The sequence below is a fragment of the Equus quagga genome, chromosome 2 (assembly GCF_021613505.1).
Source record: "Equus quagga isolate Etosha38 chromosome 2, UCLA_HA_Equagga_1.0, whole genome shotgun sequence".
NCBI classification, from domain to species: Eukaryota; Metazoa; Chordata; class Mammalia; order Perissodactyla; family Equidae; genus Equus; species Equus quagga.
This window is the reverse complement of record NC_060268.1, coordinates 7,538,325-7,610,413: the sequence shown is the minus strand read 5'-3', so window position 1 is coordinate 7,610,413 and position 72,089 is coordinate 7,538,325. Positions and strand designations below refer to the sequence as shown.

General features: G+C 35.7%; 1 non-coding gene across 1 annotated transcript; it reads right to left on the bottom strand.

The window, feature by feature from the left end:
* Positions 1-47,916: 47,916 nt before the first annotated feature.
* LOC124236587 (U6 spliceosomal RNA) lies at positions 47,917-48,019 on the bottom strand. The gene has a single exon (XR_006887810.1). It is a non-coding gene; the product is annotated as a U6 spliceosomal RNA (small nuclear RNA).
* Positions 48,020-72,089: the final 24,070 nt, after the last annotated feature.

Sequence of the window (72,089 nt, the reverse complement as noted above, 5' to 3'; positions counted from 1 at the left end):
GGCTAGTAAAAAGTAAAGAGAACTCTAAATATGGCAGCAGCTGTCACTAACTCTAGGGCTGAGAGAGAATGCCCGCTAGAGACTCCTGTATCCCCTAGGCTGAAATCCAGATCTTATTGGAGAAGGCCCAGCTGGGGCTCACTGAATGGCAGAGAAGTACCCGTGTTGGTTTTCTACCTGTGATGGAACCTGCCAGAAATCTACCCTCTGGGGTACCAGGGAAAGCTCTTCCCTATTCGGTGCTGCTGGCTGTCATGCACTGCAGGAGCAGGGCACTGGGGAAACCAGGTGCGATTCAGGGCTTCCAGGGACTCTGCCTTAACACTGCCCAGTGGTGGGGGAAGGTGCCCGCGGCTGAGCGCTCACAGCCCTGCGGTGCAGGAGCTGGGAAGTGGAGAACGGGCGTGCACTGAAGGAGCTGGAAGACTCTGTCACCAAACTGTCTGCCAGGGGAGGCTGCTGGCTGCTTAGTGCTGCTGGCCCCTGTGCCGCATAGGAACGGGCATTGCAGAGACGCACGTGCTCGGAGGAGTCTGTTACAGTGAGAGAGCAGAACTGAGCTGGGAAGGAAAACTCGTACCAGCATACATAGAACCACGGCAAGCTAGTCAGCTTGTAAACAGTGCAAAATCTTAGATCTTTTACAGTTCCTAACGTATATATTGTGTGACCTTTTTTACTACATATTGTTAAATGACATTTTTTAGGAAAGGAATTTACTGATTTATCTAATATTTTAAAGATCCAAGATTTGAATGATTAGAAGTCAATGCAAATTCTTCAAATTTTTATACCTATTTCTCAATTAGTTCAGATGCTTAAATATTTAATCTATTTCTAACTGTCTTTATTACATATTTGCCTTGTAAAGAGTATTTTTAAAGCATTAGATGAGCCAGTCTCAGCTGGGGCTAATTCATCTCCCAGGGAACATTTGGCAATGTCTGGAGACGTCTTTGTCTCAACTAGGAGTGAGGTGGTGGCTACTGGCATTTAGTGGATAGAGACCAGGGATGCTGTTTAACATCCTATAGTACACAGGAGAGCCTCATATAATGAAGAATTATTTAGTCTCAAATGTGAATTATGTCAGTGTTGAGAATTCTGATATATATATGTGCTTTTGAATTTGAAATTGAGAGATATTCTTTCAATGATAAGAATTAATCTGCTTAAAAAATTGCAAAAATATAAATCTCTGTCTCTACATCAGTCATATGTTTATATCACAGTAATTCATGAAAATCAAATCATAACATGAACAATAGCAAATAGTCTACAAAAGAACAAAGTTTCAAACTTTTCAAAGTTTTTAGAATGAACCTATACTTAGACATTTTAGAGAGATATAGTCAAATTTTGTTTTTTAATTATTGATAATGATATTTAGGCAATAATGTATATACAAACAAAAAACTTTCATTGTGTATGTGGATGGGGGTAGATAGGTATGAACATTAAAAATATTGTTTCCTGTATTTGATTCCCTAAGCTTATGATGTTACTATAGAAACAGCAGTCCTTTATATCTATTAGGTATTACAGCGATCTGTCAAGGAAATTCTGACATGCTATAATTTGTATACATTGGTTCTCAAAATTGTTAGAGTGCATTTGTATATTATCTGCTTGCTAGAACAACCCTTAAACCTCTATGACTTTACAAGTTGTAGTTATAAATGATAAGTATGACCAATATGTGTATGTGCATATATATATATGTGTGTGTGTGTGTATGCAAATATGCATACCCACTCTCACATAAGCTTCCAACATAAACTGAACTTCTGTGTCATAGTATCAAATGAAATTGGTCAAAACTGATCTAATTGGTATATTATCATCTAGTTCATAAGTACGGACTAAAAGTGTAATCATTCATATCATCCAGTGTTACTAGAACCCATTTACACAGGAATTAGGAATTTTATTTTTCAGGAGAAAACTAATTTTGTTTCAAAGACACTAAAAAGCAATGCAATATAGGCAACACTTTGTCCTACCACCTGGTTGGATAGCAACTGAGTTTGATGGACCAGTGTGATAATGCGAATATTTGTAAATAAACTGAGTACAGTTCCTTGTAAATAGAATCGATACTTATGAGTGCTCAAATCAGGAAAATGAATTAATTACTGTATTCCCAATTCAGGAAAACCATTCACACAATTCATGTGGATAAAAATTTCATCCTGAATCAAAATTTTAACTTTCCTTTTACTCAAAATCTAATAGTTGTCAAATGTATTTTAAATAGAAGTTTTAAACACAGCATCTTATTGGCCACTGAAATGCCACTTTAATTTTAGCATTTTATTTTCAAAATTCTGAGTTTTTATATAGATATAAATTAACTTTCATTTTTATTAGTTGTTATTTTACCATGTAGCCAAAATAATTTTCTACCCTGTGTGAATGTGTGTGTGCCTGCATGTGTGTGTGTGATTGTGTAGGTTCAGCTACAAAAAATATAGTCTGGTAATCAACTGAAAGAAGTAGTGGGAAAAGTTTTGACAGTAATGAATTAAAATAATATTTAAAATTAGAATTTCAATGTACAGAATAGACAAAAATGTTCTACCTAGCTGTTATATTTAAAGAATCAAATTTCTACATCAGAAACATTAATAAGTGAATACTGAGAATTTTAAAATAATAGAATTTTCAAAGTAGTAACAAACATGAGAGATCGTTTAATTATTCAAGCTTGGATTTTAGAACTAATGCCCAGAAAATCTGAGTAACTTGGTAAGCTTTACACGGGTAGTTTGTGAAAGAGACAGAACTAGAATCCAGTTCTTCCAATATCTTTGTGTCTTAATATATTTTAAGACAATCCTGCCCCACACCCCTGCATACATCTCCTCTCGGTGCCCTTGGTGCCCTCCCTTCCATCATTGCGTAATTATCTGAGAGTGTCCGGTGATGGCAATGTTGAATGCCGCCACTCTTTCTCTCCTTACTATGTGAAGTCTGATCATCTTCAGGATACTCTGCAAGGCTAGAGTTACCTTCTTTGGGAAGCTCTTCTCCATCTTCCTTGGATTTCCCAGCACCAGCCTTCTCTAGTGATGGTGGTTACATCTGTTAGTGCTCTCTGCAAGCTGTAGAGCTACATCCAAATTGTACAGCTCAGACTTCTCAGAAGGATGAAAAAATGGAATGGTGTGTTAGATTGTGCCCTGGTGAAATCTGAGTCTTCTACTAGAGAGTAAACATATAAAAATTAATCAATCATCCAAATCTGAAATTCTATTTACCACACGGCCGTCATTAAACGTTCCTAGTAGATCTCACCATATCTTCTCGGGCTCTTGTATTTTTTCATGATCAAAATTATTTCTCATCTATTTTTCAGGTAGTCAGCCACACCCAGCACATAGAAAAATACTCTCATTGCCAGACTCACTGCATTCAATGAATGTTTTGCTTTTCCAGTGTATTGGGCTACTTTCCAAATAAATGTTGCAATTATGCATTTTAATCATTCCCAATTTGTGAGAAGAAAAAGGAGTGCCTTATCTTCATTTAAAGCCCTTTCTTTTGGGGTGCGGCCAATAATAAATCCTAAATTGTTCTTGACAAGCAATCCTGGATACAACTGTCTTTTTCTTTTATTGTTGCACAAGCTATGGAGGATCCTGCCTGTTCTGGAAGAATTCCAGAGATTCTCCATGAGCAATCTCCAGAGAACCTGCCTTGGGCCACGCTGCACACATGTCACAGTGGCTGATGTTGATTTTTGATGGTCCTTTCTCACAGCTGTACTGGCACTCGGGAGGAAATTAATAAATGTCTTTTATGGAATATATATGTATTTTCAAAAAATAGAACCTTGAGTTATGTCATATTTGAATTTGCCATTATTTTTGAAAATACGCATTTCAATTTTCAGTGATGTTTCTACTTACGTATTTTTATCTACATAAATTTAAAACAAAGATTTTCTAGAGTGCCAGAGTTAGCAATTTTGTCAATATTTTCTTTTCTGGAATATCTCAAGTATCTTTTCCTCAGAGACTTCTATAATTCAAAAACATTATATGTAATAGATCTCTTAACCATTTATACAGCCTTCTAAGGTACAATTTATTCTTATTTTTATCATCCAACATCTTCTTTTCTTTCTTTTTAATTCTATCAAAACTCAACACAAAAAAAAATATATATCTAGCAGGTACCATATTTTAGGCCTCCACAGTGTAAAACATTAGTTTAGCCCTTGTATTTTTCACATTTATCCAAGTAACTACAAATAACTATTTTACTGAATTGTATCTGCTGTCGTGGAGCAGGTAAAATGTCATATCTGGCTGGTAATCAAACAAATAAGCGTTTCAATTGCATGATCAAATATGATGAAACCTTTTTATAAAAATGCATTGGTCATAGGATATAAAGGCATATATAGAAATATATTCCTTTGTGATTTTGTTTAAATAGAATCTTCATAATAGTAGATTGTATCATAATTTGGTGCGGAACATGTTATTCCCTACACTGTCAAGTTATTCATGTGGTGAATGCTTCATAATCTGTGAACAATGATTGAGGGTGTGCACAGAAGGAGGTGCTCCCGGGGCTAGCGCACGTGAGCACTGGGGCTCTGTATCACTAGGTGCTGATAGAAACACAGAGTGTGCTCCTCACTATGGCTGGAGCTAGTCCATGACCTCTGAGATGGGAATGTGAGATCTACACCGCACGATTGCTTTGAAAAATGAATTAGGTACTGTGCTTTACACAGCACAGGTGTTCCACAGAAGTTAACTCCTCTGTTTAACAAAATGACTACATACTATTTTAGGGACCAATACTGTCTGCGTACCTATGGATAACGCCACAGTTTTAAGTCTTGCCACTTGAATTTAGCTACTCAGTTTCATAAATGATACGAGTGTGGGAGCCCCACCTCTTCTTTAGCTGGAATATGTTGTAAATATGTTTCAATTCTTCCTGTTCCAATTTTAGTCACCTGTCTTGTCTTTTTTCTCACCTTAGTATTACTTTTTAAATAACAGCTAAAGTTTGGGGAGGTCTTTTGTTTTAAAAATAGTCAAAATGTAAAGAATAAAAACTTGCTCAAATATCCGTCTGTTTGAATATGTACCATGATGTTGACTAAATTGTGTTTTATTTAGGATTATTCTGAAATACGGAGTTGCTAACTTAATTGTGCTGCAAATAGAGTACCAATCACCATTCCACTATGAATATAATCAATTCTGTTTATTTATTGAACTTTTCCACGTGTGATCAGTGTCTGTAAACAAATGTGCATCTTAGATTAAAAACTAACGTGGTCATTGAGTAAATAGGAAAGTGGCAGGACGACGCATGAAGTTGCAAGACAGACCTGCTTGAGAGAACTGACAATATGCATGATTAGAAAGTTTCCGTGCAGTGAATCAATAAAATCACCACTAATGGAAACAAAAAAAACTTTAAAAAGGGCGTCGGAATCAGGTCCACTGTCTGAACGTGAAAGTAATAATAATCAGTGCTGTAAAATCATCTTCCTGCAGGAGTAGCTGTAGTATTTTGACATTTGGGAAATGGCTGTATCTAATCAGAGCACTGTGCATATTCTGACTATCGGGAGAGGAATCTACAGCTGGACTATAATTTGGATGACTAAGTAACAACTGGAGAAGGTGAAGGGTGTGGTCTTCATAGAGATATCACACTATGATCTTTATTTGCTTTTGGTGATCTCTTTCAGGTTGTCTCCAGAACTCTCTGAAGAGGTAGTGCCATGGTCATTAACACGCGTATTTTTCTTCACTGGCTATGTATATCCCCACAGTGGAAGTTTGGAGTGTCAGGCTTGCAAATTCAGTCAGAAAGAACCCATCGGTTCATTCATCCCACTGCTGTGATTACCAAGCCCTCTTCTGTATATTTACTGATTACCCTGGTTTATCAGGTCACCTTTTGTAATTTTGGACACTGAGAAAGTAATCAACTTTGGATCTCTAGACTAAGAAACTGATGACAAACTTGGAGTAAATCTGCCAAGTTTAATACCACAAAAATAATGGTCAGTTATCATTTATCTGGCATCTTGCTTTAAATGAAAAACTAAGCATCCTTCAAGATGAATAAGTTTATGCACATTGATGTTTACAAGCATTAGACAAAGGATTTCAGAGAAACGTGTCAAGAACCATAATTTACATATCATCTTCCCATAACACTTCAACAAAACTGATAAATTGAAATAGTATTCATTTTCTAAAATCCTTTATTCTTTAGATCTTTTCTTTACACGTACACAGTTGAATGAAGGATACTATATTTTTTCACTGAAATACACATTATATCCAACTCATTTGCGCAGTCTCCACTTTTGAGATAACCCATCAGACTGCATTGGAAACAAAATAGGAGTGGATGGAGGTCACTTGCAAGAAGATTTACACAAGAAGATTACACTATGTTTTTCCACTATATCAGAGATTAAGATGCCATTCTGTTTTATGAATTCCCAAGTAAGAAATTATAAGTTGAAAAGTATATGATGATGATGTGTTTCCTTATTATTACCAAACCAAACCTAAGGTGATTTTGTTGTGTTAGTTTAACTAACAGAATTTAGTTTTCAATATGCTTGAGCCCCCCTTCACACTTTTGAACTGTAATTTCAATTGTAATGGAAATGTCAAAATATGTAAGGATTATTTTCTGTTTAAAATCATATTGTATTTTAAAAATAATATTTACTTTAACAAAATGTGACAGAACTACAGAGGCTAGTTTTTAGAAGTATCTGCCCAACTAATGTTCAGGATAGAGAAATGTTTAAGAGCAAGGGTTCTGCTTGACTATGAGTCTGAACTCCACATTTATTGCTGTTTGCACTATGCAAAAAAATATCCTGAGTGTCTGATTTAGTATAATAAATATAATATGTGGTAAATATACTTCAAGGTAGCCATTTTTTATTTGGGGGAAATAGTTCAGTTAGGAAAATTTGCAGCCTTATGGTAATAATTTTAAGATAACTAAAAAAATCAATTATAAGCTTTTACATTGTTTCTCTGATTTTGCATTTGGATATCTAATTATTCCAACAATATTTGTTTAAAAGGTTAGTATTTCTCTTTTGAATTACTGTTTAGTTTCCCATTGCTAAGTAATAAATCATTCAAAACTTAGTAGTTGAAACAGGATTAACAATTGATTATTTCTTGTCATTCCTCTGGGTCAGGAATTCCGGAGCACTTGGCTGGGTAGTTCTGGCTGGGATTTCTCGTGACTTTGCATTGATAGAGTGGCTGGGGACAGAGGATTGTCTCAAAGGTTTCTTCACTCAGTGTTTGGTGTCTGAGCTGGGAAAACTGAACATCTGGGAGCTAGAACAGATCACACTTTTTGGGTATCTCTGTCTATATTTTTTCTCTCCACACGGTCTCTCCCAGATGGCAGCTTCAGGGTAGTCAGACATCCTCCACGTAGACTCAGGGCTCCAAAGGTGTGAATCCTAATGGAGAGACACCTGAGAGGGACCTGTCTGTGAATGTCGAACAGCATCACTTGCACTTCATTCTGTCTGTTAGATGTAAGTCACTATGCTGACCTGTATTTGAGAGGTGGGGAATTAGACTCCAATTTTTGTGAAATGAATGTCAAAAAAATGCTGACAAGTTTTAAATCACCATTGTCTGCCATCTGCCCATAAATTATTTACATTCCGTCCTTGTTCAAAATATACTCTCTCCTCTCAATGGACCACCACAATTGGGTCTTTTCCAGCATCAGGCAGAGGTGCAAGTCCCGAGATCTCATCTTTTAAATCAGGTCCAGGGATAGATGAGGCAGCTTGGGTGTCTTTCCCTGAGTACAATCACCTAAGATCAGTTCTCCTCACGAGGGAGCTGGTCTAAAGAGACAAATACGCTCTCCACCGCATGGCACCAAAGAGACAAGGTTGGGACAGGATAGGTAAGCGCTATAGTCTCTTCTACTTCCAGTGGGTAGGTGAGGGGAAACTGAAGGCAAACAGCAGTCGCACTGGTGGTGGAATGCAACAATTTAAAAGAAGCTTACAGCACAGTGTTCATTTGTTTTCAAAAGTATAAACCAGAAATCAGAAACATATACTTTCAGATAAGAAAGGAAATTGAAGATTACTTGGTCTCCTGTTCCTGTGCTGGACCACCTGCTTCAGAAAAATCTAAGGTACCTAAAAATAAAAGTGCACATTTCTGCATTTCAGCACAGTTCTAATGAAGCATATTTTTACTTTGGAACCTTGTGATTTCCTTTTTTAGCGAGGCCAAATGTTACAAAAATTAATTTTGAAAATTACGCAGAGATACACTGGATTGAGTTAATCTTTATATTTCATAAATGAAAAAACTGAAGTAAAAATTAAAGTTTTAGCAAGTGGAAATTCTACAAAAATCCCTCAAAACATAATATTAAGAAACAAACCAAACCATGTTGGTGGGAGATTCTTTTGTGACTTATGCAATAGGATAATTTAAATCTCATTAATTTTCATCGGTTATTGAGTCTGAGACGAAGAGAATTAAAACTAAGGGAAAACATTAAAGTATACGAGGTGTTTACATAAATGTATGTCAGACAGAAGGAATCACTCAACTTGATTTTGAGCAAATTACTTTAAGCTATCACAAATCGTTGCTAATTTTAAAAATAAAAATAGATTTTAGTGCTAAAATATATAATATTGGAGTAATTTCTGTAGATGATAGCAAGGAAACTATAAATATAAAAACAGAAAGAGTAAAAAGTCAAAAGAAGTTACATTTTAAAGTGAATGTGGAAGACACATAAAACTATACATAAAGAAATACATTATTTTATATAAAATTCTTAGCTCTTAATTGACACCAAAAATATACTGAAAGAAAAATAGCAGTGTATTATAGGAATTTTTAAAATTTTTTCTATCTCTTCAAAGTATGCCATGAGCTAGGCAGTAGAGAAAAGAGAAAAATCAATTTCATTCTTCCAGAAATGTAGTAGATAAGTTTCATGGACACAGTAGTAAATATGGTTCATGGACACAGGAGAAAAATTATGAGAAAATCCCTTTAAAGTGGAATTTAGCTGGAAATATGGGAGTTGTACTTGACTAGTGCCCAAGTAGAGAGCAAACTGGATCTGATTACAAAGAGTTGGTCTCTGTGGATTTCCCAGAGGGTTAATAAAAATATACAAAAGACACAAAAACAAAGCAAACAGACAGCAGGGTACAACAAACGTCATCCCGAAAATTCAGAGAGGAGAAGATTTCTAAAGATGATTTATAGGAGAAACTGTAAGAATATTTGGAGTCTTCAGTATGATTAATATGACTAGTAGGGAGAAAGTACCAACCAGCCACAGGGGAGATGGGCTGGATAAGAAGAATGGCAAGAAAAGAAAAAGTTTAACTTCAATGTTTACAGCTTTATATGGAGAAATAAAAAAACAGAAGTGGGTCTACTGAATATTAAAACGTGGATATATTGGGAGATAACAAAGACCATAAAAGAATGTGAGAAAGAGCTGGCTGATTTGACACAGAGAATATTCAGGTACATGTTCAAAGGTTGTTGGTTCTTTGGAGAAAGTAAAAGCTGAGCCATTAGAACAGGATTTACACCTGAGAACGTGATTGAAATAAGACTCTGAATTGAACAAACATGGTGTAAGTAAATTAGATAAAATAATTAAAACATATTTACATCTACATGCAACTGGGCAACTTTATTGCAACTATGAGGATAAAGAAATACCATATGTGCCTTCAGAAAATTTTTTAAGAAGACATTTTTAAAAGCACCTCAAAATATGCTGTCCTCAAATAAATTCTGAGAAACTTTTAAGACGAGAAAAAATAAAGCTAAAAGAACATAAAATTTTTATTCAAGAGTTTTAAACCTAGTTAATTTGTTGATCTTTTTCTTTTCTTTCTTTCTTTCTTTTTTTTTTTTTTTTGCAGGAAAGGAGTTGCCTGAGCTAACACCTGTTGCCAATCTTCCACTTTTTCTTTTCTCACCAAAGCCCCAGTGCACGGTTGTATGTTCTAGTTGTAAGTTGTTCTAGTTCTTCTGTGTGAGCTGCCACCACAGCATGGCAACTGAGAGTTGGGTGGTGTGGTTCTGTGACCAGGAAATGAACCCAGGCAGCCGAAGCAGTGAGAGCTCTGAACTTTAACCACTAGGCCATCAAGTTTGGCTCTTGTTGATCTTTTAATAGTTATAAACATATTTGCAGTTACACAAGGGTTTAACAGTCAGATCCTTTATAAATTAAAAAGGTAATTCGTGTATCTGTAATGAATTTTTTTTTGAAGATAGATGATGTACTATGACAAAGAAACATTAAAAAAGAGCTCAGGTGTTAATAAGAAAGAGATGATATAAAAGTCCCAACAGTTAAAACATAGAAAGAAAGGCTAAGTAATTATTATACATCTTGTTGAAATAAATTAACTCCCAAAATATAATTCTCAGAGAAACTGTGCATAATGCAGGTATGTACATGTAGGACCTTTTTATTAAGAGAGTGCTGAGAGAGAAAGGTGGAGACTGAGAAGGAAGTGGATCGTGAGGAATCGTAAGAGGATGGGCTTTATTATGGGAGTAATGAGGAACCACTGGAGCGCTTCGAGCAAGGAAGGAGGTGATCAGATTTATATTTTAGAAAGTTAACCCAAGCAGAAATATAAATCAATGATAGCAGAGTAAGAATGAACCTTGAGAGTCCATGTAAGGGTCTACTTCAAGGAGCCAGAAGGATGATGGGCAAGGTCACTGAAGATGAAGACAAGCAACACTGTCTAAGAGAAACTTACAAGATATACTCAAACCACACCGTGCTTGTTTGAATGAGCACTTCAGTACACGGAGGTATCCCAGATGCTTCAGAATCAGCGAAGATCCGTGAAAATTATTCATAAAGTTACCCTGTTGCAATGGATCATCAAATAGTTAATATTACTGCTAAAAGAAAATATACAGAATAATACTGCCTTAATTTTAGTTTTGTGCATAAGACCTCAATCCTTACCAAAGTTCACTCGTATAAACAAAATATGCAGGCATATTTTCTTGGTGCTGAAGTTAGCTGAAGTAATCTTCTTCTAACTCAAGTCCACTGTTTGTTGTTTTTGTAGTTTGTCCCTTGGGCGTTCCGTTAGAGCATGAGAAGACTTAATCTGATAACCTCAGGTACTTGAATGAATTGTTTGAATTCAGAATATTAAAGATAAGGTATGGGATGTGTTAAGCCTTGTGAAAGGCAACTGGAATACCTCGACGTGTAAAAGGATTGCTATTCTTATGTAGTAAAAGTGAAACTCTAGTATCAATAACAAATAATCAGGAAGCATGAATGGGTCTTGCCCTAGATTGTATAAGCAAAAGATAGCCCAGGGATATGCAGTTAATGTAGTTAAAACTTAGAGTGCTCAACTGAGTAATTTTACCAAAATATACCAGAATAAAATTTTTTCAAGATTGAAAAATTATTGTATCAAAAACTTAAATTTTATCTATTGTTGTTCTTGGTCTCATTGCCATCACCTATAAAACTGAAGGTATCTGAGTAGAGCGACATGTTCTGTAGAAAGAATAAACAACACACAATGCCGTCGTTAAAACGATGTTTAAACGGGAGTTTCTTCTGTTTGTCTATACCTTCACCGTGTATCAATCTTTCTTGCAAATATTTAATTCTTCCCTTTGAAAATTTAAATACACAAATTATTTTAAAGTTGTAGTTGTAGATAACAATCGTGCATTTTTGGTTTTCTACTATTAGGAGAAAACTGAGTTAACTGATGTGCCAGTATGGACATAAGAAAGTCTAGCCTTATTCAGAATTGAACAGTGAGATTTTCCTCACAGCACAATTTAACCATTGTATAGTTTAGTTGCAAAATATATTTCAAAAAATTTCAATATCACTAAGAAAAACTATATGAAGGGAAATGCATCAACGTCAGGTGAAATATTGCTGGTTAGTATACTTATCTTTGAAGTGTACAACTTGGATAGGCTAGTCCCATGAGGCCTGTGGCTGTGAGGATAACTGTAGGCCAGGAGAGTGTGCCTGCCTCTTTTGAAGAACAGCATCCATTTCCTTAGCTGACCTCTTAATGCACTGGAGAGAACTCACTCTCAGGCTGATCATTTCTATTCTATGTAAATAGAACAGGCTTTACTTAAGGGTTCCCATGCTAAATAGCTCATTTTATAGTTCACACTATCTTGTCCACTATCAGTTAAATTTCCTACGCAGCTAGCCATTCCGTACCCACTAGTGACTTAAAACACCAAAAAGTGTTCTTTCTCAGAATCCTGTGGTTTAGTTGGGTAGTTCTATCAGTCTGGATGAGCTCAACTGCTCTCTGCAATTGGCTCAACTGGAAGTGATTGTCTGAATGGACTCACTCATGTATTTCGTGGTTGGCCCAGTATCAGCAGGGATGACGGGAAGATCTTGGTCATGTCCACGTTTCTCTCATCATCTTGAAGGCAGGTGAGGCTTGGCTTCTTCACCTCCAAGTAGGTTCCAAAGCAGCAAGCAAAGGACCCCAAGGAAATGTGCTTTACAAGTGTCCTGTTTGCTATTGTTCCATTGGCTAAAACAAGTCACAAAGCTGGCCCAGATCAATTTGGGAGGATACTCTGAAAGGATATGAGTGAGGGAAGAGGAAAAATTTGTATCCATATTTTATAATTTACCACACTCACACACTAAACATGGGGGCCCAAACATGTTCAAACAGACCTGATGTTAAGGCCTTGATGGTGGGATTTAGGGATTGTCTTGCAAAGGTGCATAGAGCCTTTCTCAGTTTGTTCGGGCTGCTAAAACAAAACACCATAGACTGGGTGGCTTATGGACAACAGAAATTTATTTCTGACAGGTCTGGAGGCTTGATTCAATGTCTGGTGATAGCCTTCTTCCTGGTTCAGAGATGGCTGTCTTTTCAGTGTGTTCTCACATGACAGAAGAAGTTAGGGAGCTCCGTGGGGTGCCTTTTATAAGGCACTAATCTCATTCATGAGGGCTCCACCCTCATGACTTAAGCACCTCCCAAATGTCCACCTCCTAATACCATCACCTTGGGTGGTAGAATTGCAGTATGAGTTTTGCAGGGACACAGCACTCAGTCCATAGAAGATCTCCACCAGTCACAACCATCAGGAACATACTTGGGACGTCATGGAGCATCTCAAAGAGACGTCGATTAGGGTTGGGCTCGTGTGGTTGGTGAAAGTGGTTAAGTGGTATTGGTGAAATGTTTAAGGGGGCATGGTTTTGCTTTAGGTTAAGCACTGCCAGAAAACAAGATCAGTTCTCCTATTTCTGTGTAGGAGTGGCAGGATTGAAGCAGGGCTAAAGCTGGATTTGGTAAAGAAGGTAGGCAAAAAAGAGATGTGGTAGTTTTGTGGTTTTCATAGCGCTCTTTTTGGCTATGTTTAGACAGGACTATGGATTTGTCTTGCTTTTGTCTCTCTCCATCATGATTGTGGGATCGTCATGATCAGTATCCTTCTGGGATAGTAGTATTCTGCAAAAGTGTCTTATGTCATCAGGAGAACACAATGTCCCATCTCCTAGTGCTAGGCCAATTGCCAGCTGAGAGTTGTGAGGATTTTCGTTTTTTCCTTCTTTCTCGAGGACAAACAGCAACCAAGATGGGACTTCAGAATATGTGAGTTGTATGTGTGTGTGAACTATAATCTGGTACCACAGGGATAAATGCGAAATATCTTAGCACTTCCTCCTACTGGGTAAATCCACTCAAACAATTCTCTCTCAAGCAATCCACTCCTGACATCAGAAGCAGTTGGAGTGAATACACTATTTTGTCTTTCGCTGTCTTGGGTGATCTCTGCTGTAAATAACATTTAACATGCAATTATAAAATATTAAAATAATGACAGAAAAATCCAATTGACAAAAACATATTTGAGCAACTGTAGCATCTTGGCTTGGACTGCTTTAGCATTTTACCAGAGTAACAAGAAAGATTTTACATTGTAAAATTTTAATTTTATTACCTTAAAAATTTATATTTATTTATTTAATCTACATCTTTATTATAAGACCTCCCTGTTGCAAAAGAGTTTCCGAATAACTCCAGAACTGCATATTTTGGTCTACCCTTTCTTTCTATGGTACTCTTTCCTCTCACATAGACATTTTTGTGAAAATTTCATGGAAAATATTTTTTCACTAGTCTGTGGCGTGAACCAGAAGTGTAGTTATTCTGATCTTATTGTTAATGACGGCTATCTCAAAGTAGTGATTTTACAGAGCTATCTTGAGAGGAGAGTCTCAAGAAGATTAGTAAGATGAAGGGAATGTTTTATAATATAATCAAGCTCAATGTGAACTAACACATATGTAGACCAGTGAAACAATTACCAAAATGAACTAATTCAGTGGAAACAGAAACTTAAACCCAGAGGTGAATACAAAAACAAAGGCAAAAAAACCAAGACAGAGATATCAAGAAGGTAGGACTTCCCAGCACCCTTGCGAACAGTTTTGAATGAATTGTGTTTGAATCCCAAAAGACAGGGTATTGGAGCTCATAATCGGGTCATGCATCTGAGATCCCTTGCGGTTGGTGTGGTAAATAACTCCATCTTTAATGTAATCATTACTCTAGAATTGAGCCAGGACTCTATTTTTGTTATGACTGACAAACTTTAGGTATCTGGTTATGGAGAGTACTAATTAACCCAGCTTGGGCTGTGTTCCTACCTCATGAGATATCCTTGCAGTCTGATGAAGTTGTAGAAAATGTTTTTTAATCAACATTAAAGGCTATGCAGGATACACAATTAGAAATTAAATGTTTCGGCTGAAAAGCCATGCATGCGAGCTGCTTTGTAATCACTGTCCTGTGATTAGGAGCAAGTGGTTTCTTCACAATGTAATGTGTGTGGAAACATGCAGAAAACAAGATAGTAAACCAAGCAAAGAAGAGTTTGAAAAGGAAATTGGAGTCTTTCCAAAAAAGAGAAGAGGGGTCAATGGCACGTATGCTTGGACTGAATGGGTCCTCCAGCTGTCAGAGCGTATAAACCCAAGGGCCTATCCTCAGACTCTACACCAAGTGACTCAGTTCGGAGCATCTGGCAGAGAGTGTTTGCTACCAAACTGAATATGGTCTTAGGGCAATACCAAGAATTGAAAATAAGGTTGAGAACTTCATCCTCAAGGAAACATCACAAGAATAATAGATCCTAATGTAGAAATAAAGGCAGTTACCAGAGTTTTCCTAGTCTCCGATTTAAGAAGGCATCCACAGCCTTAAACCTTAAAATTTCTCTCTCACTGTGTTGTAGTCAATAACAAACGACTCAAATAAATAGATATTTGGTAAAATGGAAGGCATCTGGGCCTAACCTGTAGGAAAAGCTCTGCATGGTGTATTATGACCAGACACTTTGACAAATATAAAAGTGCTACTGTACCACCCCACCCCCTCCCCAAAAAGGAAGGGCCTCAATTGCAGCAGGTAGTAATGTAGACTGAAATTTTCCAGGAGAACAGCATGGGGTACCTGTAAGACCTTACTTCTCCTTTTTAGTAAAGTGAACTGAGAAGTGACTAGCAGCTGCATGTAAAGATGTTCCTCTGCATCCTGTAAACGCTTAGTAAAGACGGTACAGTCTCTCTGATGGACTCACTCGGCCTTGAGGTGACTTAGGAATTGAGAAGCCAGCAGACTTGAAGTTTGGGTCCAGGGCTTTCTCATTCCAGTCAAAACTCATCCTAGATCAGGCTCAAGGGCCAAGCAGGTACTTGCACCTGCTAATTTGCTATAAGTGAGAAACACTTATAAACTGGGAAGCAGTAAGGTACTGGAAAATCTAACCCATGGTATTTTGATACTTAAAAATGAATATTATTTTGCAAGTTGCTTATATAATGAGACTGTGACTCTGATCATAGATTTTTTGTAACATTAAAGGGCATAACCTTTATAAAACGTCATAATGGCTGATATACAGTAAATACCCAATCAATATAAGCAATTTATTTTTATTAATAACAATCATCAATACTTATTTTAAATATTCAAACCTATTTTATATGTACCTTTTTTCTCGTTTAGCCTATATGTCTCTTGTTTCAACTAAGTGTATGAAGCTATTTTGTGAAAGCTTTGAAATCTATAACGGATGTGTCCAAGGCTGGCAGTAAGAGTATGCCATTTCCTGAATTTGCCTACTTTAGACTTTCAGATTCTAGGAAAAACATTTTGTTCACACGAGAAGATCTTGAAGCCATGCCTGCAGTGCTGTACCTCCCAGGCTGCAGCTCATTTGTGGCAGTGACGCCTTCCCTTACCCTGGCACATGAAATTCCATGAGTCAGCTCTCCTAACTGACTTTCCATAGCTCTGTTGTCAATACCCCTGCCCCACTGCCTGAGCAGTCGTGTTAATGTATGTGTCAGTATACTTGGGTACTAAGTGAGCAAAATAACATCTATGTTATCCAAATAAATGGAAGTAATAAGGACCTTGATCCCTTATTACAAAAAAGAAAATGTTTTGATTTGGTTTTTGCCCTTTTTTTAAGGGGAAAGACAAAAGAAGTGTGAACTGAAATGAAAGGGGAGAAAAATAGAGAGGGTATGCTCTGAGTTCAGAATAATTACAGCACAAAATGTCCAGAATTATGAAAAGAAGCAAGAGAGGGTTAGACATGGCAGATGACTACTACCTTGATCAAACATGAATTTTTATGTAACATGCCCAAAGGATTTGAAGATAATTTTGCATGTTATTTTCTGTAACCCACGTGTGGGTGGGTCCACTATTTATCTCTTTGCTCCTTTCAAGAGCATAACGAAGGTTTAATCCTTCTACCTCTCAAGAATATTTCCCTTCAGTATCTGTTACAGATGGGATGAGGCATCTCTGTTGCCACTTGACATCATTGAAGATTCTAGATCATAGTTCACTCAGGGGGATAATGACCCCAGTCTCTGAAGGAAATAAACCCAAAGGATCCTCTAGCTTCTATTTGCATTTAGAAAAATACAAATACCAGATATGCACAAATGCAAATTAGTGATGTGCATATATAAAAATTATCTACTCAGAGTGTAGGTCCTAGAGCAATCCCTGAAGAAAAATCAAGGTCAGGAAGAGCAAAGTTTGAAGTTTTCACAAAATCAAACCTTCTATTGCTCCACATAAGGGAAGATGGTTCAAAACTTAATGCCATCCAGAGATGTGTGTATCCGTGAACATCATTTCTGCTCTTCACCTCATTCTCCTTCCAAATGTTCACACTTGCATGCACACACGTCTCTCTCTCACTTCACCTTGAAGCCTTTCAATTTGAAAACATACCTCGCCTACTCTTTGGCAAATCACCCCCTATTCACAGGAGAAAGCATTGCTTCATGAGTCCTTCCAAAATTCTCTTTCTCTCCTAACATCAGATGTCTTAGTCAGGGGGAAATGGGTGTTTGCATTTGCAAAGATGTAAAGTTCCCAACTGGGTTATGAATGCTAATCACTGAAGGTGAACTAAATTCTATCCCAAAGCTTCCTACCACAGAGCAGCACATCAGCTGGCTTCGCAACGTGGTGCTCTGTCTATTAATTTAGCACCTCTGTCCTAAACATCATTTTCTCTCTGTGGCAACAACCTAATGGCGTATTGAAGAGAGAACAGTCCCTCTAGTAGGCAGGATTTGGCCCTATCCTCTGAGCACCACGGTATCCCATGACTGTGCTGAGGACCATTAACCCTTGTTCTGCTCTGCCTCTGGCCTGTGCCACAGAAAAACTGCAATAATCGCTGTTCTTTTAGTTTCCTGAGGAAAAAGTCGAGGCTCTGGTTCCAGGTTTTCCTTTGAAGGGGAGCCTTCTAGGAGATGCCAAACCTTTCCTCAGCAACAGTCTTACTTTTGGCAGAATGGCAGAAATGGGCAAAGAAAGCTCAGAATCGTTTATAGCCTTTTAAATTTCTCACCCTGATTTCTAAAATCAATGTGTGCAAAGACCCAGTCTGTCTTCTCTTCTCTAATCAACCCTAAAGAAAACCCACTGTTTCCAATTTTATGGTTATACAGAAGTATAATGAAATAAAAATACAATACTAATCATGTTATTTTACCAAATCTAGGAATTCTATGTCTAACAGGCTTTACAGCAATCTAAAATATTTAGCAAAAAGGAAACAAATTTGTACCCTTTTAAAATTATGATTTATTTTCTTTTGACTCAGCCTTGATCAATGCCATTCATTTCTCTCTTATCCTCTATTCATTGTTTTTCCTCATCCTTGTGTGATGTTTCAGGCTAAGCATGTCTGAAATCTGATGGATCTATGTGGCAACATGTTTGAGTTTTCAAAACTAGAACTGTATCATTATAAATGTATATGATTACATATTTTATCATATTCATGAGCATACACAGTCATTCTCCACATAACAACATTTTGGTCAACGACTGACAAAATTAGTACCGTATAGACTAGGTATGTAGTAGGCTGTACCATCTGGTTTGTGTAGGTGCACTCTATGATGTTCACACAATGACAAAATCACCTAATGACGTGCTTTTCAGAATGTATCCTTGTCATTAAGTGATGCGTGACTGTACAGGTAACAATTGTTTTGCACTGCCTTACATAGCATGATGTTCAGATACAATTACTCACAGGAAATAACTGAACACTCATAATCAATAACAATAAAATTCAGAATTTAGATCATGTTTCTCAACGGGAGCAGTGTTTCCCACAGGGAAGCATTTCGGAAATACATGGCGGTGTTGTCAGTTGTCATAAGGATTGTGTAAACACTATAGGCAGGGGCCATTGATGCTACACGCTTAAAAAACGTGATGGTGCAATATGAGGAAGAGTTCTGTGCGCTCCCCAAATTCTGAAAGTCCCATATAGAATTATGAGATCAAACATACGTTTGTAATTCTCTAATTTTAGCATCTGATTGCATTTTACAGAAAAAGATAATATATTTTTGCACTTTTTTAATGTATACTGATTTTTTACTGAGAATACAATATTGAGTAAAAGCAACAAGGTCTGCTTCCTCCAGAGTTTTGATCAAAGTTATCCGTTATTGCAGAAAATAATATGAATGTTGGCAATATACTTTTTGAAGTGTTTGGTGATTGAAAAAACATACCTACATTTGTAGACAACCTTCAAAGATTATACACACACTTAGCCCTTATATCAGAATGACAAGTATAAAGAAAAGTCTAATCTGTTGAATATTTTCTTACTCATAATAAACACAATATTAAATGTATGACTACTTCATTACGTATACTAATCTATTGTAATGACCATTATTGGATAGATTCAAGGGACCTTCCTTTTCTTTTGCTCTCTTTTTTCCCATCACTCTGCCCTCCCCTTGTGGCAAATCTCAGAAAAACTCACTCGTTCCTTCAAAAGGCTGAGACCCATTCTTGGTCACAGTGGGAGTGAAATAGTGGGTACCAATATGACACTTTTGCTCACTTCAGCTGCCTTTTCAGAGCATAACTTGTGTGTCCTGAATTTCCATGCTTAATGTTCTCTCTCCATTACAGATAAGGAGAGGAAACAGCATGCTCTAATAGGCATGTGAAAACCTATTTCCAATATCTATCCTTATTAAATACCTACAAATTTACTGTTTAATCAGAACATAAATATGAAAATTGAAAATATTTATCCTTATAATTTTATGTTACTCATAAATTTTATAAGGCCGTTACAGTACTTGAAAATCTTTATGTAGAATGTCAGAATTCAAAGTAAAAATCTGGCTACTACTTTCAACAATTGATTGTGCTTACTACCAAAATTAACCCCTTTTTACTATCATGATTTTGTGAGTGCTAATGAGGGATAAATTTCCTCTAAGATACTTTATTGTCAGTTTATCCAGTAATTATAAATTATGCCCTGTTAAAATAGAGCATCCATTATGTTTTTAATGCAATGTACACTCAATATGTTTTCTATTTTAATAAGTAACTTCGTGTTTCACTATTAAACTTGTATTTGAAAATGTAGTGAGGTTCTATCTAACTATAGTAATTGGAACTTTGCAAATACCATTTAACATGTTCCAATATTAGATTTTCTAATCTATTTGTATTTTATATTTTTAGTTTTACTATTTTTCTATTGTAGTTTTGGCCTTTTATTGATTACTACATTAATGTTAACCATATTTTTCCAAGAAAAATCATGAATTATCATTTTTAACAGTGTTTCACCTGGTGTTTGTCCTCTGAATATATTTGGATTCTGCTGGTTTTCAGAATGGATTTCAAGGCAGTAAAAAATGTGAGGCCACATTCAGATCAAACTCAATCTGGCTTTTGTTTTTGTAATTGTTAATAACATCTTTTAAAGAATATGCTTTCTTGATAAATAATCAATCCCCCAATAATTGCATTGGATAAGTTAAATTTAATTAAGCTTTTTACTTAAACAAAAAGATTTAATCAATTAAGAAATAAAACTGTTATTTTGGATTTGCAACAATGGAGATTTCTTCAAATGGGTAAGACTTTAGGACTGAGTTTTGTAAAATATGCAATCTGTCATATATAAGGATGTCATCAAACATTTTGAGAACTTTCAATGGCTATGTTGCTTCAAAGTAATTGTTTTAATGGTTAAAATAAAATAAATCATAAGATGAATAATATTTTGTGGCAGGTAAAAATTTTAAGAAATTTACATTCCGATGTCCACATAGTTTCATTGGCCCACAACCACACATTCTTTTACCTATTGGCTATGGCTTGCTTTCATACCAGAAGAGTGGATTTGAGTAAATGCAACAGAGATGCTATGGCCAGCAAAGTCTACCGTATTTACTATCTGGAACTTTATGGAGTAAAGTTCGTGACCCCTGAACTAATCAATGAAGTAACAACATCTCAAGTTTGAAAAAGGAAAACAAGCAGAGGATCTAAACAGACATTTTTCCAAAGGAGAGAGACAAACGGCCAATAGGTAATGTGAAGGGCTCAACATCACTAATCCTCAGGGACATGCAAATCAAAACCACAGTGAGATGTCACCTCACACTTGTTAGGATGTCTAGTATCAAAAAGACAAGGGATAACAAATGCTGGTCAGGATATGGAGAAAAGGGAACCCTTGGGCACTGTTGACGGGAGTGTGAAGTTGTGCAACCACTATGGAGACACTATGGAGAACTCCTCAAGAAATTAATTTCTTCTCTGGAAAAATGTCTATTCAGGTCCTTTGCCCATGTCTTCATTAGGTTTTTTGTTTGTTGCTATTGAGTTTTATGAGTTCCTTATCCGTTTTGGATATTAACCTTCATTGGATATGTGGTTTGAAAATATTTTCTGCCATTCCATAGGTTGCTGTTTACTTTATGATGTTTTCCTTTACTGTGCAGAATCTTTAACTTGATAGTCCTAGTAACAAGTTTGCTTTTGTTGCCTTTTCTTTTGGTGTCAAATATAAAAATTAATTGTTGGCAGGCTCCGTGGCCGAGTGGTTAAGTTCACGTGCTCTGCTTCAGTGGTCCAAGGTTACCAGGTTTGGATCCTGGGTGCAGACCTGTGCACCACTCATCAAGCTATGCTGTGGTGGCATGTCACATAAAGGAATTAGAAGGACTTACAACTAGGATATGCAACTACGTACTGGGGCTTTGGGGAGGAAAAAAAAAAGGAAGATTGGCAACAGATGTTAGCTTGGGGCCAATCTTCCTCAAAAAAAAAATTGTCAAGACCAATGTCAAGCAGCTTATGCACTATGTTTTCTTCTAGGAGTTTTATGGTTTAAGGTCATATGTTCAAGTCTTTAAACCATTTTGAGTTGATTTTTGTGTATGATGTAAGATAGTGATCCAGTTTCATTCCTTTGCACGTGGCTGTCCAGTTATCCCAGTGCAATCTATTGAAGAGACCATCCTTTCCTCATTGTATATTCTTGGCTCCTTTGTTGAAAAGTAATTGACAGTTTATGTGTGGGTTTATTTCTGGGGTCTCTATTCTGTTCCATTGATCTATGTGTCTGCTTTTATGCCAGTGCCATACTGCTTTGCTTATGATAGCTTTGCAATATAGTTAGAAATCAGGAAATGGGAAGCCTCCAGCTTTGCTCTTCTTTCTCAAGATCATGTTAGCTATTTAGGATCTTTTGTGGTTCTATACAAATGTTAGGACTTTTTTTTCTATTTCTGTGAAAAATGCCATTAGATTTTTGATAGAGATTGCATTAATCTGTAGATTACTTTGGACAGTATAGACACTTTAACAATATTAATTCTTCCAATCCATGAGCATGGAATATCATTCCCTTTATCTGTATTTTCTTTCATTTCTTTCATGAATGTTTTATAGTTTTCAGTATACAGATCTTTCACTTCCTTGGTTAAATTTTTTCCTGAGAATTTTATTGTTTTTGAGGTTATTGTAAATGAGGTTGTTTACTTAATTTCTCTTTCTCACAGTTCATTGTTGTTGTATAGAAACACAACTGGTTTTTGGACATTGATTTTGTATCCTGCAACTTCACTGAACTGTTTACTAGTTCTAACAGTTTTTGATGGAATCTTTAGGGTTTTCTATATATAATATTATGCTATCTGCAAATAGAAATAATTTATTTCTTCTTTTCATATTTGTTTGTTTTTCTTGCATAACTTCTCTGGCTAGGAGGTGAGAGGGGCATCTCTGTCTTGTTCACGATCTTAGAGGAAACATTTTCACTGTCAAGTCTGATAGCTGTGGGCTTGTCCTATATGGCCTTTGTTATGTCAAGGTACATTTAATCTATGTTTAACTTTTGAGAGTTTCTTTTTATCATGAAAAGATGTTAAGTTTGTCAACTTCTTTTTCTGCATCTGTTGAGAAGATCATATGGTTTTTATATTTCATTCTATTAGTGTGGTGTATCACAGTTTTTATCTGCTTATGTTGAACCATCCTTGCATCATAGGAATAAATCCCATTCAATTATAGTGTATGATCCTTTAATTATTGTTGAATTTAATTTGCTGATATTTTTTTGGAGATTTTTGCATCCATGTTCATCAGGGATTTTGGCCTGTAATTTTCTTTTCTTTCTGTGTCCTTTTCTGGTCTGGGTATAAGGGTAATGCTTGTCTCATAAGTAAGTTTGGAAGAGTTCCCTCTTCTTCAAAGTTTTAGAAGAGTTTGAGAAGGAGTGACATTAATTCTTCTTTAAATGTTTGGTAGAATTCACCAGTGACGTCATCTGATCCTGGGTCTTATTTGTTTGGAGGCTTTTGATTACAGCTTCAATCTCACTCCTAGTAATCAGTCTGTTCATATTTCTATTTCTTCATGAGTCAGTCTTGGTAAGTGATATGTATGTAGGAACTTATCATTTCTTCCAGGTTTTCTAATTTGTTGGTGTATATTTGTTTATAGTAGTTTCTTATGACCCTTCATATTTCTGTGTTATCTGTTGTAATGTATCTTCTTTCATTTTTGATTTGTGTCTTTGAGTCTTCTCTCTTTTTTTCTTAGTCTTAGATGTAGGCTAATTAGAAGCCAGACACTCAGGCAGCAGCTGGTAAAGTATACCATCTAAGTTCTTCCAGGAAACAACTGGGAGGTTGCTGCTTTTTCCTGCAATCTCTCTATTGAGGCAGGGTTGTGGGGGGATGGGCAGGTAGACAGTGGGGAAGATAGCTGTGGGGAGTGCCCTAGTGCTCTAGCACTGTTAACAACTGCTGCTTTCTTTGTTATAGTGTTACAGTCATGTAGGACTTATGAGTGCCAGCCCCACTGGTTCTCAGAGCTAGCTGATTTGGATGCTGGTTCCGTGCCTCAGTTGGCAGCCTTAAAAGTTGGAGCACTATATGTGTGCCCCTTCACTCCTCAGGGAGGAGCCAGGAGTGGGGAGTTCTCTCCCAATTGTAAAGTGCTGTGTCAGGGCTGGAGTCTATGGCGAAAGCCTGTCTCAGCTTTTCCTACCCATTTCAATGTGGACATTTTCTCAGTCGCCCGATGTGGAGGAGTCACTAAGTAATATCCAGATTTCTCTCAGAGGAAATCGATCCGTGTGCAGCTGTATATGTGGTGTGTCCATGGGAGGAGGGAAATTCAAGAGCCTCCTATGTCACCATATTGATTACATCCTGGGATATCTTCTTGGTTCTCCATTTCTCTCAATACCACAGCAAACTATTGACTAATTCTGAAAATTCAATTTCTGTATATTTCTGCAGTTGAGCATTACCTCTCCATCTCCTCTGTTTATGCATTAATTCTATTCTCATCATGGGTAACTGCTTTACTCTTTACCCCATCAGTTTCATTGTTTACATCCTCATCATTATTGTATTTGACATTAAATTATTTAAGTTCTGCTTAAAATTATTCAGCAATTTTTCAAAACAATAAAAATAGTATATAATTTCATTCATAGTCTGGATTATGCCGAGTATTTCAGTTTTACTGTCAGTAATGTGTTAATATTCAATTCTTCCTCTGGCTACAGTGATAGGATCTTATTAGCGTTAAATTAGATACTCTATCCAAAATGCTGTCCAATGTGTAATTTGTGCCTGGCATTAGTTTAATTGTAGCAATATGAAAATTAATAAAGTATAGGCTGCACACTTAAGATCTCATCCAGGATCTGATCTCAAGTGACCCTTTGCATGTGATTCTGGTGCAGCAAAAATGCCCTTTTTTTGTCATGAAATGCCACTGAACTGTTTTTCTATAGTTATCAATTTCAGTGCATGAAGTAACTTGCATTTCCTAAACCTGCGATATCCCTTTTTCTTTATGGACCTTTGAGCATGCTGGTTTTCTCCCCTATATTATTAAATTTGAAATTACAGAAAGATTAATTTACATTATTTTCTAAACTTATAAAGCTTTTTGTATAGTAATTTGTCCAATTAATTGTTTATTAAGTGTTCATTTGTTTATTTTAAATGTATTCACCTTTATTTAAAGCTAGATTCTATAGGGAAATTTTTGTTGGAGATCTTTAATAAATTTCAACAAAATCAGGACATGAGGATACCATTTGTTACAATGGGTTGGCGTTGTGCTTGACACATTCATTGTGAATGTTCTTGACTAATTGATTAACATTATGAAGAGTGAGTCACTGTCTGGTTGGTTTACAAGAATTAATGAAAGCTCCAAACATTATCAGAATTGGTAGGAAATAACAGAAACTGGGAAAATCATTCCTCAGGTTTTACAACTGTGAAATATCATATGACATAAGTTTGATAGTTAAGATATTTTTTGTCTACAAAAGATAGGTTGAGTTAGCTGGTCATTAAAAACCTTTCATCTCTATTTCTAGGTAAAAAAGATCTTGAAAATTGATCTCTGGGGATGCAGAGGTGAGCTAGCCAGAAAATAAAAGAATGTTGTTATCACTTTTGCTTGTAGGAGAAATGTCACAGAGCAGCTACAACTCTGCTGTATAGCCTAACCTTTCTATGTACTGGCCATTTATTTCTTTAATTTCTTGACAATAGAATTGTGCACTTTTCTTTGTTTAAATTAGAAATATCTTCTAGACATTTATCTTCATTATGACCTCGTGTACAAGGTTCAGGGATTTTGCTACTCAGATACTGTGTAGAAGCTCTTAAAGTCTTTAAAATCTAGTACCCATAGATGCAGTCGAGTTAAATATGATATAATCATTTCCAGTTAAAAATATGTTTCTTTTTTGAAGTTATGCATTGTACACCGTAAAAATATAACGGATTGAGATAATAGTTCCTGGAATGAGTTATTCCATTATATGCAGTGTTAGCCATGTTAGGAGTGCATATATAATAAAAGTAAACATTTAAAAAGCCACTTCTTTGGAAAATCACGCATATTTTTGAACAATAAAATCATTTATTATTTTCCCATTTAGGCAAAATTTAAATGGAATCCACCTTCGGCAAAAATCTTGAGGTCTTTCTTCTTTACATATAATCCCACATCATGCACCCCTTTTCCTAGCATCACTGGTCACTGACCAGTCTCTGCTCTCTGACCCCCCCCCCATTTCCAGTGCATTTACCTGACTCAAGCATTATTGTGCAAGTTGCAGCAAGCAGACGTTATGATCTGCATCATTTTACCTTTAACTTTTAAACAAAAGAACGTTAAGTCTTGCTCAAAGAATTTTGAGCATCAGCTAGGTGCAGGAATTTTTGTGAGGCCAGCTAGTAATAGACTTAAAATTGCACTAGATTTAAAGCAGACTAGATTTTTTCTTTTTTTTCTTTTTTTAAGAGTGATTTGAAAAAAACGTCTGGTAATAACCTTAAGTATCTCCATTTTAAATGTCCTCTGAGTCAAAGCTACATGCCAGTTGGTGGAGACAAAATATTTTGTACCTTTAATCATTAACTTCTTCTAATGTTAAACATTGTTCTTTATACTAATGTTGTTTTGAGAAGTAGTGAAACATATCACTATGCCTGTTATTTCCGCTACTGGGCTATGGAGTTTCCTAGAAAGAGGTGTAATGTTGGTGTACACTTTATTTTCAAATCTAATTATAGCTATATTTCTCCTTCCATTCAGTGAAGTCATAATCCATTTTCTTCTTCAAATCCATGAAGTTCAAAAGTGAAAATTACATTCAATAAGTTACAAGAAAGTTGATATGTTATTTAATTTAGAATAAAGAATTTACAGTTAAAAGGATTTCTGGCAGACTTTTATCGTGTGTTGATAAAGTGGTAAGTACTTGAAAATTAAAATATTAGTAGGCTTTATTTCTATTTTTCTTATCCTTTTGAAAGAAAATCTCTGTATTGTTCATCACTGGAACACATGGGACAGCTGCTACACTATAAAATTGTGGTTTGTTTTCTATTATGACTAAAAATAACAAGTGGGACTATAATCAGAGAAATATGACACAAATCTTATTTTGCCTTTAAAATTTCTAAATACAACAGATGTTGCATCAGCCTATATAACAAATAATTAAACAGTTCCATAAACAAACTCACTATAAATAAAAACCGCAGGTACATTTTTAGCAAAATTATCTTAGATATCTTACTAAGTTAAGGCAAAGCTGTGAAGAACTAAGAAAAAAGTAGATGTTTTGTTGACAATAAAATAATTTTTCCAGGCTAGGAAGTTGAAAGTGGTATAAATTAAGAGGAGCAAAATAGTTTTGATAATTATGAGTGATATAAGTGAATATATGTGATATAAACTATATAATAATAAAACCATGCCTTCTAAATTGCATCACTACATATATAAATCAGTATGTATACAGATAAAAGTGAAAGGCTGTAAATATATAAATGTTCATATTTCAAGTGAATGAATTTCTAAGTACTCTAAAAGAAAAAGTTTCTGAAGAAAAAATGAAATAATATTCTACAACTTTCAATTGAAAGAAATTTTCTCTAAATTTAGGTTTGATAGAAAATGTTCTAAATCTTAGATGAAAAATTAAGTACAGTTATCATGTTTATATTACCTGAGGAGAAATTCCTTTCTCTAAATTACTACTGTATTTGGTTGATATAATTTCTCCCCATACCACTCTTCTCGTTAGTTGGTTTTATTAATCTGTTTGTTTTTCCTGATGTCAGAAAAAATCTAGGTATGAACTTCCTCCTTCTGATTTTTGTGTACCTAGAAAGAATATTTAAGTTGACAAAAGGTACATACTTATATGCGTAGCGATTATGTTTCTTATAGATAGGACTGTGTGTACATATTCACTCATGTGCAAGTATTTATCTACGTGCGCTCAAGCTCCTCCTCCTCAAAACTATTGCCTCTATTTGAGTCCATCCATAGTCCCTTGATTCCAGGCATAGGAGAAGTTGTAGTTCTCTTGTTAGAAGTCAACATTTCTAATTAAAATCTTGTATCCCACCCATTCTACCTTTCTGAAAAGAAAATGTTTTCTTTATTTTCAAATTCTAACATTCCTTAAAGGCATATACCTACTCGATTTAGTGCTGATAAAATAATTTCTACTTAGTGTTGCATAATCCTTAAAAATAGTTTCCCATTTCCTTTCAATATATTCTCGAATGATTTAATGTATATTCTTTCATATTTTATATTCATATAAATTCATTGATTTATTCGCCACCTGAAACTATTTTGTTTCCTTTTGTGCCGGCAGAGGAAAGTAAAAGCATTTTCACAATTTTAAGATGAATTGAACTAGATTAAAAATTACTGTAGCCCCTAAATAATAAGAAACACAAAGTGTGTATATATCATAAACAAAAACTACAAGATAAATGGCATAAGGAACAAGAATTAAAATATTAATGTATTCAAATATGTATGCTTATGACATAAGGTTACTTTGGAAAGATTACTGAGTAACAAATAGAGTCATTTTAAGTAATTGCCGAGACATATGACAACATGAATTTTCCTCTTCCTCTCTTCCCATATGATTTTGATTTAAGGTAAATATTAAATGTATGTCAGTTATGAAGAACTCCAAGAATTTGTTTGCTTCTGAATTCAAATGGTTACTAGTTGCGTTTCTGCAAATTACTTCATTTGAATAGCATACGTGGGGGATAGATAAATCCTATGAATTTTCTGGATATGAATCCAGTTAGGATAATGCTGAGTTAGAAAACCACAGTTACAGATAAACCATGACTCTGCAACTTTTTATGACTGCATATTTCAATACAAAGAAGGTACTCTAACAACAAAGTTGTCCTAACTCCTTCTTTGGTCAGTTTTCTGTGTTCTGGAGCCAAATCTGCGGGATTACTAATTAAATCAGTGGTAGCCAATATGAAAGTGTGCAAGATGAATAAAGTGTTATAAGTTTATCCACGTTTGTTCTTTACCTTAAACTATTACTAATTTTAATCATCATTTTTGTTAAGCACATATACAGTGAAGGCAAGTCCAGAGCCAAGGCCTGACCGATTTGAACAGTACAGAAAAAATGGGCCAATTGTAGGTGTACACATTGTACTACTTAGAAAGAAGAACGTGCCAATGGGGCCAGAACCTCACAAATTGAAAAAGATGATGCTGGAACAAGATGGGCTGATGCCTGCAGCACGAGGTGTGGGAGCTCTATTGCTAAGGAGTTAATTCTAGGCTACACCTAGCAGCCATTTTCTTCAGGTCTAATCTATGGGGACAGGGCCAAAGGCATTCTGGAAAGAAGAAGACTAGCTGAAAGTCAAGTCTTTGCCCATGTATATATATATATATACACCCTAGAAAGTCTCTAGGGTCCCATGGTAGTGTCATTCCTCTGGATTGTCCAGTGTTAGATGCTTGCACATAAGAAAGTATAATATATTCATGTCACTTGTTCTTTTCTTTAAAAATGAGAAGAAAAAACAAAAAAAGCATTCTTCTTTCTTTATAGATTTCTGCTTTTAGTAAAGATGAAGTGCCTCATATAGGACTAAGCATCTGTAGATAATATTTATAAACTTGAGACAAAAATATCACAAATACCATCTGAAGAAAAACCCAAATTGGGAAAAATTGTAAGTGAGTGGACACTTGAAAGAAGAGAAAGATGTGGGTGATCTTCTCATTCTTAAAGCTTTTCACTTGATGGTAGGCCTCAGCTGGTGCTATGCGAAGTGTCTAAACTAGGATTCAGTCTTACTGATGGAGAGATCAGAGGACAGAGTTTTGAGTGGTCTCAGCAAGAGGAGGAATCCAGTGAAGGGGTGGGCAATGGAGCAAGGGAAAGTCTCAATATATACACCATCCAAATCTCTGATCGATCGTTGCAACACGGAGGTAGGTGAGGGGCAAGGTCCAAGAAGCACAGCAAAGATCTCTCCTCATCTCATCTCCGTCTTTCACAGACTTCTCACCTTCTTCCTTTTGGTATTTGCATAACTGTGGACATTCTCTGTATAGCTTTATGCCATGCAACACAGCCTAAATTCCTTTATTCCCAGGAGTGAATGATCACAGGCTGTGGGTAGAATAGACCTTACTAAATATTTAGTGTAGTGATATAGATTAAAATTGAGATTATTATAGGAAAATTACTTAGGTAATTTCTTATTGGCCATTTATCTGTCAAAGTCATGCGTTTAATCTTCGTTTCTTTTTACACCTTTTAGATGCCAAGCTCCACGCTAGTATCTGGCATATGATGCTGAACAACAGCAGCAATAAAGCTGAGCATGTCCAGAAAGTTAAATTCTAATGGAGAAACAGCAAATGACACACAAACAGCTAATTTATCAATAGGATGATTATTTGAAAATTTAGATAAGTGCTACTATAAAACAAATTGTATTTTCTAGCATAGAAAATGTAGTCTATGCTGCAAATTTTTTATGCTAATAAGAGAAATCACCTCAGCTATGATGTTAAATATTAAATATGTAGAAAAAGAAACCAAACATGTAAAAAAAAAATGAAGACAACGGAACCCCAGGTAGACGAATGAGGATATGGAATATTTCCTGTACAAAAGTAGCATGGTAAACTTGAGAAACCAGAAAGCTGGTATGGATGGAATAAAATGAGGGAGTCAGAGTGCTTCCTTAAATCCAGCAAGAAAGAGAGAGTCGGGCTGACCCGGTGGCGCAGTGGTCAAGTTCACACGTTCTGTTTCTCATGGGCCCAGGGATCGCCCGTTCAGATCCCAGGTGTCGACATGGCACCGCTTGGCAAAAGCTATGCTGTGGTAGGCGTCCCACATATAAAGTAGAGCAAGATGGGCACAGATGTTAGCTCAGGGCCAGGCTTCCTCAGCAAAAAAGAGGAGCACTGGCAGTAGTTAGCTCAAGGCTAATCTTCCTCAAAAAAAAAAAAAAAAAAAAGAGAGAGAGAGAGTCCCCTAGCAACTTGGGCAATTATTACAATCTCACGTAGAGTAATTGTGTACATCCCATTTCCTTTGCTATACTTTATTTGTTAGAAACTAGTCACAGGTCATGACCACACTCAAGGGAAGGATTCAAGGGCATGAATTCCATCAGGCAAGGATCACTGAGGCCACCTTAGAGTGTTTCTGGCACAGGTGCCAATCTCTCACAAGGTATGCTGGGAATTATATATTCAAAAATATAGAGAAAATTTGAATCTCTGACTATTGCTAATTTTTCTCATTTGATTCTTGCCAGAGGCTCGGCTATGCGCATTTTATATCCCATATCACCATAAAATAATTAGGATGTTAAATTACTTAAAGCCACTTTTCTGTCCCTCAGAAGTCTGGTGTCAGCCTAGTTCACACTTTATCCTTTTGGATCTTGAGTCGAAGTCTATTGCTGGTGACAGGATGCTTAGGAAGCCCCTTTTAGCAAGATGTAAAATTCAAATACGCCACTACGTCCCCTCCCATCCCAGGCAATTTACTCTAAGTTTCTCTGCTTCTCTGCTCAATTTCTCAACCTCTCAGCCACCAATTTTGGAATCAGTAATTGTCTCAAGAGATTATCCACCAATATTAGACTCAGTTATTTACTCCTGTCCCAGACTTTAGGGCCCAGCAATTTATTACCGACATGATAACTCTCTGATGGCTTCAAAGATATGATTTTCCCAAGCTGTTCTATTTATTCTCAATTGGAAGTTTGAACGAACCTTGCAGACCACCATTGCCAAAAGAAACACTCTTGTATTGGGATCTTTAAAAGTCTTCCTTTACCTGTGATTTTCCCATACGTTTGCCTTCAGTTTTAAGTATGTTCAATTTCCATAACAAAAGTTGCAAAAGCTACATTCAAATTGGAATTATATATAAAAAGTTCTATATAGAAGTTATTAAAAAAAGATACATTTTCCACCATGGATTAAAATAGCATCTCTATTGGATCCCAGTACAGCTTTTACATATTCCACTCTGAAATACACACAAAGTCACAGCTCTACCCTAAAACGTAAATTACAGACAACTAAATCATTGTTGTCATTGTCCCATTCGACAGACCCGACCTGAAGAATAATAGAGAGAGTGCAGATAATGACACATGAAACAGAGCCATGCAACAGAATTACGGGCAGAGTTTCCTATACATTTAGAGCACACCCTCCAGACTCCCTCTGCCTGGGTTAGAATCCGGCCCTGCCATCTCTTTACTATGGGAACCTGGACAGGTTATTTCAACTATATGGATGTCACTTTCCTTATCTGTAAAATAGGAATGATTCTTAATGATAATAACTAAACCTACCTACCTAATAAGGTGGTTTTGAGGAATACATGATTTAGTATACGTAAAGAACTTACAATGATGTCTAAAACACAGGACATGTTCAATAAAAGGAATGTCCTCTCCTCCAAAATAAGAGTAGAGCAAGAAACAGAAAACCTGGGATCCAAGAGTCATTGACACAAAAACATAAAGGAAGAAATAAAAGAATTTCTCTGGATAATGGAGGAATAAATTTCTAGAATTACAGGAGTACCACAGCCTTGAAAGCAGGAATCTCAGTTGAAAACTCTAAATGGCATGTCTTTTTTAAAAAGTAAATTAAGCTGATATATTAACTGATTCATTTGATGCTCATTTAAAATATTTTTGAGCTCTCTTGCAATATTATTCAGCTCTGCTATCTATCACAAAAATATATCCCTTTATATATCTATAGGAGCCACAAATCAAGCATAGAAAGTTCACAATGTTCTTAGAAGTGAAGCCATTCACTAAGAAAGTACACACAGTTCTTGTTAATTGTTACTGAATGTGTTTTCCTGAGGTGTCTTACAACTTCTGTGACCACAAGCATAATTGCCTGAGGAATATAAAATTAAAATTTGTTAAAAGACTGCCTGAAAATTTAATCATAAACTTACTTTTTTCTTATAAATCAGATTGAATTTGTTGATATTCAGTGAGATTACTATTTTAACAAAAGAGTAACAATTTATGGTTACTGTAACCATACTTCTAAATATTGTTTTTCAAAGTAATAAAGAATGTGAAATTTCTTCCAACTATCCAAATAACTATGCAAACAGCTCAAATGAAAAAGAATTGTTTACTAAAATAGAACTAGTTCTGAACATTCCTGCCTATGTTTTTGTAAAGTCCTTGTTTTTACAAGTTTCAGAAATGGATCCTGAAAAGAGGCCCTTGGAAGTGTGGGGTATATCTTTTGATTTTCCCCCTATATTCAGCTGTATTAATAACTTGATAAGAGATTTGAATAATATAACATAAAAAATAACGTAAATCTTAGATTGGTGTTAAATAGTAAGTGTTCTATAATAACAATGGAAAAATTCATAATTTAAGATTTTATTCTACAGCAAAGGCAATAATTACCATTTCTAAAGATTTTTAAATAGTCAGTGTTTAATTTAGGAATTCAGCTAAGGATTTAATGGTAATATGATAAAAGTAATCCAATTAAATAGATAAGTACTTTATTATTTTATACACATTAGTACCTCTAGTAATGGATTTTTGAGCTAAGGCCTTAAATCCATCACCATTGTGTCCCTGTGTAAGTTCTTACTTTGTCTACTGACAGCTGTTGCCCGTCATAGAGGCATTCTCATTTCTCCCCGCCTTGTGTCACTACAAAATGAATCTCTAGAATAATACTTTTTGTTCAAGGAGAAGGAGCATTGTGTTACTACCATAAAAACGCTTTTGGCCAATGCTCTGATTTCTATAACCAAGTGGAAGAAGTTCCGTTTCTGGAGAGCTTCTGACTACAAAAAAGGGAGGTGTTAGATGTATTATTGAAGTGAGATATTTTGGTTACAGTAATGAGAAAAATGCACTATTGTAGCAAGCTGATTTTCAGTCACTGATTGAGCAGGAAAATAGACTAGCAAAGCCTCATTCTTGAAATTCTCTTTGCATAACTTATTTATTTTATATAACTCTATTGGTTAGAAAGCTCACACTTGTATATTTGATATCGTATAGCTGCCACCTAAAATTGTTATGAAAACAATGCAAACTATGGAAGAAGTAGGTCCTTTTTCGTAATTATTTAGATATATTGCAATGCAGATTGGGTTATATAGAATCATTCATAGTTTCTTGTCAGCTTCCCAGCTCTTTAATTTTGCACACTTAGGTAGATTCCATTATTTTGGTACCATAAACAAACCCACAATAAATGTTTTGATCAGATTCAAAAAGGAGAATGTTTCTCATTTACTTTCAATAACGAAAAAGACCTTTGGATTTATTTCTTTATTTCTGTATTGTATTTTTCCCATATATTTCTAATGTAATGGAGTCTTTGCTATACTACTTTCTCTTAGTTTATGTTCTATATTCTTTTTATTTCCTTTTTTGTTCTGTGAAATTATTGCTAATCTCCTTAATTTATTTCAGTTTCTAGATAATTAAGATATTATTATTTATGAATGTGTCTGGTACCAAACCTTTAATCATTTAAACTAATAAAAAACAAGAGCATCATGAAAAATAGACCAACACAGAGAGTAAAAAAAAACCATAAAAAATTCCAGAATAATGAAATATGCTGCTGAAAATAGACCCATCATCAGTAAAAAGTAAACAACTATTACAAGTGTATTACAAACACATTTACAAATTACAAAATATGTCTTTTTGAATATATGGAATCCAAATAACTTGTGTATGTGCTGTTAAACTGTACACAAATACACATACACAAACACATACTTCAGTTGTCTTAACCACGCAACATGATACCCACTGGAAATTTGTTGAGTCTTGCTTTAATGCCTAGTACGTATCAAACTGTGTATATTTTACATATGTGCTTGAGGATTTGCACTTTCTAATTATTAGTTGCAGAAGTCTCTATTTCTCACTTAGTATTCAGATTGTCTTTAAATTGGGTGTTGGTTTCTTTTTATCTTTTCTATTTGTTGGTGGACTTAGCAATTTGTCCTCTAGTTTTATCAATTTTGCTTTTTTTAATCTATTCCGTTGAAACAAACACATTTCTAACCGCTATATACCTTTGGTGAATTAAAATTTTTATCATTATGTTGCAACTCTATCTATCCCTAATATTGTTTTTTTAATTCTATATAATTTTAATGTGCAGTCATGCATCCCTTAATGGCAGGGACATGTTCCGAGAAACGCATCTGTAGGTGATTTTGTCATTGTGGAAACATCATAGAGTGCAGTTACACACACCTAGATGGGACAGCCTACCACACACCTGGGCTATATGGTGCTAATCTTACAGAACCGCTGTTGTATACACGGTCTGTCATTGACCAAAACATCATTATGTGGCTATGACTGTATCTAAACACCAGATTTTTTTCCCTTATTTTTATTAGCCTGATATGTTTTCATATCATGCTTTCACATTTTACTTTTTTGAATGCTTATAGTTTACGGGCACCTCTTGAAGGACCATATATCACTATTATTTCAGCCAAATGTTACAAGATAGTTTAGTGCATTTATATTTATTGCACTATTGGCTACTTAAAAATTGCTTCAAAAAAGTTAGTTTATTCGTTTAATTTGGCTAAGCTTTTTTATGTTTATTTTTTAGTCCTTTTTTTTTCAGCAATAGACATCTATACATTTTCCTATGAGACAAGATTTTTAGGATGTTCTCATTGTTTATTCCCCACAATTTTGTCATGTTGAATTTTAATTCATTATGTACACATCATTTTTATATATAAATATTATATGTAATTATGTGTATACATTACATATATAATGTTTGCATTATAATATATAATGATTTTGTTATTCACTTTATTTTCTTAAATCTTAGCTATTTTGAGGCATCAATACTTATGGCCAAGGTATTTGGTCAATCATTCTTCATTATCTCTTGCAGCATCTCCTGGTTTTTTTCCCGAAGTATCTCAACACATTCGTTTGGCAAACCTGAGGCCTTCAGTTCGTGAGAATATTTTTAGAATGGCATTATATTTGATTCATATATTTGTCTGGATATAAAATTTTAGGCACAGTGTTATTTGTTGAAAATACTGGTTTGTCTTCTTGAGAAATGAGTCTTGCTATTGAAAAATTTAATGCTAAGTTGACCCTGACCCACTTACATATAATCTCTTTCCTGCTGAAAGCTTTTTTTAAGCATACTCTTATTGTATGTTCTTAAATGTCTCTATAATATTTCTAAATTTGCTTATTTCTCTAGTCTTCTTTAACCTGAGGTTGCTCGTCTTTCTTACATTCTACAAAACTTGTCTTTTTTTCAAGTATTTTTTCTATTCTTTGTCAATTTTCTCTTTCTGAGATTTGTATTATTAGGACTGTGGCACTGGGATGACAGCACTCTCTGTCATACTTCATACACTGTATTTATCACCCTTAACTTTTATCATATATTTATTATTTGTTTATTCTTTTTTACTACTTTTTGGGAGTATCCCTCTATATGATCTATCATTTAGTAATTTCTCCCTCTGCTGTTTTCACTCAATTACTTATCCAATCTACTCTTTTTTATATTTCAACAATCACATTTTTAAATAGAATATTTTCTCTTGGATTTCTCTTATACTTTCTGTTTATTACCTAATGATTCCAGTTTTCTGCTTTATTTTAGTGTAATTGATAGGTGTATACATGATTATTATTAACAGAATTCCTTTCTTTTATTATCATCTTAGAGCCATGACCCCCACTCCTCCACTGCCACCAAATCTTCATACACCATTTCAAAACATGTTTGTCAAACCAGAAGTTATCTGACATTTTACTCTATCTCGATATATTTTGTCTATAATTCCCTGGAATTGATCATGAAAGATGGAATCAGCAATCTGCAGTATGTCAACACCTTTCTAGAAAATACTGGAGCTCCTCTAAAACCTTATCATTTGAAGCTATTATTAATAACTCTTGTTTTCCTTCCTTCCTTCCTTCTCCCCCCCCACTCCCTCCTTCTCTCCCTCCCCATTTTTTTCTTCCTTTCTTTTTCTCTGTTTCTTTCTTTTGTCTATTCTTGTTTTCAGCTGAAGGCATCATTGACAGAATAACATGTACATTCTCTATTACCAAACATACTCATTAGAGAAGTTATGAATACACAGAAAAATCTCAAAGTAGTAAAATTCGCTCACAATCACTCAGTGATAACCACCAACAGCGTGTTGCTTATTAACTTTTAATATTTCACTATGTATACATAAAGTGTAGTTATAATTGTGTATATATAAACAAACACATATTTATAGATTTAAATAATAATGACATTTTAACATATGAATGCTTATTAAAGCTCATTTTGATCCTAAAGAAATGAGCTAAAACATACAAGTTAAGACATTTTTTTCCTTATAATTTCAGTCCAAATCACATTATGTATGTACATTTTGAAATTTTAAATAAAATTTTTCTAATCCTCCAGATTTAAAGTTTTTCCTTCATTAAAGTTCTTTACATATAGTTTACAAGTTTTCTAAGAATTTCTCAAGATAAGAACTTCGGAGGAAACTTGGCTGCAGTAAGTGTAACTAAAGCAGTAATGAACACTTTGTACTCTGTAAAACCCTAGAGCATTCTCTTTATAGTTCAATTTTGAAAATGTTACTATGTGTATGACATTTTGAATTTCACCATCAAGGCCATCTACTTATTAAAGGTGTTTTTAAAAATAGATGAATTGAGAAATCATATAATTAAATTTTATACAAAAATGTTAGCATTCTCCAATGATTTAAAGTTAAATCAAAACTATGGAATTATGTAAAGCATAGAAAATTAAAATTTTATTTATATTTTTCTCTATTCTGTATAGAAAAATGGTTTATGTTTAAATCAGTATTTTCTATACAATCAAGTTATAAAACATAAAAAATTAAAATTCTGTTTAATACAATAAATTTACATATACAAATTTAACTGATAAATTGCATACTACATATTTTCTGTCAGTTGGCTTATGTGATTTTCAGGAAAATATTATTCCCATAGACATGTTATATAATTCTATAAATTAAGTGGTTAATCATGTTGAAATTACTTTTTGACATATAGATGATATCAGTATATTTATTGTATTCTTTGATAAAAATAGCATTAAAAGTTACCCTGAGAAAACAAATATATGATGAATCAATGACAGATTGAAAATAACACACACAAATAAACATATTTCATACATTCTTGGATCCTTTACCAATAAACATTATCTTAATAATGACACTAAATGAATAGTCACCAACTGGGTAATTTTGTACCACCTGAACACCAAATAAGTTAGAGTAGGAAGAAATTCGGATTGTAATTATATAGTGGATAGACATAATAGAATTCTATATATATATATATATACACATATAATTATTATTTTTTTGCTGAGGAAGATTTACCCTGAGCTAACATCTGTTGCCAATCTTCTTCTTTTTGTATGTGAGCTGCCACCACAGCATGGCCACTGACAAATGGTATAGGTCCAAACCTGGGAACCAAATTCAGTGTTCTGAAGTGGAGTGCACTGAACTTAACCACTAGGCCACCGGGGCTAACCTTAGAATTATATTTTTTGTGTGATCAGAGAGCCCAGCATGTGACTATCTTCCCTGGAAGGGGCCAGAGGTTGCTTCTTTTGGGACACAAGTCTTTCATGTTTCTGCACACTTTTGAGTAGAGATGTTGGCTGTTTTGGTTCCAGACTACCTTTCCAAGAATGTATTTATTTCAAAGTGCCTAAGCATATAGAGTTTGTCCCTCTAGAGTAAAGAGAGGATTTATTTGCTTGTATCACATTACACTTAGTTTGAGTTTACTAAAGTTGGAGCTCCTCACGCATGATGCAGACGTACTGTGTATGTAGTAGTGTGTGTGCAGCCTCGTTTCACCACAATGGGAGTTGCAGGGGAGTATACTAGTTTCCTAGTGCTTCATACCAAATTACTAAAAACTTATTTAGTGGCCCAAAACCACACAAATATCCTATCTCACAGTTTCTACAGGACGGAAGTTTGGGCACATCGTGGTTGAATTCTCTCACTGGGCTGCAATCAAAGTGTGGAGTGATGCTGCGGTTCTTATCCGGGGCTCAGGGTCCTCTTGCAGCCTCATTGCTTGTTGGTAGAGTTCATTTCCTTGCAACTGTAGGGAGTGAGGGTCCTGTTTTGCCGCTACCTGTGTGCCAGGGATGGCTTTCATCTCCTAGAGCCCACCCAGAGTTCCTTGCCATGTGGCCCCATAGGAAATTCACAACCTGGATGTTTTCACTGTTTCAGGCCGGTCCAGGCAAACAGGCAAAGAAAACACTCTGCTTTTAGAGGACTCCTCTGATTAGGTCAGCCCCACTGTCAAGGTAGTCTCCCTTTTGCCATATAATGTAACATAATCACAAGAGTATTATCTTAAAATGTTAACAGTTTCTACCAAGAGTCAAAGGAGAGGTTTAGACAAGGATGAGCAGAGTTGTTGGGATCATCTAAGATTGGTACCTACCACAGTGAACAGGAGGACACAAACATGAAGTCACGGAGTTTGCTGTGCAGTGAGCAATCAGGTCCTCTGTCTCTGAGAGAGGAATAGTGCAGCTTCTGCCAATATCCGTGAAACTGTATTGGTATAACTTGTTTGCTTAAAAGTAGGGCAGTATTGGGGCCGGCCCGGTGGCGCAGCGGTTAAGTTCGCACGTTCAGCTTCTCGGCGGCCCGGGGTTCGCTGGTTCGGATCCCGGGTGCGGACATGGCACTGCTTGGCAGCCATGCTGTGGTGGGCGTCCCACGTGTAAACTAGAGGAAGATGGGCACGGATGTTAGCTCAGACCCAGGCTTCCTCAGCAAAAAGAGGAGGACTGGCAGTAGTTAGCTGAGGGCTAATCTTCCTCCAAAAAACAAAACAAAACAAACAAACAAAAAAAAGTAGGGCAGTATTACACAATTCTCACTTCTTGACAATTGTCTTCAGCAAAGCAATGGAAAATGCACTGGCTGGAAGTGCCAAGCATCTTTCAGAAGCTGACTTTAGTTTCTGTTTTAGGCTAATGATGATCGTAAGAGTTGATTCTCTGAGACTGGGCAAACTGACGTCAATGGCCATGGCAGAATCCCAGAAAGGCAGAGAATAGATGGAGTGATTAACCTTCTGATGCAAGACAGGTGTAATTATCATCAGTATAGACACACAGAGCATCTCGCAGAGCCTTCATGTTGGTTTCCCGATGCGTGAAATGAGAGTGAAAATTATAGTAGAAAGGAAAAATGGAAGCCTCTGCACATGCTCTGCTGCCTCAGCCCAGACAACGCATCAGATGCATTGCTGAATCCCATTAGAAAATGCAGAGACTGGCAACCCCATCCAAAACTTCAGTGTGGGTTCCCTGTCTCATCCTCATTTAGACCACTTGTCTGGATCCTGGAAAACTAGATGGAACATGGAGAGTGATGTCAAACTAACAGAAACAACATAGTCCCCGATCAGCTGCTGTGTCAGGCAGTGTCACTGCTACATTATTAATAGGAAAATGCGTTCTTCACTACACCCATAAGTAAAGAAATCAAAACCAATTACTCTTTATGTTGGAAAGATAGCAGTATACATTCACTGCTTTATTTAGGATTATGATACCATTTCTTTTCTGTAAAACTATAGCCTTCGGGGATTTGAGTAGTCCGGAACATTCCCCAGAACATCATGTTGATGCGTTATATTGATCACATTATGCTATTGTGCAACAGGTTCTGATGAGCAGGAAGTGGTAAGGACTCTGCATGTCCTGGAAAGAAACATGCAGACCAAAGGATTGGAGATGAACCCCATGGAGAGGCTAACACCTGCTGTGTCAGTGAAGTTACTATGGATCCAGTGATCTAGGGCCTGCCAGGATTTCTGCTTTAAGGGAAGGTCATTTTGTTACACTCTTATTATAGATTGAATGCCTGTGTTTGCCCCAAATTCATGTTTTGATCCTAACGCTTAATGTGGTGGTATCAGGAGGTGGGGCCTTTGGGAGGTGATTAAGTCATAAGGTTAGAGCTATCATTAATGGGATTAGTGCCCTTATGTAAGAGATCCTAGAGAGCTCCCTCATCCCCTCCGCCACGTGAGGACCCAGCAAAAAGACAGCCATCTATAAACCAGGAAGTGGACTCTCATCTGACACTGAATCTTGGGCTTCCCAGCCTCCAGAGCTGTGAGAAACAAATTTCTATTCTTATAAGACATATAGTCAGTGGTACCTAGTTTCAGTAGCTTGAACGGGCTAAGATACTCACCAAGTCAAAGAGTTATATAAGTGAAACAGCAATCTATCATACTCCAGAAGTGGTACATTTGGGATGCGAACAAACACGCACAATTTTTCATTTCAGTTACCTCTGTTGCACCAATGCCTCCTTCTCAAATTGCACCTAGGGCCTAAAGTGGGGGAAAGGTTCTCTTCTCTAGAACCAACGCCAGAGGAAGAAAAAGAACTCAGTTTGGTTAAGAGATGGATTGATCCACTATGACGTATTAAGTTAAATTGAAGATGAACTGTTACAACACAACTCAGGTAGGGCTCGGAAGGATATTGGTGAAAGAAATCCTCCCAGGAGGAGAAATGTGAGCAGAACACTTGGTCAGTCCTCTTTTACAGAGAGTGAAATGGCCCAAATTAAGGATATTCATAGACTATTGGTGTGAGAAATGGCTTGGCTGGTTGGTCAAGGGCCTAGAGGTAACAAATTTAGACAAAAGGCAAGAAAGTTTTGGGGAAAAGCCTCTGGATAAAACTGTGTGGGCATAAAGTGGCAGGTCTTCATATTTCATACTCATGTTCATTAGAGTGTATCACCATGAAAGATGTTCCAATGCACGTATGCAATTTAATTTTTCCTGTGACTGCCAGTCAGTCTTTCTCCTTGGCTCCTTTGGTGCTGGTGCAATGACTGGTGTCATAAAGGAATGGCAGACTTACTTCATGAGAGCTCTAAAATCACTGCTGCTGACCACGAGGACTATTCTGCAAAAGGAGATGTAACAATGGACTCATCATCCTGGAATCGTGTTTTTCTACTCTAGTCGTCATCAGGCAGAGGCAACAGTTCTAACATGACAATGGTACCAGCTTAGAGAAGTTGTCCTGATGGGTTTGAGTAATATTCTTATACTTGAGAATACAATAATTTCACAGAACCAATAGCTAATAAATCATGTTGTGATACATGGAATCAAAAGATGGAAGTATGTCTGGTCTCTCTCAAAATCATTTCTAGTGAACCACTTGGAGGATTTTTGTTTCAAATTCCTGAACCCTTTGGCTTTCCTGGATCAGAGGTCCTGGGTTCTGGTACGAGTAGTGAGAGCTGATGAAAATGTTTCCACTGGGGGGCACAGGCAGATGTTGTAGCTATCACTACCATGAGATGGAACAGCAGGCAGAGTTACTTTACTTGAGGGATCATTGCCTCTGATTACCATGAGAAGCTAGGTTTGCTGCTACACTCTGGGTGCAGGGAGATGTAAATATAAATTGCATGGGACCCACGGGGTGTCACTTCATTCTTCCATGCCTGGTGATGGTGGTAAATGAGCAATTGCAACAATCAAGTCCCACAGAGAGTAAAGCAAGTAGGAGTTTTGACTTCTTGAGAATAAAGTATGTGGTCAACCAACCTAGAATTTCTGAAATACTAGCTAAGGGTGAGGACAACCTATAATTGGTGCTGAAGGAGGCAGAACATTTCAGCTTTGGAAAAAGTTGCCGCAACAAGGAATGTAGCTTGTTCCAATAACACTCCTGAATTATGTCTTTTGTAGACAGTGCAGCCTATGTCCTAGGATACTCCAAGATTTATGACAATTTTAGCTTCTTTCTGGTCTAAATAAGATTTCTTTGTTTTGGCCACTTGAACTCAAACTGAATACTAATAGAAAACTCTATGTGTAAAAGAGACTGATTCAGAAAAGTTTTTTCAAGTGAAGAGCAAACAGATGGGAATGTGACGCCAGGGAAAACCAATATTTAAGGTTTGTGTAGGGCATGAAGTCTCTGAAAAGAATGAAATTGCTGGACCAGAAGAGAGTAGGAAACCAATGATGTTGAAGGCCAGAATAAGATTTCAAGTAGGAAGAAGTGTTCAATAGTGTCCTTTGTTGTAAAGGACCAAGCGAGATAAATATAGAAATACTCTTTTTTATTTTTTAGTTTGGCAATTACTTGGTTGTTAGAGTAGATTTCTCTGATTTTAAAATTCAGTAATATGTGCTTCCCCTGCATCCATTTTGCTATTTACTCCACTGACTCTATTTTCATATGGGCAGTACTAATTTTTGTGTCCACTGTTTTCAAGTGGTTCATATTTATAATATATTTTCGTATCCTTTCTGGGAAATGTTTATGCTCATCTAAAACTTTTGGTCTTGATGTTCCATTAATCCATTAGAAAAAAATTAAAGGAGAGAAAATATAAAAGAGATATGAGCATACAAGAAAATATGTTAATATCCACATAATGAGAATCCAAAATGAAGAGAAATAAAAGTAATAAATAGAAGAGAAAAATATTTGAAGAAGTAATGATTAAGAATTTCTCATATTCAAGAAAGATGAGAAACCTTCTACTTATTCTCATCACATAGTGAAACACCACAATATTTAAAAAAAATTCACAACCAGACACAGAGTAGCAAAATTTAAGAACACAATATACATCAACTAAAGTATGCCCATTCTTTTCAACTGCACACAAAAAGACAATAGACAAAAAAATGTATTTTGTATACAAAAAAATGTATTTTTATATACCAGCAATTAACAACAAAAATAATTAAAACTATCATTTAAAATGGCATCTAAACACCTGAAATAATTGGGCATAAATTTAACAATATTTGTGAGAAATCAGGCTCCTGGTCAAAAAGATCAATGTGAGCTTTTTCAGACCAACCCAGGTAATCACCAAGCCTTTACCTGGCAGGCCTCCTGGAGGCGAGCTGCCTCGCCCACACCTGACTTGGCGCACACGCTGCGGTCTCTGGAGGGAGTTACAGTTGAGGGCTCGTGCTTCCCTGCCTGGCCGTGTCCTGATGCACATCTGCATCCCTGGTCCAGGTGACTTCCTTTGGAGGCCTCCTCGGAAGGGAAACTTAAAGACGTTTTCTCCACTCTCACTCAGTAGTCAGTACTTTTCCACTCCTACCATTCCCCCATCCATCAGCCCCGTCCCCAAATCCATAAAATTGTAGCAGTCTTTTTTTCAGGACTCTCTCAACAGTGTCACAACCCCTCCTTCTGTGCCGATCCACTGAGCGCTGTTCCACGAGGGCAGATGGAACAGGAGGCAGGCAGTGGCAGCTTCTCAGCTCTCAGACTCTTGCTTGTGCTCTGGTGGGAAGTGATTAGAGGCTTGACTGTCGCCTTTATTTTTGGCTTGTTGCTTTAATTGCCTGTTCTGACACCTGGCAGCTCAGCTCCCTCCAGCTCAGCCGAGCTCCTGTCAATATATTTAAGATTTGTACCCTGAAAACCGAAAACATTCTTGAGAGAAATTAAAGAAGAAAGAGACATAGTATGTTCAAGGTTTGAAGATATTAATACTCCTAAATTAATCTATAAATTCAAAGTAATCTCAAAATGCCAGTAAGATTTTTTTTTTTTTTTTGGTAAACCTTGACAAGTAAATTCTATGTCTAACCAGAAAAAAAAGTCTTCCAGAAGATTTGAAAACAGAGCACTGACATTTCCCAAATACCCTTCACCCAGCTTCCTATAATGTTAAATTTGTCAAAACCAAGAAATTAGTATTGGTAAAACGTTATTACCTAAACTATTGACTTTACTTGGATTTCACCAGTTTTTCTAAATTTTTTTTTTTTCTGTTCCAGGCTACAAACCAGGATACACACTGCATTTAGTTTTCATGTTCCTTACCCTCCTGCGATCTGTGACAGTGCCTGTCTTTCCTTGTTTTTCATGATCTTGACACCTTTGAGGAGTGCCTTAGTCTCTCTCTGCTCTCCTGAGAAATCAAAAGAAAACTCAATCTTTTAATCTACTATCGTCATATGTTTGTTTTACTATTTTGAGACTTTTTTCTCATAATATCTAAAAAGATTATTTGAAGTCATTTCACTAGGTTTAAAATATTTTGCCAAACATATTATCTCAAGTCTTTGTAAGATGTCCTATCTCACTTTGCCAGGAAGTTATCATTTTGGCATCTCCAGCCAAAGTACAGAATACTATGTCCTTTTCATCCTCACCATCTAATTAACCAACTGTTCAATTGCACATTGCCATTTTTCTTCCAAAGTCTCAAATTTCAACTAAAATAAGAATTAAAACAACAACCTATGCCCTTAAATCTTCTAATTTTCACAATATCTTTTGCTCAAATTCACTTTCCAAATGATTTAATTTTGAAATTAAATGTATAGATATAGATAGATACCAAAATTGTATAGTTACAAAATTATCACCTTGTTGATTTGTATAAAGTCATTGTTGAAATACTTTCTCTTCCATGGTAGTAGTCATTATTCTATTGCTGTATATTTTAGAGTGGATAGGCGCTTTTCTTGGAGTTTGCAGAGGTTTTTCGGGTATGGAAAACAATGTAAGTATTTATTCCAGTGGCATATATAAGACATGATGCACTGTTATACAATAATGCAACCACCTCGACTGGGAGAGTTTCCCTGGAGATTTTGCATATCTGGCTATAGAAGATTTAAGTTATTTTTAATACTCCATTTTATTCTACTGATTTTATTTCTAATTGTTATACTTTAAGAAAAGTATGTTCACAAGGTTGACAAAATGAGGTGAAAAACACAAGGCAAAAAAAGTGCTCAATTAAATAAATACTTTACAAAGATTGTCTTCTCTGAGGGTTGAAATCTCTAAACAAAGCTGCTAAAATGCTTCATTTGTGTTTCTGGCATTAAAACCAATACAGAATTCAAATTAAATGCTCCAATAACCAAGGCTCTAATTTATTATTTTACCTGACCGCATATTCAAGGAGTACTTGTTATATTATTATAGTTTCACCACCTCATTTTTCTGATTCATTTTGTAACCTGTATACATACTGACATAAAAGCAAACCAGCATATTAGGAAAAACATTCTTTATTCGTGCTATTTTGATTTAATTTAAATATGAATCTCATAATGCAGAAATTGCTTTTTTCAGTTGACCAAAGTGGGGCCCCCACATCTTTTCAAAGAGTATTCTTATTACATTTACTTTCGTAGATTAGTAATTTTATTCACCTCTTATATGTCGTACTGGTCATACTAAACATGAAAAAGAGAGTATCAAATAGGATTTATTTTAGCTCACTCTAGCCAGGGCCGATGGCAATGTATGTTGTCTGTTCAATTAGTAAATTCTGAGTTCTCAAAATATTTAAGTAAACATAAATGTTTACAATTTGTTCTGGTATCTTGAATACAAACTCTCCTTCAATCCTTTTACATTGAAAATTACTAAGTAGCCACCTTACTTTATTTATTAATCAGTTCTTAGAGAAAGTATTGTGAGTCCACAATTTTAGGTGTTGTAAAGATGGACATTGCTGTTTACAAATATTTAAATACATAAAATTTAAATGAAAAGACAAAAGATGCTGCTATGTGCAATTTGCTTTAAGTGGATCATACATACAATGCCCAATGTTTAGATTTTTATGGAAAATTTATTTTAAGGTACAATTTTATTTATTCAATAATTGTCCCATGCTTTGGCTGATGTTTATTGATCTTCTTAGTATGCAAGTCTATTGTATTTATTAGATCTCTCAGAAAATTTAATTTCTAAAATTCCCTCTTGCTCATATTTTTGTAGGAAATTTAAATCCGTTCTATGCAGACAATTCAATATACGACTATTTATAGCATGTTTGCAAACTCAATTTGATTATTAATATAAAATTCTAGATTCCTAATCATATATAAAAAGACAAAGCATATCTAATATAAATTTGTAACATATAAGTAAATATATAAGAAATATATATATTTCATGTATCTTACATTCTATGCTTAAACACAATTGTTAACATAGGTTTCAAACTTCCAGACACGTAACCACCCATAAGCTGTATTTCTTTCTGCAATGCTTTCTCTTCTTCATTGATACTAACACTATATATTTTTTCCATTAGTGAGAATATACCTATATTCATTTTCTTAGTAGATTTTCTCCCTATTTTAATTTAAAGAAAATTTTACAAAATAGAAAGATGTCATTTATCATTGTTCTGTGATTTTTCTCTTATGAAAATACATAGATATGAAATAGAATCATTTTATGCTTTATATGACCAGTTTAAAATAACACCCATTTCGATCAATTTTTAAACAATAAGTGAAATTGTTTTCCCCACAAAGAATTAGGCAGTGATTCTCTAAAATAAAAACAATTTTTGCTAAACTTCTGTCATGTTAATCACTAGTGTCAGGTTTTATCTCTCCCCTTTTTATGTCATTGTTTCAATTTGCCACGTTACTTAGTCTTTCTAGAAAAATCAGTTTTTGCCTTGGTAATGACGTCAAAACCAATATATCATTTATTTGAAGTAGATTTTTTATTTATTTACTTCCCATTTCCCTCCTCTGTGAATTATTCTTTTTCTCATCTCTTCTTTGAATTAGACATTGTGATAATAATACGATAACGAATATTGTTTGCATTAGTTTGCCAGGGCGACTATAACGAAATACCGCAGACCGAATGGCTGAAACAACAGAACTTTGTTTTCTCACGGTGCAGGAGGCTAGAAGTCCAACATCAAGGCGTCAGCTGGCTCGATGTCTTCTGAGGTCTCTCTCCTTGGCTTGGAGAGGGCTGCTTTCCCAAAGATTTCACCCGTGTGAGCAAGTAGCTGCGGGCTTAGTCTGCTTAGCCTGCTGTAACAAAACATCACTGACCGGCTGGCTTAAACGACAGAAATTTATTCTGTCACAGTTTGGAAGGCTAGAAAGTCCCAGATCATGGGGCTAGCTCCTGGGAGCCTGTTGAGAGTTCTCCCCTTTGGTCGCAGGCAGTTCTCTCCTTGTTGTGTCCTCACATGTTGGAGAGAGAGCAAATTCTCTGGTATCTCTTCCTTTTTCTTTGAATGCTTCATGAATTTGCCTGTTGTCCTTGCACAGGGACCATGCTAATCTCTGTATTTTCACATTTTAGTGTGTGTGCTACCTAAGGGAGCGCTGGTGTCTCTTTTTATAAGAGCACTAAACCCATTGGACGTGGACTCCACCCTCATGACCGCATCTAACTCTATCTCTCAAAGGCCCCATCCTCAAAGACCGTCACGTTTGAGGTTACCGCATCAACATAAGCATTTTAGAGGACACAAACATTCAATTATAACAACTAGTTTCTCTCTTTGTGTCCAAGTTTACTCTGCTTGTAAGAACACTACTCAGATCAGATTAGGGCCCACTTTAACTGCTTCATTTTAATTCACTAACCTCTTTAAAGGGCTTATCTCCATATACAGTCTTATTCTGAAGTACTGGGCTAGGGCTTCAACATATGAATTTTAAAGTGACACAATTGAGCAGATAGCATTGTTTTAGTAGTTTTCTTAGAAACTGCCATTATAAAAGCCATGACAGTGGTTTGAAATAGATATCATGTTTAATAGTTACCCTTCCTTTACTTACGTTTTCTTAAAATATAGAAAGTTCTTAAAGAAACATTTGTAACTTAATTCTTTTTTTCTCCCATTCCCACCAATAGTGCAGAAGTGTTCTCTTTTCTCCACATCCTCACCAACATTTGTTATTTGACTTTTTTATAACAGCCATTCTAACAGGTGGTGAGGTGATATCTCATCGTGATTTTGATTTGCATTTCCCTGATGATTAATGATGTTGACTACCTTTTCATGTTATTATTGGCCATGTGAATGTCTTTTTTGGAAAAATGTCTATTCAGATCTTCTGCCCAATTTTTAATGGGATTGTTTGTCTTCTATTGTGTTTTATGAGTTCTATATATATTTTAGATATCAACTTCTATCACATATATGATTTGCAAATATTTTTCCCATTCTATAAGTTGTGTTTTCATCTTATTGATGGTTTCTTTTGTTGTACAGGAAATGTTTGATGTAGCCCACTTGTTGATTTTTGCTTTTATTGCCTTAGCTTTTGGTGTCAAATCCAAAAACTTATTGCCAAGACCCATCAAGGAGCTTATCCTATATGTTTTCTTCTAAGAGTTTTATGGTTGTTGGCCTATGTTCAAGTCTTTAATCCATTTTTAGTTGATTTTTGGCTAGGTTGTAAGATAGTGGTCTAGTCTCATGTCTTTGCATGTGGCTGTCCAGTTATCCCAATACAATTTATTGAAGAGACTGTCCTTTTCCCATTGTATATTCATGGCTCCTTTGTTGTAATTAATTAACCATATATATGTGGGTTTATCTGGGCTCTCTATTCTGTTCCATCAATCTGTGTCTGTTTTTACATCAGTACCATACTTTTTGATTACTATAGTTTTGCAATATAGTTTGAAATCAGGAAGTATATGCCTCTGGCGTTGTTTTTCTTCTTTCAAGAGTGCTTTGGCTATTTGGGTCTTTAGTAGTTTCATCCAAATTTTAGGATTGTTTTTTCTTTTTTTGTGAAAAATACCATTGGACTTTTGATGGTGATGGCATTGGGTAGAATGGGCATTTTAACAGCATTAATTCTTCTAATCCATGAGCACAGAATATCTTTCCACTTACTTGTGTCTTCTTCAGTGTCTTTCATCAGTGTCTTATAGTTTCCAGTGTACAGATCTTTCACCTCTTAGTCAAATTTCTCCCTAAGTGTTTTATTCTTTTTGATGCAATTGTAAATAGGATTGTTTTCTTAATTTCTCCTTCTGATAGTTTAGAAATGCAACAGATTTTGTATATTGATTTTCTATCCTGCATCTTTACTAAATTATTATTTTTAATAGTTTTTTGGTGGCGTCTTTAGGGTTTTCTATATATAACATCGTGCCATCTGCAAATAGAGACAGCTTTGCTTCACTTCTTCCTTTCCAGTTTGTATGCCTTTTATTTCTTTTTCTTGCCTAATTGCTTTGGTTAGGACTTTCGGTACTATATTGAATAAAAATGGTGAGGGGGGCATCTTTGTCTTATTTCTGATTTTATGGGAAAAGCTTTTAGTTTTCACCTTTGAACAGGATGTCAGCTGTGGGCTTGTCATATATGGCCTTTATTACATTGAGGTACATTCTATCTATATTCATTTTGTTGAGAGTTGTGATCATAAATGGATACTGAATTTTGTCAAATGCTTTTTCTGCAACGATTGAGATGATCATGACTTTTATCCTTTGTTTCGTTAATGTGGTGTATACCATTGATCGATTTGTGGATGTTGAACCATTCCTGCACACCAGAGATAAATCTCACTCAATCATAGTGTATGATCCTTTTAATGTATTGCTGTGGTGTGTTAATATTGTTGAGGATTTTTGCATCTATGTTCTTCAGGGATATTGGCCTGTAATTTCCTTTTCTTGCAGGGTCCTTGTCAGGTTTTGTTACCAGGGTAATTCTGGCCTCATAAATGAGTTTTGAAGTATTCTCTCCTCTTCTATGTTTTGAAATATTGGTGTTAGTTTGTTAAATGTTTGATAGAGTTCCTCAGTGAAGCCATATATTCCTGGACTTTTCTTTGTTTGGAGGTTTTTGATTACTGATTCAATCTCCTTACTAGTAATTGGTCTGTTCAGATTTCCTCTTTCTTCATGATTCAGTCTTGGTAGGTTGCATGTTTCTTGGAATTTACCCATTTCTTCTAGATTGTCCAATTTGTTGCCATGTAATTCTTCATAGTAGTCTCTTATGATCTTTTGTATTTCTTTGGTATCATTTGTAACATCACCTCTTTCATTTCTGGTTTTATCTGAGTCTTCTCTCTTTTTTTCTTGGTGAGTCTAGCTAGAAGCTTGTTTATTTTGTTTATCTCTTCAAAAAACTAGCTATTAGATTCATTGATCTTTTCTATTGCCTTTTTAGTCTCTATTTCATTTAGTTTTACTCTGATTTTTGATGTTTCCTTCCATTTAATAACTTTCGATTTAGTTTGTTCTTCTTTTTCTAGTTCCTTGAGGTGTAAAGTTAGGTTGTTTATTTGAGATCTTTCTTATTTCTTAACATAGGTATTTATTACTGTGAACATCCCTCTTAGAACTACTTTGGCTGCATCTAACATATTTTGGTACATTGTAGTTCCATTTTCATCTCAAAAATTTTTTTTTTATTTATTCTTGACCTGTTGGTTGTTCAGTAGCAAGTTGCTTAATCTCCACATATTTGTGAATTTTTCAGTTTTCTTCTTGTAATTGATTTCTAGTTTTAACCCACTGTTTATGACTTTGAATATGAAGGAAGACGGCTTTGAGGCAAGAAATATGGGAAACCTCTAAAGGCTGGGAATAACCTTTAGCTGACAACTAGAAACTAAACAGCAATGTAGGTACTATACCTGCAAGAAACTGAATTCTGACAACAACTTTAATAAACAGGAAACAAATATTCCCCTAGAGTCTCCAGAAAAAAATGTGACTCTATTCATACCTTGATTTTCCCATGGAGACCCATGTGAGACTTCTAACATACAGAGCTGCAAGACAATAAGTTTATCTTGTTTTAAGCCACTAAATTTGTATTAATTTGTCTTCCCACAGACAGAGAAATCTAATTCAAACTCAGCCACAACACTCTGGTCTGAGCTGGAAGATAAAATGGACCCCATTTGGTCTTGTTCAATTTCCCTCTTCTACCAATGTAGGAATGCTTTCACTTAATCCAGGTTAACCAATTGATCAGATGTGTCAAGTATTGCCCAATCTCAGCCCTGGACATAGCTTAGAATACCACTATGCTCTTTCCTGTGTATCAGCATTCTATAATGAACAGTGGAGCCTCAGCTTTGTTACTCATTTTCTAATTACAAGTTCTAGCCTTCATGGAAAATTCTAAAGATTTTACTTATTGACAATGACAACAAAAGTCCTTATAGCTTATGTTGTTTACTGTCTTCTAGGCTAACATTTACTAGTAACCATAATTTAGTTTTGCTCAACACATACACAGGTTAAACAGATTAAGCATTCTTTAACACCAGGAACTTATGGAAGATTAAAGAGGCTTAGTGTGAGTTAAATGTTAGTTTTTGTGTCTATTTTCAAGAAGAGAAAACATAAAATAACTATCGTCAGCATAGAGAATTACTTTGCTTCCTAATCCCCAAGGCAATTTATATGAATATATTTATTTATAATATATCGTGTATATCCTTACTCAACTGCATTCCATTACCATTAAGTCATTTGATTATTCTAAATTGGCCATGATTCATGTAAAAAGTGATCATTAGTTTCTAAAGACACCAGTTGTAAAAGAATTCATAAAGATGTTCTCAAAATTGTGACATTTCTAATTAGATCAGCAATTGATCAAATTTATTCCTTCATAGACTCTGAGTTGTATTCAAATCTTTTATACAGTCTGAATTGTATTCAAATTTTTATATGTTATGTGTTAGGAGCCAGCCCTGGTGGTCTAGCAGCTCAGATTCGGTGCTCTAACCACTATGGCCTGGGTTTGTTTCTGGATCAGGGGACCACACCACTCATCTGTTGTTTGTCATACTGTGGTGACTGTGTGTTGCTGTGTTACTAAAAGTTATGCCACCAGTATTTCAAATACCAACAGGGTCCCCCATGGTGGACAGGTTTCAGTAGAGCTTCCAGACTAAGACAGACTAGGAAGAAGCACCTGGCCACTCACTTCAGAAAAAATTGGCCGTGAAAACCCTATGAACATCAGTGGAGCATTATCTGATAAAGCACCGGAAGGTGAGGGGATGGTGCAAAAAGACCAGGCAGGGTTCTGCTCTGCTTCACACAGGATCGCCACAACTTGGAGTCTACCCAACAACACTAACAACAAATGTGTTAGGTAGTAAACACTTTGAATTTATGTAGTATAAAGAACATGGGGAGCTGTGTCTGGTTTCCCCTTGTTATTCATAGTAAACTGTGAGAGGAGAGAAATAAGTTGAAGGAATTGTTAAGCAAAAATGAACCAGAATTTGAAGTCCTAGAAAATTCTCAGCCTATGCATGTTGCAAAAAATAAGAAAGCATGCTCTGGAAAGAATACCAAAGGTATGGCTGGAAAATCATTTGATAAAGAGATCGTGGTTGGGACTCATGATATCCCAGCCATCTCAGCAGAGGCCAGGATTCATGGGGCCTAAAAGTCAAGGGTATTTATCCAAAGAACTTGAAAATGCAAAGGCATAAAGATACTTACACCCTTATGTTCATTGCAGCATTATACACAATAGCCAAGACTTGGAAGCAACCTAGGTGCCCATCAAAGGATGAATGGATAAAGAAGATGTGGTATTTATACACGATGGAATACTCCTCAGCCATAAGAAAGGATAAAATCCAGATATTTGTGACAACATGGATGGACCTTGAGTGTATTATGCTGAGTGAAATAAGTCAGAGGGAGAAAGTCAAATACCATATGATCTCATTCATAAGTAGAAGATAAAAACAACAACAAACACATAGCATTGGAGATTGGACTGGTGGTTACCATAGGGGAAGCGGGGAGAAGAGAGGGTAAAAGGGGTGATTAGGCTCACATGTGAGGGGATGGCCTATAATTAGTTTTTGGGTGGTGAACATGATGTAATCTACACAGAATTCAAAATATATTATGATGTACATCCGAAAGCTATATAATGTTATAATCCAATGTTCGTGCAATTAAAAAAAATAAATACATGAAAAATAAATAAATTAAATAAATAAATAAGAAAGAATCAAAGGGTGGAAATGAGAGTGGCACCATGCACTATTACCTCTCATAACAGCAAAATTTCACTGTTACCCACTAGCAAAACTTTGCTTTCTGACCCTGGTCCTTATGCTCTGCTGGCCTAGAGGATATAGTTCCAATGAGAGGAATGCCTCCCCCGGAAGATATGAATCAACAATGAGTCAATTGAACTTGAAGTTAAGGCTGCCACCTTGGCCACTTTGGGATCCTCGTGCCTCTAAATCAACAAAGAAATGAGTCACTGTGCCAGGTGGTGTGATTGCTCCTGACTACCAAGGAGAAATTGGACTGCTACTCCACAACAGAAGAAGGAAGAGTGTGTCTGGAACATAGGAGATCATCAAGGACATCTGTTAGTATTACCACACCTTGTGATTAAAGTCAATGGATAACAATGACAACCCAATCCAGGCAGGACTACTAATGGCCCAGATCCTTCAGGAATTTGAGTCACTCCATTAGGTAAAGAATTATAACCAGCAGAGGTTCTTGCTGAAGGCAAAGATGATGTGAAATGAATAGAGGAAGCAGATAGTTATAAATACCAGCTATGATCACGTGACCAGTTACTGAAACAAAGACTTTAATTGTCATAAGTATTTACTCTTTATTTTGCTATGGATAAGTTTGTGTGTATCAGTCCATCTCTATCTATCTAAACAGGATATTTAGTATACATACACACACACACACACACAAAGGATATTAAGCAAATATCTTGTTTTTCTCCCTCTCTTATTCTCTCATCATGTAACATAAGATATGTCGACTTTATAGTATTTAAGTATTATTAGCTTTACATCATAGTATGAAGCACAGGATATTAAGGAGAAGAGTAAACATCATCCAAGGCCCTTGCATCTCTTCTGGGAAAAGAGTTAGTATATTTTTGGTTTTATACAGGAGGGTCGTATCATGTTAGGCAAAAGTGTGACCCTGTTATTGCTTTTATTTGGAGGTTAAGGATGGTTTCAGGAGTTGCCTATGGGTGCCAAATTGACAAAGGGTGGACTTGTGATGGTTAATTTTACGTGTCGGCTTATCTGGAGCATAGTGTCCAGATGTTTGGTCAAACCTTTTTCTAGATGTTTCTGTTAGGGTGTTTTTGGCTGAGATGTACATTTAAATTGGTGGGCTTTGATTACAGCAGACTGACCTCTATAATGTATGTGGACCTCATCTAATTAGCCGAAGGCCTGAGGAGAACAAAAGGTTAGCCTACTCCAACCAAGGGAGGGTTCTGCTTAGGCTGGCTTCAGACTTCTTCCGCATCATCCAGTGCCCCTGGCTCTCCAGCAGACTGCCTTTGGATCGTAACCACAACAATTTCCAGTTTCCAGCCTCCCAGCCAACCCCATCAGATTTTGAACTCATCAAGCCTCCAAAATCATGGAAGCTAATTCCTTACACAACTTATTGATTCTATTTCTCTAAAGAACCCTGACTAATACAGAAGTTGAATTAAATTATGTAGTAATAAATAAGTACATCAGCTACTCAAAATTTGACCTATCAAGAAATTTATAACAAAATTTTTAAAAATTTTCCATCAGTCAATATTTTGTAACATGCAAAATGATTATAAATGACTTGTAGGCTAATGACTTTCACAAACTATTTTATAATCAAATTTTATAAATCTTATAAAGCAAATTAATCAGATAAACACTACTAACAGTGTAAAATTATTTCAAATGTAGTAAAAGGTTTTTGGTATAGATTAAGGAGTGTTGAGACATATAATTTTCAAATTTTGAATTTCTGCATCTTCAAAATATTTGATTTTGATCTCTTCTTATTGTTTTTAAAAATGATTTAGGTTGATTTAACTCCTCATAGAAGGCAATGTTTACTTATCTATGATTCTAGAAAACTGTATCTTAATAACATATGTTGAATTAATTGTGTATGCATTTTATAAAAAAGTGGAATATAGTTTTAGAGCCTCAGATTTGTTTATTACGGTTTGATATTCATTTGAAACAATCATTGCAATAGTGTGTGTTGGCATTGATTGAGTTTGTTCTGAAAGTTTGTAAACATCAGTGATAACTATTGAAAAAAAAATCCCATGGCTCTTTTATTCCAATTTAAATTTCAGCAATGGACTAATTTGAATTCAGACTAGGAACAGTGGCAGCCTGCCAAAGCTATGCAAGTTTTTAAAAATCTTTTTTGCTGTTGTTTCATTTTATACAGAATACAGACGTACTAGGAATAAGTCAGCATGTACACAGACGCAATATTTCCACATGACATTTCAAGATAATGCTCCCAAGGCCAAAAAAAATGAGGGGCACATCTGAGTCTCCTTTTTATTATAAAAATCTAATTAGATGTGTATCAAACTACTCTATTGTCTAACTTAATTAACTAGTTAGTTCTGTGTGTATCTTGTACTTCTCAAAACTATATTTCTCAGATCTTCTGATTTGTTTTTTAAAACACAGAATTCCAGAATTTTAAGTTGAAATAAAAGATAGAGAGGACTTGAATAAACATTTAGGGTCACCCAACTAGTTCATGTAAGTTTTACGGTATGGTGACAATTCTTCTCAAAAAAGGCAAGAGAGACAACCTCTTTTCTTGGGAGGATGGATGGAAAAGAAAAGACGTCAGAGGCACTTAAAACAATCCAATACCCCTCACCTCCCTTATTTCTCCCCAGAATTCTTAGCACACACACACATACACACACACACATAGAAATAACTTCAGCACAAATTAAATTATGGCAAGAATTCCAGTTTCAAAGTCAACATCTTAGTTTCATAATTGTTACCAGTGTAAACAGTAATTTAAATCTTTAAACAAATTAAAGCCATTAAAGGGATGTTCAATGTAAGAGGGGCTGGGTACAGGAATTATTGAGGAAACTGAAGGAAAACATACAGTAATCTTTAAACTCTACCACATGTCCTAGAAGCAGTGAAAGAGTGAATCCTTCTATTTGTTACTACGCTTAATACCAACATAGTATCAATTAAGTTGAATAGATATTTTATAGTCAATTATTTCTATCTCAGAACAAACATTAAGGCTAATCTATTCTAAGTTTATTACACAAAATCAAAGATGTCCATGTCTTCTATATGCTATGCTGTTTGTGGAAATTACCTACCTGGAACAAATATCTCAACTAATGCTCACTTTTAACATTAAGCCTTTCAAAGTCTAACAATATGATACTTAGAACTATTTTAAGCAGCCCTAGTTGATGTTAAAGCTTTTGGGCACCGAAGTCTCAGATTAATTTCTAGCCTTTAACAAGTCTTTTCCACCAGTTCCCATTGATTTCAACATAGTACATTACTTTTCACATCCCTTGTGGTTTCCTGTAGTTTCACAACGCTGCCTCTCACTAGATGCTGAACCCAGCCTCCAGAGCTGTGAGACGTCAATTTCTGTTGTTTATAAGCCACACAGTGTACGGTATTTTGTTACAGCAGCCCAAAATGACTAAGACAATATTCGTATTTTGTTTTAGGTTTTACTTTATGGGATTTATTTCAATATAGTGAATCAATGTAAACTAAAATCATAAAGCCCTTTGGAATGCTTTTCCTGTTTTTTTGCATCTCTTGTGTGTTATGGAATTGGATAAAACCTTGTCTTCATTTTTCCATTGTTTTGAAAACATTATTTATAAAGAATCTATGGATGTTTCTTTTCAAGCTGATGTTTTTAGACACTCACTCACATAAATGCATCTATCATAGGCCACCAGGTGTTCTCTCTCTAAATCTTTTGAAACTGCTGTGTTGGAAGACCTATGGGAGTAGATATTTATTTGTCCTAAAAGGAGCCTTTCTGCAAACACAAAACTGCCATTAACCTGAATAACCAAAGAGCATTGCTGTCGTTTCTCAGAACTGTAGCTGGAAAAACATTTAATTAATTCACTTTCAGAAAGGCATTTCTGAAATGTCAGTACCTGAGCATTTATTTCTTAAAAGACTAAAAAATAAATATTGTTTGCCATAATATTTTTTTATGGCAGTGACTCCAGCTTCCAAGATAGCCTAAGAATGAATAACCTATTAAAGAAAATGTCTCCATTTCTTCCAGGAAGGCTAAGAATACTTTTGAAACCCAAAACTCCTACTTCACACTCCAGTTTTCCAAGAATAAAGTGTTTTTTATTGTGTTCTAATAGGCACATGGATTTTTTTTTTCTGAATAGCTTTTTGGAAATGTCTTGAGAAAAGAAGAACTATAAAGCTTTAAGGAACACTTTATCATCGAAGATGTAGCCCATTGTGCCCAGATGCGTTGTTACAATAGATACATCAAGCATGTGCACTATATGCAAGGAAGGAAAGAAGTCAAGTTTTAAAATTACTGGAGTGAAGGGATATAACTGTTGCCTTCACATGCAGCTTATTTTACGTCAAACATAGGGGAAATTTGGGGAAATATGCTTAAGGACATCCTGTCCATCTGACTATTTATTTTCCTTTAATAATTAAAAAATAAGCAGAAAATGTCATGGACAGAAATATAAAATTACAAACACAGAGTTAAACCGATTGTTCAGTAAGGAGTACCATGGATGACATTGAAGGAAAATTCTAATAAAATATCTTCAATTTTTTTTGGTTTTTTCTAAATATCTTTTTTTTTTTTGCTGAGAAAGATTGGCCCTGAACTAAATCTGTTGCTAATCTTCCTCTTCTTTTGCTTGAGTAAGATTAGCCCTGAACTAACATCTGTGCCAGTCTTTCTCTATTTTATATGTGAGTCACCACCACAGCATGGCTGATGAGGTGTGGGTCCATGCCTCGGAACCAAACCTGCAAATCTGGGCCACCGAAGCAGAGCATGCCAGACTTAATCACTGTTCCACAGGGCTGGCCCCTGCTAAATGTCTTATTGTCTTTCCTATTTTTCACTTGTCTTTATCAATCCTTACTGAGGGGAATGCAGGTAAAAAAAATGAAGTTCTTCACATTTGTTGTTCATACATGTCATCATGTGATTCTAACTGCACTCTATGTCTGGAATTTCAATGAATTACTCTCCTAGAAGAATTATGTTTTCACCACTATTTAATAAGAATTGTTTTCTAATTTTGAATCCATTCAGTATTCATTAATTCCTTCCTTAATCACTCAAATATATATGAGTTCAGCCTTTACTATGTATGGTTTCCTTGTCTCAATCACAGGCTATGAATGACTTGAAATCAATGGTCTTATTATTCTAAAACAAAAATTAGGGAGTATATCATGTCATTATAATTAGTAATTTCAGTATTACATAAAAGTAAAAGAAAAATAAAGAGAAAATAAGAAAATAATTCCTGGGGCCAGCCCCATGGCAGAGTGGTTGGATGAGCGTTCTTCGCTTCAGTGGCCCAGGGTGTTGCTGGTTCGGATCCTGGGTATGGACGTGGCACCACTCATTGGGCCATGCTGAGGTGGCGTCCCACATAGCACAACTAGAAGGACTCACAACTAAAAATACACAACTATGTACCTGGGGGCTTGAGGAAGAAAAAGAAAAATAAAATCTTTAAAAACAAAAAAAGAAAAGAATTCCTAAACAACCACACCACCACCACCACAACCAACTAGAACAACAGCAAAAAGAAGTACTTGATCTCTATTTTATTTGGGAGACCATTTGATTTTAGTGCCTGGCTCTAGTAATATTCTTCTCTTGTTATCTGAGCACAGAATGCGATGTTTTGATTAGCGTACTAGTTGCTTCAGGTATACAAATAACATACGCTAAGGTGAGAATAAGTTTAATGTATTAATTCCATTTGTTCCATAGTGATAAGTTAACTGAAATTATGTTAATCCTCAGAAAGCCCTGCTTTCTGTTAATTATTAGAAACATAAAGAATTATATTGAAGATCAGATAATGTTAATTATCAGAAGATTGTAATATGTCACAAAGTCCTAGCCGTGCTTCCTTCTCAACCTCTATCAATGTGTCCTTTTCTATTCCCATCACCACCATTTTCTATCCAATTATTAATTCACACTCAGAAGTACATCATAGCAATACCCTCAAACTTAGTGCTTGGTCTCGAAAGTTATTTTTTATTCAAATTCCAGAAAGAACAGTATTCTCAAAAAACTGCTTTGATCGTGTCCTATTATTGTTTGGATATTCCACAAACATAAAATTAAAACTACTCAGGCTGGCATTAAAAACCCTCTAAAAATGGGACTGAGCTAAGGAATGGCGATTCGGGTTGTTTTCAATTATTCCACAAGAACAATTAGAATATCCAGACAATGTTTAATAAACTTTTATTTTTAAATAAAGTTAGATTTACAAAAAAGTGTAAAAGAAAGGACAGAGAGCTTCCGTATAACCTCTGTCTTACTCCATCTGAGCTGCTGTAACAAAACACCATAGACTGGGTACCTTATTAACAGCAAAATTTATTTTTCACAGCTCTCGAGGCTGTGAAAGTCCAAGATCATGGTGCTGGCAGATTCCTCTCTTTTGATTCTTCTCTTCTTCTCAATTCCATTTGGTTCTTTCTTACAGTTTCCGTATCTTTCCTGAAATTACTACCTGTTCTCGTATGTTTGATTAGAGCCTTTAACATAATAATCATAGCAATTTCAAATTCTCTGCCTGGTAGTTCTGATATTTGTGTGACATGTGTGTTTCGTTCTCCTAACTGATTTGTTTCTTCAGAGTGTTTTTTCTTGACTTTTGCACGCTCACTAATTGTTTGTTGAAAGTTGGACATATTGTATCAGACAGTAGACAACAAGGGACATTTTCTTAATGTTTGGAGAACAGCGCCATTTCCTCCTCGTTGGCCTTAGTATGCGGATCTGTGTGAACCTTATTCAGGAATCAGATTGTGTGTAAAGTTAGTTGTTACTCTGGTTGCCGTGTTGCTGTGGCCACCAGAGGCTTCAATTCCTACGAGTAATACTTTTTGTTTTAATTGTTGTTTTTTCTACCTGATTGGGTTTTGGTCTCCCCTTTGTGCTGCTTCCCTAAAAGTGTCTCATTCTTGCAGCTTTCTTAACTCTTTTCCACTATCAGTTTTCCATGGGACTTGATAGGATGGTGGTGGAGGGGAAAGGTCATGCGGGAGCATTCTATGACCTTCTGATCCTGGATCATCTCAAGCCTCAGGCTGTGGACCTGACTTGAAGCTGTAGCCTTCACCAGTTTTACTTCCCCTCCTCCAGGGGTCAAGTTTCTTTCTGCAGACTCTCTTCCCTTTCTCCCTCTTTCTCCTGCTGCTGTGGATGTCCACCAGTGTCTTCAGGCTACAGTTTAGGAGTTGTTCCCCCTGCAGATTACAGCTTTAGCTACCTCAGGGATATAAGAAAGATGTGTTGGGCAGTGTGTGTAGGGGCTTCCCTGGTCTTCCAACAGCTGTGATGGGAATTTTCCTCAGTGCAATAAATCTTTTGTACCATAGCTGAGACAGAAACATGATTTCAGCAGGGGCTGTGTTTCCACCAGCCAGCGCCACACAGGAGGAGGGAGGCTCTCTCTGGTTTCTCCTCAGTTAATGCTCCTTTTGAGAGCCAGGTGTGTATCCTTAAAGAAAAGCCTGCAAGTGGTGGGAACTTCCCCATGACTGTGGACACCGGGAGCTGCACAATCTCTCAGTAGGTTACACCTAAACTTAAGCAATTTCTCAAACTTTCTTGTGGGAAGATTCCACTTTATGGCCTAGGAATTATCAGGCGGCATCTGCCACAAGGAAGCAAAAGCTCAGCTTCCCCTATGAATTCACCATTCTCTGTGACCTGGGTTCTCTGATGGGCTCAACAAAAGTCACTAATGTGTGTCTGTCTAGCTTGTGTCTTGTTGTGAGTATGGGAGTGAAGTGTTTCCAGCTCTACACTTCTGAGATGAAGCCTGGTGTCATGATGCTGACAAATGGTTACTGTGTGCTTGAAGTCAAGAGATTGCTACAAGTTACTAAGGACTTATACAGCTAAGATCCTGAAAAGTAGGAAAATCCAGAATTGTGAGCTCCATTTGGCATTATTTGTCATTTCCAGTGAATGATGAATGTGAAATATTTAAGCCTTACAGGAGAGGAAATGGAAAAACAAAAGCTGTGTTTAAAAGTAGGGGAAAGGAGGGTAAAACTTCCAGTTTTTGGATAAAACTATGACAAGCAGACACTAAAAGCATGCATACATCGGAAACAGACCACTCATCACAGGAATCAAAGCCCAGTTACAATTAATTTAAATTAGGTTGATCTATGATTGGTTTGGCCTCCAGCCTAGCTGACAGCCTGAAGCAAACTAAACCCTCAATGGGGAAACAAAAGCCAGAGCTTTGAGTTATCTACATGACTTTTCATAAACAATATCCATCTCTCCATCTAAATGACCAGACCTATAGAAACACAGGACTTTCTCCAAAAATGTGAACACGAGTTGAACAGCAGAGAGAGACCAAAGGAAGATAAACATAATCAAATTATCAAATACAAATTTCAATATTATTATGCACAATATGTTCAGGGAAATGAAATATATGATGGAGAGGGTAAGCAGAGAGCCAGAACCTATAAAAATAAAGCAAACACATGTCACAATTGAAAAATACAACTTCAATTAAGAATTCAATGAATGAGTTTAAAAGGTGATTAGAGGGAGCCCAAGAGAGACTTAGGGAACTGAAAGACAATTCAGAACAATGTAAACACACTAAAGAACACAGAGGTTAAAGGATGGGACCCAAGAAAAGAGACTACAGACCCGTGTGAACTGGAATAAAAGTGATGTTGTTCATGCAGGAGAAAAATCATTCCTAGACAGCAGCTCAGAGGAACAGGAAAGAAAGAAAATTTGAAAGGGGGAAGCATATATGTAACAAATAGCATCAAGATTTTTGAGCCCTAGTTTAGTATGGTTTTTCCATGAAAACTTATTACTGAATTATAAATGGCAGCTAAAATGTCAATAAATTTTGCAGACATGAATCTAGATTCACAGGAATGGGAGAATGTCTCTTGAGACAATAGAAAAGGATGATAGTATAATCATCTTTATAGTATCAAAAATAATATTATAAACTCTAGAGATATCACTAAAAGTAAAGGGATGCCTCACCAAATGCTAACAAAGGGGAAATATTAATATCATGATTATTGATTAATCAGGAAGAAGCCAAGATTGGAGAGAAAAGGAACACAGACAGATATAAGGTATAAACTACAAATACATGATAGGCCTAAACCAGATATATCAGCAATTGTGTCAAATACCCTATGTGCGTATAAAGACAAAGAGAGACTGTATTGTTTCATCAGCATCAGAAAAAGAGAATTTAAGAGAAAAATAAAAGCCAGAAGAAACAATAACAAAACATGTCACTTAACTGTCTTTCCAGCAGCCGGCTATAACCGCTCAGAAAACATACTGGGATTAAATAAAATGACGTTCACAACCATATTGAAAAAAATTCTAATATTCCTAAGAAATCATGTGAGAAATACCCAAGATCCCTATGGATAAATCTTTAAAACTGCAGTTCTTAAAATGTCCAGTGGAGTTTTCCAGAGGCTATCTACTTGACATGTGGTCTCCCCACAGGTTGAAGTCAGGGACAGATAGGAGAAGAAATCAAAGACCTATAAAAATTCAAAACAATGCAATTCTTCCCACTATTCTTTGTTTTGTTAAATACTGTCACCGTTTTCGTTAAATATGTTAAAATGCAATTACTTTATTAATGCTATTTTTAAATAAATTAATCCATTAATATGTTCTAAATTCTGCAGTTTTAATTACTAACAAAATGAGTATCAGTATATATAATGCAAAGGAATCCTGAGACCAGAATGCTTGAGAAGTTCTGCTCCAAACAGCTGGCAGGCAACCTGAAACAAGATGATGCACTATTGCTATTGTAACAGATACGTGTTAAAAGGGTTACTTCTCTCAAAATCAACCTGTAAACTCAAAGATGGGTTCCATTTCTTTTTCTTTAGAAACATGTTACTTCACCCTCAAATTTACGTGTAGGCATACATCTATGATTAACTCAGATAGTTTTGAACAGATGATTGAAGCTGGGATTCTTGACCATTAACAAAAAGGTTGGTTTCTGAAATCCAGCACCGGGAGAGACACATTGGTATAAAAAGATTAAAAAAATCTGCAGTCTTAAAACTGGCTTTCCAATATATCGAGAGAAATATAGTAGGACAGAGCATTGGGGAAGCTCAAGAAAGTTAGTTACAAGAGCTGGACTGGAGGCGTAGTAGTTAAGTTTGCGTGCTCCACTTTGGTGGCCTGGGGTTTGCAGGTTCAGATCCCAGGTGTGGGCCTACACACCGCTCCTCAAGCCATGCTGTGACAGTGTCCCACATACAAAATAGAGGAAGATCGGCACAGATGTTAGTTCAGGGCCAATCTTCCTCACCACAAAAAAAAGAAAGAAAGAAAGTTACTTGCAGAAGGCGTTTTAAAATCTTTCTTCATCTCAAAATTATCAAACTTACAGTTTATCATCAAAGAATTTTGGTCAATATGAAGAAACAACAACAAAAACAACTAGAGCTCTACCTATATAAATTCCATTACTATCCTTAAGGAAGAATTCAGATAACTGTATCTAGATGAGCATTTGTTTTGGTAAGGGAGATTGAGTCACAATGAAAATATTTGGATTATCTCATCTTTAAGAGTCCTTCAACCAAAACAGTTTTTAGTTTTTAACATTCATCATTTTTATCCTTTCCATATTCATCCCAAAATCTCCATCATGATTTACTCAATGCTGTTTTCTTAGACTTGTTTCTTTGTCTTATTGAATGATTAAAAATATATAGCAGGAAAATAATAAAACTAAGTATTAAACCAAAAGCAACTCTAATGAAAGGATCAAGGTTTTAGATAGAAGGGGTGGGGGATGGGAAACCTAATCAATAAGACACATTAAGATAGTTTTAAACAAAATGTTTTCTTGAAAATAGCAATGAAAAAATTAATAATATTGAAGATCAAAAGTGAAAAAAGTATTCATCAGTCTTTCTTGTGAGATTTCAAGAGTTTCCATATAAAGTACACTTGGAAATATTTTAAATAACCTTTAAAGAATTGAGTACTAGAGCTACAGAAAGTTGCATTAACATGCTGTTGCTGACCAAACTGCATTTTGGTACTGACTGTAAGAAAGTCAAATGATAAACCGTCATGCTTGAAGGATCAGATTTAAAAAAAAGAGTTTGATGTAACTGTGAACTTTAATTTACAGTGCATAAATACCAAGAAACATCCTGAGTTTCCCATTCAGAAGGCAGTTAGAAGTGACCTATCATTCATGCTGTTCACTACGACCTTCTGGTATACCTTGTTTCCACGGCATCATACCCAAGTTGCTTGTACCCAAGCGTGCAAGAGCACAAAAATTAGCAATTTTTTGCCTTTGCCACTACACAGTCTATAGATAAGTATTGCTATCTCATAGACTTTGCTTTCTTATATTTTACCAATTTATCTTGTGTATTGTCTATCATATGCTCTAAAATGCAAGTCTCATGAGAGCAGGGCTTTTTCTACTTTGATTGTAGCCTTATTCTCAACGTTCATAAATATGCCTGTCTTAGGTTGGTGTTCAAAAATAATTTGTTGAATAGAGTGAACGAATCATTCTTAGATTGAAAGTTATACATTATACCTCCAACCACCCAACTCTCCATTCAACCAATATTCACTCAGCTTCTAATATGGGCTCTGAGATGGTATGGAGACACATGATGATCCTGTAGTCTTGTCCAAATGTCATTGAAATTTATGGAATTTTGTCACTATATGTCGTGTAAAACAAACCTCCAATTTTTGCTATATAATGGAAGTTTTTAAAATAAGATTCTATTCTAGATAAATGAATGCCTTCTATTTTGCGTAAGACATACTGCATGACCCTCAAGTTTAGTAAGCCATTCAATGGTAAGACAGACCCTGCTCCCAACATCTGAGTGGTTTGCTTACCAAGAATCAACTGTTTTGGTCACAAAGCTATTTATTTCAATTGTAGGTGTTATTATACTTAAAATTAGCTTTGTGCTCTATAGACCAATGAAATATGAGTATAAAAATAATACAAATTGCTATTTCTATGGAAAATAGTTTGGAAGTTTCTGAAATATTGATAAATATGACAAAAGAAAAAGTTGTTAAATTAGGCATGGGTAAGAATTTTTTTTAAAGCTAGTATAAAAACATTATAGAAAAGTGATGTCAGAGGAGTATTCTCACTCTGCTTTAAGAAAAAACTGAAAATTCTATATTAAACTATTTTAGACCACATGGAAACAAGGCACGTATCTATAAGTTTTATGATTTTCTGAAATAAACTGTTCTACCCTATGCAGATTTTTGGGGTATGGTCCAACAGAAAGACACTTCGGAGCGTGATGGATGTGAGTTAAAAATCTCAACTGTGCAATTCGTAATCTATGAGGATCGACATCAAAATAGCTGATCTCATGGTCGTCAGTTTTCTAATCTGTAAAATTTTGTAACGTTTCATGAGATAAAAAACAAAGGCCAAAATGAGATCATTCAAAAATTGAAAGATGATGTCACATTTAATACTTAGACATTACCCAAGGAAAAGAAAATTTTAAATCAGAGAAAGCGTGAATGGCCCCATCTGGGAGTCTTCATCTTTGTTTCATGACAAATATTCCAGACGTGGATCAATTTATTTCAGTTTGCTTTGACCTTGGTGGGTTTGTTAGGAGTGTATTGGAAGGCACATTCAACCTGGGAGTTAGGGCACTTCTCATTTTATATAAGCTCATTTTCTTTGTTTATTTATGAATATTTTGGTTTTGCTGGTATTATGATCAAAATCACCTTTGCTAATTAAGATTTTAGTTAATGTATGTTGAAGTATTCCCACAACAACATTCATATCTTTGTATTTTTTTCAGTTAAATTACTTATAAAAACTGTAGCCTATAGAGAATACTCAAATATTGGAAAACACAGTATTAGTAGATAGTAATCAAATAAGGTAATATTCTAATTTCATAGTGGGTTAACAGAACTCCACAGAATCACATGTCAAACCTGCCAATTTTTTTTTAAAGATTTTATTTTTTTTCCTTTTTCTCCCCAAAGCCCCCCAGTGCATGGTTGTATATTCTTAGTTGTGGGTCCTTCTAGTTGTGGCATGGGGGACGCTGCCTCAGTGTGGCCTGACGAGCAGTGCCATGTCCGCGCCCAGGATTCGAACCAACGAAACACTGGGCCGCCTGCAGTGGAGCGCAGGAACTTAACCACTCGGCCACAGGGCCAGCCCCCAAACCTACCAATTTTCAGACTTCTTTTGTTTCTGAATTGTGTTTTTTCGGTTCTAGCAACTCATAAGATTTATACAAAGTATGCTAGGCATATAAAATTATTAATTTTTATTTTATTTGTAATTATAACTCATTGTTAGCAGCAGACAGGGTCACACACATTCACTTGTAATATGGCAACAGCTACAAGGAAGATCGATTACGTTGTGACAGCTTCTTCCCTACATGTTCCTGTCCCACTTTCCTAGAAATACCGACCTTAACCTTCAACTCCACGTGATAGGGTTTATTTCTCACTCGAGCTTTCTACTGGACACCATGGGATTTCTTAGAACCAGTATCTATATTGGTTGTGAAACTTCAGTTCTTATAGAAGTATACTACTTCTTTTCCCCTGCTTTCTTAATTTGTGTGCTACATTTTCTCTTGATAAATGTTATTTTTGGTCTCCAGGCCTCCTTCCAATTCTATTAGCATCTCTTCTAGATCAACACCTTCCAGCCAGTGTCATTTTCTGTGATCTAAAACCTCAGAATAAACAGAGGGTCCTCTGAAGGAGGTAGACCTAACGTAGTTTTCGCAGACGATGAAAGCCTGCCAGGAAAGGTGACGTCTAAATTGATGAGGCAAAATTAGCCATCAAAGTGTTTTCACTGTTAAAGAAAAAAGTGTTTTCCTTGTAAGAATCAGTTTTCTTATACAAATGTAAATACCAAAGTAACTGTCATTTGCTGAGTTATTACGTGTCAAACAACCACCTTATTGCTGGGTTATTACCAACAGAGTAAGCACTAGTTTTCATAGACAAAAAAAATGCAGGAGCATACAGAGTCAATGTGTGTCCTTCTTGGTAAAGAAAAGTTCCCCAAATCCAAAGGAAAGCATTCTTTATGGATATGCCTTTAGGTATGAGTGTGTGTTTAAACTTTATTTTCTGACTTATCCTAAAATATTTCATAATTATCAAAATATACAATAAAATTGTAATTGTAGCATTTGCCAGGAATTTCCATCTAAATATGTCACGACAAAAAGCAAAACATGATTTCTTTATCACTCTGTTCATCCCCATTTGTAAGAAGTCTTCAGAAAATTAAGGCATTTGCAAGGTACTTGTTCTTCTAAGATTCTAGAAAACTTTTGCTAAAGGTCTAGTTATTTTATTCAGCATGCCTTGAATCACAGTTGCTCTAATATGACAAGAGTGAGCAGTAGAGTGAAGATTTATACTTTTCTCCTGTGAACAACAGAAGTATCAATTGGCAATGCTTATAAACTTGAAGAAGTAAAGAACTTTTATTTATTCAGAGGGCATTAATCAAATGCAGTGTATCTACATGTGACATGTACTTATATATGTGGTCCATGAATATTCAAGCAGTATTATTTTTAAATATGTAAATACTTGCAGTGAAACTGAATATTAAATATCCCTAGGTAACATCTACCACTTTTAATATATAATTACATTTACGGAGAGGAAGTTTGGAATATGATTTACTAAGGAGAATGATTTGTGTAAAATATGATTAAGCTCTTGAATATTAAATGTACAATACTTTTTCTAATCACTGTTTCCCATAACCTTACCAGAACACAACAGAAAATATATCCAGAATAAAATGTAATACTGAATCTTGATGAAATGTTTTAAATCATATCGCCTCCTACATGGTCATATATATTTTTAATATTCTTAACAATGTTTACAAATTGTTTCAGTAAAATTTACCTTCTAAAAGGATACAGAAAATTCCATGTTAATTTTTCACAGGGAAAAAACTCCATACCACCTTTTCTATATGATACATATAAACTTACCTGATCAATAGGCAGATGCCTATAAAAAACCTTGTGGCAAATCTCCACAAATGTCAGGGCAAAGGAAATGCGGTGTTTTCTCTTTGTTTCCCTAACCTATAAGAACCACTGGAGGAAAAAAAAGGATATAAGTTATAGTATTGTTGAATACTCAATAAATGACTTACACTTAAATGGTTAAGGTCAAAGAAGAAGGGAGGAAGAAAGAGGGATAATAGGAGAAAAAGAGAGACAGAAATAGAGGGAGACACAGAGAGAGAATATTATTGACATCGAACATGTTTGATTTTTAAGATGATGGCAGAAAAATTTGAGATTTTAAATATCTCCTAACAAATAATTTAGTTGCTCTTTTTCAAATACATTAATCCTCACTAACAGATTTCAAGTGGCAATTGCAACAAAAAGAATAAAATACCTTGGGATAAATTTAACCAAGGAAGTGAAAGATCTGTACAACGAAAACTGCAAGACTTTCCTGAAAGAAATTGATGACGACGTACAGAGATGGAAAGACATTCCATGAACATGGATTGGAAGAATAAACATAGTTAAAATGGCCATGCTACCTAAAGCAATCTACAGATTCAACGCTATCCCAATCAGAATCCCAATGTCATTCTTTACAGAAATTGAACAAAGAATCCTAAAATTCATATGGGGCAACAAAAGACCCCGAATTGCTAAAGCAATCCTGAGAAAGAAGAACAAAGCTGGAGGCATCTCAATCCCTGACTTCAAAGCATACTACAAAGCTACAGTAATCAAAACAGCATGGTACTGGTACAAAAACAGGTGCACAGATCGATGGAATAGAATTGAAAGCCCAGAAATAAAACCACACATCTATGGACAGCTAATCTTCAACAAAGGAGCTGAGGGCCTACAATGGAGAAAAGACAGTCTCTTCAACAAATGGTGCTGGGAAAACTGGACAGCCACATGTAAAAGAATGAAAATTGACCATTCTTTTTCACCATTCACAAAAATAAACTCAAAATGGATCAAAGACCTAAAGATTAGGCCTGAAACAATAAGTCTTCTAGAAGAGAATATAAGCAGTACACTCTTTGACATCAGTTTCAAAAGAATCTTTTTGGACACCATAACTCCTCAGATGAGGGAAACAATAGAAAGAATAAGCAAATGGGACTTCATCAGACTAAAGAGCTTCTTCAAGGCAAGGGAAAACAGGATTGAAACAAAAACACAACCCACTGAGTGGGAAAAAATATTTACAAGTTATTTATCTGACAAAGGGTTAATCTCCGTAATATATAAAGAACTCACACAGCTCAACAACAAAACATCAAACAACCCGATCAAAAAATGGGCAGGGGACATGAACAGACATTTCTCCAAAGAAGATATGTGGATGGCCAATAGACACATGAAAAGATGCTCACCATCACTAATCATCAGGGAAATGCAAATCAAAACTACAATAAGATATTACCTTACACCTGTTAGAACGGCAAAAATAACCAAAACAAAAAGTGACAAATGTTGGAGAGGGTGTGGAGAAAAAGGAACCCTCATACACTGTTGGTGGGAATGCAAACTGCTGCAGCCAGTATGGAAAACAGTATGGAGATTTCTCCAAAAATTAAAAATAGAAATACCTTATGACCCAGCCATCCCATTACTGGGTATCTATCCTAAGAACGTCAAATTAGCAGTTCCAAAAGTCCCATGCACCCCTATGTTCATTGCAGCATTATCTACAATAGCCAAGACTTGGAAGCAACCTAAATGCCCATCAACTGATGATTGGATAAAGAAGATATGGTATATATATACAATGGAATACTACTCAGCCATAAAAAAGACAAAAATCGTCCCATTCACAACAACATGGATGGACCTTGAAGGTATTATGTTAAGTGAAATAAGCCAGACAGAGAAAGACGAACTCTGTATGACTCCACTCATAGGTGAAGTTAGAGACAAGGGAACTGATTGGTGGTTACCAGGGGAAATGGGGGCTGGGGGGAGGGCACAAAGGGTGAAGTGGTGCACCTACAACACGACTAACAATAATGCACAACTGAAATTTCACAAGGTTGTAAATTATCATAATCTTAATAAAAAGTGAAAAAAAAAGAATGAGTGCAAGGCCAAGATAGAAATAGAAAACATGAAAGCGAAATTCAGAAAAGAGAAAATAAAACTTGTCAGTGCAGAAGGATAGGACAGACTTTTTCTCCAAAAGTTTGAGAGCTTGCTATGCAACTTTTTTTTCTTTTGGTAAGGAAGATTTGTCCTGAGCTAACATCTGTTGCCACTCTTTCTCTATTTTTGCTTGAGAAAGATTGTCGCTGAGTGAACATCTGTGCAAATCTTCCTCTATTTTGGATGTAGGACACTGCCACAGCATGGTTTGGTGAGTGGTGTGTAGGTCTGTGCCCAGGATTTGTACCTGTGAAGCCCAGGCCACTGAAGCAGAACACACGAACTTAACCACTAGGCCACTGGGCTGACCCCTTTGTAACTTTTAAATATTTAGACATACGATATGTGGACCTCCGTGTACTGTCTGGTCCCACCTTCACAAAGGTCAGGGGTGGGCCTTTCAGACAGAGTCCATACACAGTGGCCAAAGCAAGCTCTTTTTGGCCTAACTGGTATTTCAGCCTGTCTAAAAAAACATAATTAATTCAGTAGCATCAGAAATAGAGAAGAGTCACAAATTAAGAAACTGGGAAAGTAGATTAATAGCAAAAAATTCAGCACATTTTATGAAATATAAATAACTTGAAGTCTGCATGATGGATTCAGGTGTTTTAAGTACTATATGGTTTTCTTGTGGAAAATAGTCCATGTGGAAAAATCTCTGTACTATTTTCTGAAATAAAGAATGATTTCTGAGACAAACAGATCTTCAATGAAAAAAAAAAAAAAGATTTCAAGTGGCCTTGCCTCTCTTCTAGCTTTTGATTACATTCTCAGTGATAAAGGACATCTGTCAGGTGTCAGTGCTCAATAAGGACACCATTCTTCAGTCCAGTGACCAAGAGAGTAAATGCAGGTCAATAGAAAAAGGGCAATTTAATTAGAGATACTAGACTACATAAGATTTTATAATACTGTCAATGCTTCTAGATTATTAAAAAAAAGGACTCAAATCAGAGAAAAAGATCTGTGGAACTTTGAGACTACGTTCACTTTGTTAATTTCCAGGTAAGATTTTACTGAGTTGATCTGCCAATTTTTTTCTTCTTTTCAAATTTCTGAAACTAGTTGTTTTGAGACTGACCGTTCCTGAAGGTTCTCCTTCTCTTGCTTGCGCTGTGCTGTTAATGTAAACAGTTAAAGAGATT